The sequence below is a fragment of the Pholcus phalangioides genome, unplaced genomic scaffold (genome assembly GCF_987345545.1).
Source record: "Pholcus phalangioides strain wild (caught in Gottingen) unplaced genomic scaffold, Ppha-v1.0 ptg000041l_1, whole genome shotgun sequence".
NCBI lineage: Eukaryota > Metazoa > Arthropoda > Arachnida > Araneae > Pholcidae > Pholcus > Pholcus phalangioides.
Window position 1 is genome coordinate 3,942,810 of NW_028301627.1, and position 72,089 is coordinate 4,014,898.

Consider the following 72,089-nt stretch of genomic DNA (forward strand, 5'->3'; position numbering starts at 1 on the left):
ATCTTTGTCAGGTTCACGATATAGATGTATGTCATGCTCAGGATATAGAGCTATGTCGTCTTTGATAGATCTATATCAGGTCTATATCGAGAATCTGATATAGATCTTTGTCAGGTGCACGATATAGATCTATGTTTTTCAAACTATATTAAAATAATTTATTGTCCCAAGTTGTTGTCCTTCAAAGTAGAGATTATTCACATGGAATCAAATACATATTCGGCTGAAAAATTAAAGATTTGATCGATTAACATAATAAATAATTTGCACCATATAAGACGAGATCGTTCTATATCATAGTTATGACATCTGATATTCCTCTGACATTTCGATATATAACGATATGGTCCAGATATTGTACTATATCGTTGTGCTACTGGGGCTTCTGAGATTGAGTGAAACAAAGTTCTTGAGAGCATCTATGGTCATTCCCACGTTGTTTACAAAATAAAAAAAAGGCCATGGATAAGGATGCCTTTACAACGGCTAGCATCGCAGCTGACTTCTTTTCCTAGGCCATAGTCTCCCAAACTTTTTGTTTCATCGCCCCCTTCATCAGAAATTTTTTCCTCTCATCGCCCCTCAACTCAAGTAACCCCATAGGATCCTATGTTAAATCAGTATGTTCTATCGCCCCCTTGGACCATTCCATCGCCCACCAGGGGGTGATATTGCCCACTTTAGGAAACACTGTGCTAAGCATTGCATTACAAAAATAATTCCGCTGGATTATCGATTCAAAACACTCTCTTTACGGTTTCGTTAAACGCCATCGCGTGTGGTCCGTGGCACATTTTCAGATTGCTTGAGTGATCTGTGGCACATTTTCAGATTGCTTGAGGGACCCGCGGTAAATTTACAGATCACATAAATAATCTGTGGTGCTATTCTAGAGGTGTGTCCGCGACACGTTTCCACAGCAATGAAGTGCTCCGCATTCTTAAATGATTGAGTTAAGTTGTAATGTGCCGCGGATCGCTTGAGTTATCTTAAAAATGTGACACGTGTCGCTTGAGAGCGTGTGCCTCCAGTAATCTACAACTCAGCCCACTGCGGTTTTTTTCGCTCAAGTCATCTAGAAATGTACTTGGGTGATCTGTAAATATGCTGCGATATATCAGGGAAATGCGCCACTTGCAAGGCGTGTCGTGGATAACGAGTGGTCTGGAACTGTGTTGCGGTGATCTAGGCATGTGTCACAGGAACAGCAACTGGGGTAAAACTGTGCCGCGAGTGTGATCTGTAAATATACTTTACTGATCAGGGAAATGTGGCACTCGAATGACGCGTAAAATATATCGTTCAATTGAGTACTCTGTAAGACCAATCGAGGCCCAGGCTCTGTCCTTATTGGGATATTTTTACCCCCGAGGGGTTCGGTCACGTTGGGGAAAGCTGGCTACGCCGGGCCTGGGTCCCAAGCCCGGTTCGGTCATCCTCAATATAACATCATGGTAGCATTAATTGAGAAATAATTTTGAAAGTGCAATAATGTTTGAAACAATTCGACGGGAACCACCAAATTTCACAGCATGTTATCAGTAGGGTAACCACATGTCCCGTATTTTACGGGACATTCTCGTGCTTTCACGTAAATTTTATTGTCCCGACTTCATTTATGCAATTTTCATGTTCATTACAACGAAGCTAATTCGAATTTGAAAATTTTACTGAAACCGTAAATGAAGGTGATTTTTATAAATCGTAAAAAATATTTTGATAATTACGACTATAATAATTATTAAATTCTCATCTCGCGTGTTTGCCCCATGCTCAGCATTTTTTCGGTTAATTACAGTTCAATTCACCGCGATTTCCACTGTCCCGTCATTTCTCGCCCCTTTTTCAGAAATTTTTACACAGTTTGTAATTTTCCCAACATTCTCAGTGATGACCCGTATTTTTCTTTACAAAATTCTAGTCTTCCATATTTTTCTAACGAAATATGGTCATCATGCCGTGATTTGATTAGGCGATGACAAGAACCAACACAAACACATGTCGTGACAGTGATTAGTTAAAAACCGGGACGTCTGGTCACCTTTTATAAAACTAGCAAAAAAACTTCTGTTTTGCACTGGATGATACGTTTTTAAATATGACCACTTATCGAAAATGCTATATATTGGTACAGTGGAAACTCTCTTAACGGACACGGCACATTTACAGATCATTTATGTGGTACGCAGTGCATTTGCAGGTCACTAAAATAACCCGAAGCACATTTACTGATCACTAAAACGACCCGAAGCACATTTACAGATCACTCAAATGACCTGTAACACATTTACATATCATCAAATGACCCAAAATACATGTGCTGATCATTTAAGTGGCACGCAGTACGTTTACAGATCACTCAAATGACCCGCAGTGCAGTTTCACATCACTTAGGGCAACCCGCGACACATTTTGAAATCCGCGTCACATTCACAGATCACTTGTTTGACCGACACAGGAATATTTACAGATCACCTAAGTCAAGAGTGCTCACGCTAGAGGGAGCTGCTCTTAACCTAACTGGGGAGGGGTCCACTCCATCAAAAAGGTTGCAAATGTTGAACAGTATATAGTGAACAAAGCTTAAACCTATAAAAACGTAGGTAAAATTGCTACACAAATTATTTAAACTTTTATATTTCACTGGTCATTGATAAATGATTACACACAAATGTGAAAAGGTAATATTGTAATGTAATATTAATGTATTACTAGCTATAATACCCGGCGCTGCCCGGGTTTTCTTCAATGAGGCTTTTTTGGATCACGTGATATCTCCCTTCTATTTTTCTTGAGGGACATACAAACCGTGTCCAAGTTAACCAATATGGCGACCTGCGCGAAATAAACAAAAATAGATTTACACAGAAACGTAGAAATTAATATATATTTTTCTTTTTTTAAGGGGCGCTAGGTATTTCGATTCCCTCCCCCCCCCCCCCCGAACTTCAAGTTATCCATCTGTCTGTTCCAGCTTCCAAAAATCCTTAGATAAAGCTGTGGAATTTTTTCGATGAAATGCTTCTTTCTACATTGATCCGAGTCTCCCCTCCCCCCCACGGGACTTTCTCCGTCTCTTCCCTCCTCTCGCTCTTTGGTAGTTTCAAAATCCCCGGATTAGAAGTAACACCAATCAAAGGGCTTGAAATTTCCCGCCATCAGAGAGAGAGAGAGAGCAGACCCCAGGAGCATAAATTAGTAAGAGCTCCCGGATGTGAAAGATGGCCCAATGACCAATAAGAAAGCTTGAAATTTCCCGCCAATTCCAGAGACAGAGCTGACGAGCCAGAGAGAAATATTCTACAGCGCAAAATAAGGTTTGCGAGAAAATAATTATCAGAAATGTCGCTTCTCTTGTCGATCGAAATCGTGCTCTAATTTGCAAAAGGAATTGGCTTTTAAATGCAAGTTGTTTCTTGAACGGTATTCAGAAATCCAACGATTCACTTAAATAATGTCTTTTCTGAAAATACGTATATATTGTATCCCACGGAATCAATTTTATTCAAACCAATGATCGCAATCAATGTCCTCTTTATTCTATCAGTGCTAAGGCTAATTGGAAAAAATCAGCTTCTTACCAATACTTTAGCTTTAAGAACATACAGCGGAACCTCCCATAAAAGACTCCCCTTTATAGAAGGAATGGGATCAGAATTTCAAATTCATTCCACGAATAATGTTCAAAAGGTGGTTTTACTAGTTCTTAGGGGACAAAGTTTTCGATCTCGTTGGTGTCCGTTATCGGGAGATTGCACTGTATACGTTATCAAAGAAACTGTTACTTCTCTCCTTAACCTCTTCTTGCTGTCGATCCTTCTTTCAATAGAACGTGTGCATTTGTTTCCTCCCTTACGCAAGAATCCACTGAAAGTGACTCCGGTATAACGTCTTGAGGGTTTTTCTTGTGGTATTTTTTCATTGATACCCACGTAGGGCACGTAACCCCACGTGTCTTCACTGTTATCGAATCGCTAAAACGTTTTTGTGCACGAGCATATAAAAAATAAACTAGCAAGAATAATATTTCTTTCTCTCTTTTCACAAAAATATCCTCAAGTTTCCACTTTTACATATCACTAAAATGACCCTAAACACATTTACGGATCACTTAAGTGACCCGCAGTGCAGTTTCACATCACTTGAGTGGCCCTCGGCGTAGTCCCAGATCATTTAAGTGCCCCACGACGCATTTACAGACAACTTAAGTGACTCGCGGCACTGTTCGAGATCACACAAGTCACCGGCTGTACTTTTTCAAATCCATTAACTGGCCTGCAGTCCCCTCATGGTTGAGCACACTTGACTTGAGTGATCTGTAAATATTTCTGTGCCGGTCGAAGACAAGTGATCTGTGAATGTGCCGCGGGCTGCCTAAGTGATGTGAAACTGCACTGCGGGTCACTTAAGTGATCCGTAAACGTGTTTAGGGTCATTTTAGTGATATGTAAATGTGTAAAAGTGATCTATAAATGTGCTTTGCGTCATTTAAGTGATCTGTAAACGTGCTTCGGGTCATTTTAGTGATCTGTTAACATACTACGTACCACTTAAATGAACTGTGAATGTCCTTTGGGTCATTTGAGTGATCTGTAAATGTGCTTCGGGTTATTTAGGATGGCAAATTTATAAATATCAGAAAATTCACAATTTTACAAATTTTAACGAATTTGAATGACTAATTAGTTAATTAATTATGATTTCAATTAGCAACAGGATCATTATGATCAATAAATGACGAGAATTCAAAATTTATGAAAGTTTCCAAATGCATAGAATATCTTTTCCACAATTCCTCCCCCCCCCACCCCCATTTAAATAACATTACCATGAAAAAAGACATGCAAATGCATAGGTTTTACAAAAAATAGGTTTTAAATTTTCTCTGTGCAATTAATTTGCAGAAATTTAAAAAAGGATCTCAAATGATTTTAATGTTTCATGAAATGTTTCTGTTTTCAGCCGAGTCATCCCCCCCCCCACGTGACTTTCTCCGTCTCTTCCCTCCCTCCCTCCTTTCGCTCTTTGGTATACACAAAGTTTCAAAATCCCTGGATTAGACGCAAAACCAATCAAAAAGCTTGAAATTTCCCGCCACCAGAGAGAGCAGACGACTTTTTTTTGGTCCTTCTGTTTGTCTCTCCCAGGAACATAAACAAATTAGTAAGAGGTCCCGGATGTAATAACTCGGTTAACCATATGATCACTCTCTTAGTAAATCATGTGGTCACTCACACATTCAAGCACTCGGTCACTCTTTGCCACGCTCATCATTTTTTCGGTAAATTACAGTTCAATTCACCGCGATGTCCAGTGTCTCGTCGTTTCTCACCCCCGTTAATTTTTCAGAAATTTTAACAGTTTGTAATTTTGCTGACATTCTCAGTGATGTCCCGTACTTTTGTTCATATAATTTCCCATATTTTTCTAACGAAATATGGTCATCATGCCGTGATTTGATTAGGCGATGACAAGAACCGACACAAACAGATGTCGTGACAGTGATTAGTTAAAAACCGGGACGTCTGGCCACCTTTTATAAAACTAGCAAAAAACTTCTGTTTTGCACTGGATGATACGTCTTTAAATATGACCACTTACCGAAACTGCTATATATTGGTACAGTGGAAACTCTCTTAACGGCCCACGGCACATTTACAGATCATTTAAGAGATACCCCCTCTACGAAAAAAAAAGAAACTCATACGGATCACTTGACAATGTGCCATTGAATTTGAAAGTCGGGCCCATTCTGTTGCTTTCGGGATCGATGGTGGCTTTTTGCGATCCATTCGGGTGTTTTTGTAGGTCTTTTTTTTTCGTGGGTGGTAGTTCCCCGGTTGCTGCTGTCTTGGGATTGGGACTCGACGTGGCTCCGGTGACCTGCGTGTTAGGAGAACACTCCTAACAGATAGGTAATCTGCTTATATCTCGAAAGGGACAGAGTAGGATCATGTCTGGTGTTTGTGTCGCTGGTTCGTCTTAGCTAGCTCAGTTGTTTGTACGATGTGTACTCATCTCCTTGTAACTCATTTTGTATCCCATCCGTAGATACACAACGACATCTTTTCTATGTTTTTATATTCTTATTTCTGTTGGCATTTTTGACCAGTTTCTCCATGAGTGGGTAATATCCCCTTCCTATGAAGTGACGGGGGGGGGGGGCGTTCATAGCTACGAATACAATATAGCAGCTTTCTCAACCTCTCGTCCGCGACGATGGCATAAGTGGTCAGCGTGGACACTCGATAAAATTATTCATCCTTTGAAATAGACATTAAAATACGGCTTCAAATAAAATCATACCTTCGTACCGAGGTTCCCCACATCATCGAGGGAGAATGCAACAAAATTGCAATCACGAACACGAGATATCACTACATTTAGTAGAAAGTTGCAATTCATTGCTTCAAATGAAATTTGCTAATTACTGCTAAAATTGCTGAATGGTGTGGAAATAAAGGGCTACTGCAAATCACAGTGAACAAAAATGTATTTCACGAAAAAAATATTCACGTGTGACCTGATGATCATATTTCATTGAGAAAAATAAAATTCGGTGTAAACTGGCATCTTAAATAATAATCTGTACAAAACGGGACATCATCAATTGCCATCAGAAACATTGTCCGAAGTAGGCACAATCACCGATCGTAATTTAAATTCCAAAAAAATTGCTACAAAAAAATCAAACCTGATTTATGTCGGCATTACACTATAAAAATTTTGTGAAAGTGCTTGTATAACACTCGAAAAATACAACGAATAAGCTGTCGCAGAATTGTTCAGCGATTGTTGGAGAACACGTATTGCGAGACTTTGTACGTGAGTCTGGACGTGTTCTGCGACTTGCAACTTTTCATAGATAGAAAGTTGAACAACAAGTCGCAGAACGCGTCCACACTGATGTACAAAATTGAGCGCCACATCATTGGGCAACTTGTATATGCGTGTGTACATACCTTAAGATTTTGTTTTCGGCACTTCGTCAATTGCTGCGCCCTGTCCGTGTTTCCACCAAAATTACTTTTCGTTGGTGGAAACATGTTGAGGGCCCTCTTTCACTTCGTCTAAAATTTTGTTTTGGGCACTGCGACTATATTTATATATACTATATAATACTATATTTATATAGTTTCAATTTACATCGATAAAACAAGGTGTGCAGGAGGCACTCTCGGTGTTCAAGTAGATCCAATCCGAATATGCTGCCGCATTGATGAACACTGTAGGTTTTTCTCCACAAAACTTCCCTACAATATATGAAGCGACACCTACTTGAATGTGCTCCATGGTCTTGGGATGAAATAAAAGTATGGGTCCTCCTGAATCTCCCTGGAAATAAATGGATTCTTTAAAATTTCTTTAAAAACAATAGACAAAGTGAGAACCGAACGACATTTCGGGAACTATTCAAGACATCTGCATAATCATTCTCGCTTACAATAGTTAATTATATAATTAGGATGCGTTCGAAACGAAAATAAAAAAAGTATCATGTAACATCATCAAAGCAACTACTCACATGTCTTGTAATTATCCAACACAAATACTAGAGAATTAGAATGGATTGAGTATGAAAACCATGACAAACGCAGAATGCCGTCCGATCAATTTATAATGTCTTTCTTCACTGCACCCGATGATTAGGTTTCGATCGCTTGTAAAAACTTTCTAGGAGGATGAAATTCTCAACTTGCCTCGCCTTAATTTCACTGCAAATCTTATTTTTCTTTTTCATGCAAATATGTCGCTACAAATACAAATACAACGCCACAACAGGCAAAATGCCCAACGAGATGGCTGAGAAAAAGATGCCCATAAAAATATGGATGTCATATATTTCAAAACTATAGCAGCCCAATTAAAAATGCAATTAACAAAAATTGTAAACAATAAATATTCAAATCCGCGGCAGATCACCCAAGCAACTGTGAAACACAATTTAAAGATCACTTATGTGACGCGCTGTACATTCACAGATCACGCAAGCATACACGCGCACAGCTCTGGCGACTCATTTACAGATCACTCAAATGATCCGCGGCACAGCTCTACATCGCTTAAGTGGCCTAGATTGTATTGTATTGTATTGTATGTAAAAGGGAAGGCCATTTTTATTGCCAATATTATTTCTTCTTGCCTTCATGATTGAATTTTGAGAGTCGCGACATTGGACTTGAAACCAAAAGATCTTCTAGACAAAACGCCCGAAGATAATGTTGAATATCTCGTTGCAAAGAGAAGCGTCAAAGTTTTTATAGATGGGAGCTTGATCTCGGTAAAACGTCATCAGATGACATGTGAGAGGGCAAACAATTACTGTCTTACAACACATCGAAAATTTGTATAGCGTGTGACCTCGGTTTGCTGTGTAGGTATACTAAAGGTATACTAAAATGTAGTAAAATAAAAGCCAATAAAAGAGCATTTCAAAATTTGTGGTTGAAAATTAAACGCAAAAATTTTGGGTTTTTTTCTCAAAATAACGTGATATATGACTAATAAAATTGTTGAGAAACGTCGGAAATTGTCTGAGTGGATAAAGTGACTTGTGAGGATGCCAAAAAATCCGAATTTAATGGATGCTGAATGTCAAAAATGCCTTATCATACGCATCATCAGGAACATCTAAAAGGCTGAGCGCACACCGGTTAGACACAAGACAAGACAGATTTAGACGAACTTAGTCATTTTTGTTCACTTATATGACGCAACGTTTGAATTTATCCGGCTTACCGGAGTGCGTCGTACAAATCAATGCAAACAACGATGAGTAACATTGTTTTGTCTAGTCATTTTTAACCGGTGTGCTTACTCCCAGCCTAGGGTACGCGTATAGTGCACGCACGTTTCCGAACCAGGTAGTGGGCGTGGTATATTCGCGCCGGGAGGTACACATAGTGCAAAGCGGTTTTTCGCTTCTGTACTTTATACTGTACATTTTCTTTTCACTTGTCAAACCGGTGGGAGGGAGAATAGCGACAAAAAAAAATGTTGACGGAAAGAAAAAAAACAGTTTCTATTTAGCTTCTACACTGAAGGGGGGGGGGGGACATTGTATTCCTTTTCATCTTCGAAAACATATTTGGTTTCGTTCCCAGCCACATGTAATGCATCAAAAATTAGTTTCCTCCGCAACTTATTCCCATCAAACCTATTCATAGTTTGAATTTCTCCCACAAATGAAACTACTGTTCAGTTTATTTTGCAATTATTATTTTTGCTAAAACAAGCAATTTGCCAAACGAGGAGGCAGAAAAAATAGGAAAGCAAATTTCCCATGTGTCGACTTTTATGAGCAAAAAGGAGCATGTGGTGATAACCAGGACCCGGATGTTGATGATAATTGCACTTTTATGTTGTTTTTTTTCACGTTAGAGCATCTTTTTTTAGTTTTGGGGAATTTTTTTGGCATTTTCCCGATATCTTTTGACTTTTCAAGTTTTTTGACAATGGAAAAGATTGAGAAAATTTCATGAATACTGATAAAATTGAGCATGATATGCTTAAATTTCTTGGAAAATAAATTAAAAGATGTCTTTTGGCTTCCTAACTATAGGCATGCATACTCAGAATTTCCTCGGGAAGAGGGTTTCATTTTTAGTTTTTTGCTGGAAAAAAAACCCTATTCTCTCTCCTCCAGTAGACCAGCCATCTCTCTCTCTCTTCTTTTCTAACTGCCAACTGCGCTGTGGAACGATTCTCTCAATATTTTCAAATTTGTCAGAGTACCAAGTTTGAGTTTTCAAAAGGAGATACCATTATATTTTTAATCAATAAATCAGTACCTTCTATGGCTCACAATTCACTTCAAATAGGGCGCGGTAGCCCAGGTCGATAAGATACTCAGTACCAAAGGATGTATAGAGATGTCGCGAGTTCGATACCCGATTCGTCCTTGTTAGAAAACTTTCCTGACACAGGGGTACAACAGCAACGGAAGCATGATCACAGGAAAAATTGCTACCTTTGGGGGTTCCCCATCGAGGGGTTAGCTCACCAACCTCTCGATGAGTATACCAAACAAGCTTGCCGTTCGGAGTCGGCAATAAATTGTAGGTCTCGGTCTAAAAAAAAATTAGCCCTCGTGTGCAGAAAATGACCGTGGTGAGACAAAAATGGTCAAATCATCTTGTTCAAATACTAGTTCGACACTCGTGGAGTCTGTAACAGGAAAGAAAAATTCTTCCTTGGGAATTTTCTCTGCTTTCCACAGCCGGTTTGCGCAAAGCGGTGACACGCTATGCAAATGAATAGAGCTTACTACATTCCGATTGGTCCGATTGCCGGAATCGGAAACACTAAGAAATTTTTCCCGTTAGGCCCCTTTCACACGGAGCGGATGCGGGTCCGGAAGAAGTTTTAACAATTGGAATATACTGCGCCTTTCAGACGAGCCGAAAAATCTCCGCACCTAGGAAATGTTTATGCGGGTCCGGACGTCGTCCGCATGTGTCAAAACCTAAGTGCGGGCTCCGCATCCGCACATAGAAGTTTTGACAATAGGTTTATTCGGGGCTATTCAGACGATGCGGATGCGGAGCGAATTCGTCCGCATCTTTGGCTACTTTTTGAAGGTGATTTTTCACGGAATTTTTTTAATTATTTGCCATAAATACCCTTAAAAACACCATATGATGGTCCCTGCTCATTAATATAATGTACCTACATACGTGTATCCCTTCGTTTCCTTCTGAGATTGAGATATAGCAACTTCAACTGCCTTTTGTCCATATTTCACAATTTTATACAATAAAACCTGTCAACAACGGCCACTGACGGGACCAAAATTATAAGCCGTTCTGTTCATTATGAATATTTAATTGACTACATACTTTAATAACTTTCAAATTTAATTTAAAAATAATAATTTTTTTCTTTTTAAATTTTTAAAATTATTTAAAAATATAAATATTTGAAATATTATTTTAAATATTTGTTATTTTTTAAAATTTTTAATCTGTTATTTTTTAAATTTTTAATCTGTTAATTTTTTTAAACTTTAAAAAAAATACTTTTATTAAACAACGTTATCCACGTACGGTGTTCACTCAGGGCCGGATTAAGACTTTTGAAGACCCTAGCGCTTGAATAGTTTTGGTGGTTCCCCTCGAATACCTACAAGTATATTTTACTCAATATTTAGTCTATAAACTTAAAAAAATGAAATTTTATGTTTCAGAAGTGACTAATCTAAGGATGGGATTTCACTCCAAAAGGTTTATGAAAGTTATTTTATAAAACTTGAAAAAAGCAACTAATAAATTGCAAGTGCAACCGATAAATATATTAGTTGCTTTTTTAAAAGAATTATTATAAAATTTTTATAGTGTAATCCATACTTGAGGCCGGGATTATACTATAAGGTTTTGTAAAAGATCTTTTATAAAAGTTGAAAAATTCAACCAATAGGCGCATCGGTTGCATTCAAGCAAATGCAACCGGTGATCTTAATGGTTGAATTTTTCACGTTTTATCAAAGAGCTTTTACAAAACTTTTATAGTGTAATCCCGGCCTAAGACAGAATTGTGATGTGAATATTTCTAAGCACAGACATTTTGAACTTCCCACCCCCCCCCCTTTTTTTTCTACTTGCAAATTCTTTGATATCTCCTGAATTTTTTTTTTTTTTTTTTTTTGGAACATCGAATGTTTTTGGATTGGATTTTTCGAACATTGGATGTGTTTTTGGAATTTTTCTTTCATATTTTTCCGAAAAGACAGATTTTTTTTCAAAATTTTTTGAAAATATTTTAAGATATTTTCTCCCATCGACTACTTGTGAGGATCGGAATGGAGGCATCTTTAGGCTCAATGATAAAAACCACCAAAGAATGCCTCTAGGCTGCCTATGGGCACTGAATCAGGGGTGAAGGAGAAAAATAATTACAAAAATTGCGAAAAAACAGTTTTTATGCACCAATTTCGAACTAAAGATGCGGGCGATTCGTCCGCATCTTTAGTGCTCGTTTGAAAGGGTATGCGGACCCGCGTCCGCATCCGCTCCGTGTGAAAGGGGCCTTAGTCGTTCGAAACCTGAAAACTAAAGCAGTTGAAATTCAGGTTTTCAACCAATCGGAGACGATGCGGGTTTCCAGAATCGGAAACACGGACGCACTATGTACACGCCCTTAGACTGGCATTTTATTTGTCTATCTCGGAGTATTTTTATTACACGTCATGCAATATGCGGTTTAATTGATTGTGAAACAATTTCTATCAGAAATTAAGAAATTATTTCTCCCGTTGATTTTTATGTATTTTTTTCAATAATTCTGAAATTATTTTGTTTAAAACTTTAAAATTATTTCTTTCATTAATAATTAAGCCATTGACGAGAAGGTACAAACCGATATCATCTTGGATTTTTTAAAAGCCTATGATAAATTTCCGCACAACAGACTCCTCCTTAAACTTTCAAATCTTGGTCTTAATGTACAAAATTGCTCAAATGGTTAGAAGCTTTCCTAAAAAATCGTAAACAATTCGTTCATTTTAAAGATCATGATTCACCTTTTGCTACTGTAAATTCAGGTACTCTTCAAGGAGCTGTCCTCTCGCCTTTATTGTTTTTAATATATATAAACGATCTCTCTGAAACTGCACCACTAGATTTTTTGCTGATGATTGTATAATCTACCGCGCAATTAATCACAGATCTGATCAGGAAACTCTCCAACGTAATCTTGTTTCCATCTCCGATTGGTGCTCATCTTGGCATATGCCTATTAACCTATTTAAAACAGTTTTCATGAGAGGCTACTCGTAAAACTCTTTCCCTCGAATCCTCATACTCGATCAATAACGTAACCATACCCCAAGTTTCTCAATTTAAATATCTGGGAGTCATAATCTCGGCTGATCTCTCTCCGTTGAAATAATCATATCGATTATTGCCTACCAGAAATGTCTCAACAAACTATGTTTCCTCTTCGCCGCAATCTCAAACATTCTACGCGCGACGTCCGATTTCTCTGCTACCAAAATTATATTTCTCCCGTTCTTTCTTATGCAGCTGAGGCCTGGGACCGCCACACCTTTAGTAAACATTGACAAACTTGAATCTATCCAAAATAAATCCGCCCGCTTTATTCACGATTGCTGGACATCTTTTAGTTCAGTTTTCGAACTTAAACCCTCCACCCACTCGCTACTAACCGACTTTTCTCCCGCCTAGCCATGCTTTACAAAATTACTCATGGTCATTTAAATTTCGTTACGTCCGGTATTCTCACTAAGCCTTCCTATATTTCCAATTGACTTGACCACCCCAAAAAATTAAAACCTATTTTTGCCTCTACAGATTGTTTTAAATTCAGTTTCTTTCCCAATTCCATAGTTGAATGGAACAAGCTCCCCTCTACTACTGTTAACTCCATCACGATCTCCGATTTCTTGTCAAATGTTTCAAAGCATATGTGTAATCTACAACGTCCTCTTGTATAGGCCTTGGACCAACAATATTGCATAAATGAAATAAAATAAACAAATGAATAATTCTCCGATGAAGACGCCTTTGACGGTGGAAGTTATAAGTGATAAGAAATACGCATGCCATTTTCGATTATAATTTTGCCGGAAATACGGGCACAAAATTTCTAATTCTCGCCAATAGCGCAAATTGTTCGCCAAAAGTTTTGACGAACCATCGCCAAATGCCTCTATGATATGCTTAGTCGAGGGTTTACAACGTTTAGGAGAATACGGGCCACTTCATTAATCTGAAAATGTGCCGCGGGCCACTTAAGACACCTGGAAATGTGTAGAAAGCAATCAAAATGATCTGGAAGTGCTAGATCTAGATTATAAAAGTGCAGGGGCCACGTACCTGAACTATAAATATGCTGCAAGTCACTCAAAATATTTCGAAACGTGGAGCTGCCTTCTTGAGTGATCTGGAAAATACATGTCATTCACCTAAATCACCTGCACTCCACATAGAACAGCGTGCAAATTAAATGAAGTGGAGACGTTCCGCGGGTCGTTCAAATGATTTAGATATGTACTTTTCCGTTCGCTTAAGCTATCTGGAAATGTGCAACGGGTCGATAAAGTGATTTGATAATCATTCGTACGCCACTTGAGTGATTTGGTTATTATTCACACGACTAAAGTGTGGCCAGCGGGCCACGGGTTGAGAACTAAATTAACGGGAGAAAAGCTGATTTTTTTTCCAGTTAGCCCCAGTACCGATACAATAAAGAGGACATTGATTGCGATCATTGGTTTGAATAAAGCTAATTGTGTGCGTGCATATTTCACACATTTTCAGGAAACAAATCATTCGTGTGAATCATTTAATTTCTGAATAACGTTCCACAAGCAATTAGAGCATGATTCCAACAAATGCAACATTTCTGATAATCCCTTTCTCGTAGAAAAGCATTTTTCTATTGACTTGACATTGCATGAATGAGCTCGGAAAAACATCTGTCAAAAATCAAATATTCTTTCCAAAAATTTGAAATAAATGTCGTGGTGATGGAGGACATTTGAGGCTTCTGCTCCACAAAACTAATAATATTTAGAGCATAATTACTCTAGTAAAGAAATCATCATTAAACAGTGGTTTTACGTTGCTTTATCATTAGGAGATGCCACGAGATGAATCTGATGACGTCACTTGAAAAAAACTTTGAAAGTGAAAATTAAAAATCCGGTTTTACGGCCCTTCTGACGAATGACGTCACTTATCTCTTCAATGATTCGTTCCTCGTTCATTCGCTCCTCCCACAACCGATGACGTTGCACGTTTCAAGTCTCTCATTCGTTCGATGATGACGTCATGAAGTCCTTACGCTGAAGCTCAAGACTCAATGCTACCCTTTTGAATCGGGGCACTTCATTGATTTGAAAACGCGTCACGGGACATATAATCAAGTAATCTGTGAAGATGGAATTGTGGTTGAGATATAGGTCACAACGGGTTTTGATGAACGGGGAATTTTCTGATTGAACTGGTGTGAAAAGTGGAGTCACTCAAGAAAGTGTCCTTTAACCCATACTTTTTCACTTTTTATTCATAAACTCTATCAGGGAATCGATGGAGTTATTAGCAAATTTGCAGATGACGTGAAGCTAATGGGGATGCGCGAGAATACAAACGATAGTGAGTTGCTCCAGATACTCTTAAACAGGATTGCAGCATGGGAAAGTGAATGGAGCATGACGGTTATCGTTGAGAAGTGCATTATTGCTCATTTTGGTTCGAACAACCCACGTTACACTTACGAGTTGAATGGTGTCGCTATCCCGGATGCAACTAGAATCACCGATCTGGGCATTGTTATTGACGAGCGGCTTCGCATTGTTCAGCGGTGGTCAAAAAATCGAATAGACTGCTCTGTTTTATTCTCATAAAAGTATTTCACGTTCTTCTAAGCCAGTGTTCCCAACCTTTTTTTTCGCTCACGAATCCTCTTTTGAGCCCCGCCTCCCTCTTTATACATCATAATTTCTATGGCGGAATCCCGTAGGCATTTAAATTTATTTTTAAAAAATGTTCATGTTTTTTTCCTTCAAATTCACTGTTTTTTAAATATTTTTCTCGAGCGGTCAAAGAGCCTCTGGATAATGCACACGTAGCCGAATGGCTCCGCGGAGCAACGGTTGAGAAATGCTGTTCTAAAGTGCTCCTTCCACTTTTCCTGGGCTTAGTTCGTCCGGCAATGGAGTATGCCGTATGGTTTTGCAGACAATACCTACAGAGGGACATAGACCTGGTTGAGGGGTTGCACAGAAGAGAGCAACGCGTGCTCTTGTTGACATACAAAGCTTGAGCTATGAAGAAAGACTCGATTTCTTGAATATGGTTTCATTGGAAGAACGCAGGTGTCGCACTCTGGTCCATTTCTCGAATTTAGCAGGAAAAAAATATTTTCTCAGAAACTGACGCATATTTTTAAAACATCTTTTTGATTCACGTCAAAAATATGCATCCACACATGCTGAGAAGTACAAACAAATAAAGAAAGAAACATTTGATAACTTTAAAATTGTTTTAAACTCAAGTACGCGTTTTCATTTTTTTTTTTTTTTTTTTTTGCATTTCTCTGCATTTTAAAGCTAAAAAACGATATCAGTTTGTAGAAATGGATTGTGAAGGAGAGACGTTAGCCGTTGTACGCATTTCTACTGCTTGTGCGTAAGTGTAAATAGATGTTTTCTGCGAAATAAATCTGTGACGTCCTGCAAATAGTTTACATCCTCCGATTATTTCAAGCTTGTGAGAAATTATTTGGAGCAATATAAATACACAAAAACATCCTAAGCTCTCCACATAATCCCATTTCCTTTCAAATTGATTTTCTTGCCCCTCACAAGCAGAGAGATTGCAAGCAAACTGACTACTTTACCGCACACCAACTCCGGTCATAGATCTCCATATGGCAATTTCCAAGTAGTGGAGCTAGGTGGGAAACAAGGGCGGCTCGTAAGGGAGGCGCGACGGCGCGAGCCCCCCTTGAAAATTTCGTCATTTACTTAATATAATTCATATGGATTTGGTACTATTGATGGTACTTGAATTTCTTTTTTTTTTTTCAAATGAATTTGTTAAATTAGAAAAGAAATATCTTCAAAAACCACTGATAAACGAAAGTGTCCCGTAAAGTATGGGTCATGTGGTCAAGGTTAGGCGGAGATTTCCATGGAAAGATACATGTTCTTCTTTCCGCTTTAGGCGCTTTCCGTCGTGAGGCCAAACGAGATAACCTTATTACTGAAAAACAAGGGAGGAGGAAGAAAGGGGATAGTGTTAATACAAGTTATTACGCTCGTTTTTGGCCGCGCAAAATTACGCGCCTCGGATGTTGATGCTGCCATCTGTCAGCTATCTTTTAAATTTGTTGTATCTTTCGCATTTTTTGAAATTAGAATTATTAGAATATATTTATATAGGTGGCAGCACTGAAAAATCATACAAAACAATTGATACGCACTCGTTCTGTTAGGTGCACATACTTACGCTTCCGGCACTACTCACTAGGTAATAAATTGCCCACAGTGATAGACTTGAGTTGTGTTCGGTTTGAAATTAAGAAAGCACATGTGCTGGTGGGAACTTCATCACACATTAGTTTTTCTACGGATCTGTTTTTGAGTAAAAAGAAAGCGTTCTACTTACTGTTTCTTTCCCTCACAAAATTTTCTCTCCGACATCGCTAAAGAAGTTTTACTTAAAAAAAAATTCGTACTTCTTTGAACCATAAATTTTCTGACGTTAATAATCTGTTTTTTGTTGTTGTTTTTTCCCTGTGCATTCTAATGAACTTGCTAAGATAATCTAACAACACCTCTCATAAGGTGGTACTATGACTCAGCCTACCCCAATTTCTTTTTTCTAATAATATATGTTCCAATCTACCTTCTTTTCGCAAGTTGTTATTTGTATGAAAACGTTTTTTTATCGTATTGCCCGAACGTTTTGCGGCGTCTATGATATTAGTAGTAAGCAGATTTGTGCATCTTGTTGCTGTAGTCTACTCACATGGCAAGCACCATAGTTCGGGATTCCTCCGGCGCAAATTTTTTTCACTCTATTCATGAGCCCTTTTTCCGAATCATTGCAACGTTCGGGCATAATCACTGGAAGATGAACATACCGCAAAATGTCTTCTCCTGCTGAAGCTGAAAAAAAATATTGATAAAATAAATGTCTGACAACTTGGTAATAAAAAGATTAAACTCAAAGCTACACAAAAGAGAAAGTGTGTTCAATCATCGATTACAAAAAGAAATCAAAAAACGAAAGTATCTTGATAAATTTCAGCCAAAATTTATTCATATGAATTTCAATGAATGTATTTATCTAATTAATCTATGAATCTCATTAATTTATGAATCTCATAAATCTATGAATGTCATTAATCCATATTTGGATACATTATGAATACATCTGAAACTACGATTATTAGAAAAAAAGGGATTTACCATTTGGGAATCGTTTACCCCAACCAACCTCAGTGAGCCATGTTCCGAGCTCTGGCGTAAAGGTTTTTGTCGGTATCTTGACCGTTGTGACAGAGATTCCACGGGACCGATAGTATTCAAAGTCGACGGGTGTGTCAAGCTCGATCAGTGCGAGGTCGTTATCATTTGTTGCCTCACTGTAATCCGGATGAACAACGTATTTAGCGGGACAACTTGTTAGCCTCTTGATTTCGTCCTGCCTATTTACTTCGCCGATGGTCAAAATGAAATTTTCTTGTCCTCTGGAGCTGGCATTTTGTTTGAATGAAATTGTACAATTAGATCATATATACTGACACAGATACAGCATTTTATATAAGAATTCAACACACTGATGGGTACGCAGCGTCTGACGTTTGCAGTCTCATTGAGATCATCCAGACGAGCGTCTTGAATACAGAGTCATTGTATAATTTCAAGTCTGGTTGTACAGTATTGTGCAATTTCTTATAATGGGAAGTAATTTTGAAAATTTGTTGTATGCAATTTCTTTCTTTCTTTTTTAATTTTTATACATTTTCAATGAGCTATTGTTGATGAGATCATGATGACATTCAGAGTGCCATCATGCTACATGGGTCAAAATGTTCGTCCCGATGATCGAATCTGAAACTGCAGAAATCCGACGCTGAGGACGTTCCGTAAATAAAGTCACGCAATGTTCATTATAAGCTGCACGCTTGCATGATCGCGCTCTCAAAATGACCATATGAAATAAGGGTTTGCCATGGTTAACTGCCCAGAAAAGGTTTAAAAATGGTTCGAAACTCGGATTAAAAAATGCCGGTGGCTGATTTTCATAATCTGTTTAAGAAAATGAATGTGCCGCAGAAAATTATTTTTTGGAGGCTACGGTCCCAAGGGGTCGTCCTCAAAAAATTATGAAAAACATTAATGCATTCATCTCACCCAGAATCACATAAGAACAAAGAAATTAGTGGTGGAAGGCAAATCCGCAAAAAATTATTAAAAATGATAAGAGTCGGCTACTCATCGTCTCTCGCGCTTTCTGGCAATATCTAAACATTTCCACTTTCTTTCCCTCCTCCCTTCAGCTTCTCGTTATTTCTCTTTGATTCCTCTTTATTTTTCGGTACTGTACCTGCTTATGTATTGTTTGAACGGCGTTACTCTGGGTAATACTTGAGATCGTAATTTCCAGTATTTTTCTCAATTGGATACAGTTAGTATGAAAATCATAATTTTTTTTATTAGGAACCCATAAACCAGGGGTCTTCGTACTTTCAGACAATGCGGGCCAAACTAAAACTTTCCACGCTGCCCGCGGGCCACCAAGTCATACCATGATGTTCTCGTTCATTAAACATATTTCTTTAAATTATCGAACACTTTTATTTACTCTGAAATTATTTCTTTCACCAATTCTGCAATTATTTCTATCAGCAGTTCTGAAATGATTTCTTATAGTAATTCTGTAACTTCTTTTTCATTAATTAAAAATTTTCATCAATTATGTGAAATTATTATTTTATCAATAATTGTGAAATTATTATTTTATCAATAATTGTGAAATTATTATTTTATCAATAATTGTGAAATTATTATTTTATCAATAATTGTGAAATTATTTCATTCATTAACGTGTTTTTCAGCATTTCTTTAAATGATGCGATTATGCCAGAATTCAGGATGCCGAATTTTGCCTCTTGAAATATGAAATCATAGGCATTAGTGTGGCCCCGGTTCCCCCGAATTCGTTATGACGACCCTTTTAATAAGTACACCATTAGTATTGAATCTGAAAAGTATCTCACAATTCTAAATACAGCAGTACAGATTTCATTGGCTAGTTATTTAACTATTTAACGAAATTTTGTTTTTAATTTACTCGTTTTTCTCTGTGAAGTAGTTATTTTCTCAAAATGATCGGCAGGCCACTTCAAAAAACCTCCGAGAGCCACATTTGGTTGAAGATCATTACCGTAAGCTATTGCTAATATCTATGATAACAGAGTCAAAGAGTACTCACACATTCAATTACAATTGAATGTGCAAATACTGTCTGCGAACCACCTGTGCCGTCGTCATGGACCAGAGGTGGTCCGCGGACCATAGTTCGAGAAACAATGATATATTTGATTTGATCAAGTGTGGAAGTTCAGAACTCTCAACTCAAATGCCTGAAGTTGAATCACGCTTGTATTTAATTTATATACTTACGTAAATACACAATGAGCAGCCGTCAACACGTGTCTGTCCGTGACTAATGTCCCAGTACAACCGAAATTTCCAGTATAATTTTTCGGTGCTGTCCCTGGTACTTGATAGATTTCTACGTATACCTGGTGAGAATGAAATTTGCGGAGTGATTCACTGTCACAAATTTTATCGTCGTTACAAAATTCAATATAATGCCCGTCAACCAACATGGAAGTTACCGCTCGACAGTTTATAGCTTACACTGATATCGACGATGAGATATTCAGAACTCACCTTTTCGTTTGGCCACGCCACACATGATTCAAAATATCAATAGAATAATAACTGACAGAAATTTTGATTCGTCAATTATTGCTAAAAATCTTGGGAAAGAAGCACAGCCTTACCGCAAAAGGGAACATCCCTCGAGCAGCTGGTTCTCCACCGATGACGTCCTCTCGTCGGCGACAAGGGCAAAACGGTCCTGCAATAGCAACGAAATGAATTCATGCATTGCTTCAAAAAGACACAATCATCTGAAAGTGAAACGAAAACTCGGATTTCACTTAACACAAAAATTTGATTAATATCACGCTTCAGAAGTGTCACAGAAGATAACGTGCTCTTACGTAGTTCCTGAACGTGTTCGTATCTCGAGATGCGTGGTTCGCCAATGGATAAGCCCAGCGTAGATGCGTTCGGAGCTTCTTGAATCTAAGAAAATCAACATATTTACCACCAACATGACACTTGACTAGGATAGACTTCGAGCAAACATACTCTACTCAGAGAAACGACGCCATTTTCAATTACTCGTACAATATATTAATTACTGGATACAAAGCGGCGATAAATTTTCTGGAGAAATGATTCATATATGTCACGAGTGCACCTTACACACACTCTCTCCCCCTCTCGCCTTCTCATCGAGAAACCACACATCATTCATACATACATGGGATGCAACACGTGTGCCCTCCTTTCCCTCACCAGGTATTTCTAAGACGCACTTGAGCACCGAATAAGTACGTATTACATAACACAATCACAACTCTACAGACACACACATTGTGCCTCTGGGCCAATGAAACCCCTTACAGAAATCAGGCGATTGCCTTCGACCAATAGCAGAGGTCTTCACCATCTTGGTTTGGGAACACACGAGGCTTTTGCCGGAGAGTATTGCTGAAGGTTGGACGACCAACATGTCGCGTTTGAAGAGTCGTGAATTTATCCTAACCCCGGGTCGAGATCCCTCAATGTAGGGGACGCAGGAAACCTTGCCCGAGATGACGGTGAGTGATTCAAATTATATAAATAATTATTTTGTGTTTAATTTGGTGGAGTGAGAGTGTCCAATGTTTCATGTAAATTGTATCGAGTAATATTCACGGTGTCGAAGTATTTTCAATGAATGAATAAAGTTAAATTGTAATTCGCTAATTGAAAAGGTTATTATTATCATTTTCGCAATGTCCTGTTTATAATGCCTAGTAATATATAATATGTCGTGCAACGAAACTAGTTCGTTTAAATCTCCGGCCGCGTCCGGCGCAACCTCTTCAACATATAGTGGTGCCGTCGACCGGCGAATCTGTGGTATATTTTACTAGTGTGGCACTCTTAAATATTGTCAGGATTAACTTGGCGTAACTATACTGAACTGTCGTAATTATTATTTTTCAATCGTTGTAACGTAGTTGTGTAAGCGTATTTTTCCATAGTTCTCATAATTAAAAAAAAAAAACCTAATGTGATTGTGTTTCTATCGTTTGTTAAAATATTTCCTTTTATTGAGTGTGATTTGAGTCATATTTTGAACGTATAATTTGTGTTTCTCATGTTGAATTCCGATTATTGTCGACGATGTGATTTCAGTATCGTGATTGAGATCAAATTGTCAAGACTTAAACCTGAGCGCCATTTCTATTTCCTTTTCGGATGAGTCTATGTGTGAGGAAAAACTCGTTTTTTTCCCCGATTTTTTTTTTCCTCGTTGTCTCCTCCCTCGCAACTCATGTCATGTCTCCGGTGGGAAATTTTATTCGTGTTTCGTTTTGGTTGTGTTGTTTCGTGATTACTGTTTAGCCGATTAGTTTCCCAGTCAGATTTTTTTTTATATACACATAGGGATAATTTCACACAGACTTGCACAATTCACAAACATTGAGGTACATTTTGGATTTGAGAGGACTGTATTTTATTCTTGTAGTGGTCTCAACCACTAAATATTAGACGTGTGATCCTCCTCTTTCTCGTCCCCTCTATCGTTCTTAAAACGGTAAAGGCTGCCGCCTGTACACTTCTCCAGGCGAGATACCTTACACAATTTTTTTTTTTTTTATATTTTTTAACACATATTTGCCCCTTACGTGCTTATTGAGAGTTGGCTAAAATTTTTTTTTCCTCCTTTTCACACTATATCATGGCTCACGAGGAAGCCCAAGCTCAGAATGTCCAGCAGTTCAACATGTTTCCAATCATAGTAGGCACTTACAATTCCATACCCGTATTTGATGGAACAAATTCAGGATTGACAGTGACTGATTTTTTTTCAAGAATTGATCGTGCATCAGCCTTGGCGAATTGGGATGCTCATACTAAGAAAGAGATTGCATTACAGAAATGTTCTGGAGCTGTACTTGCTCACATTCAGTCAAGCTCTCACTTGATAGACCCTATGACCTATGAACAATTTCGTGCTCATGTAATAGACAGATTTTCTTCACCTGACAGACCTGAGATAGTGTTGTCTCAATTGACAACAACAACACAATCAGATTCTGAGAAAGTCAGAGATTTTGCTGATCGTCTTGAGTCACTAGCTCGACGTGCTATTCAGGTCACACCGAATGAACCGGTGGCCATAACAAATTATCGTGACACACTTCTTTTGGCCAGATTTAAGGCTGGTATACTATCTCATATGGAACCACTTATTGCTGCCCACAATCCAGCAACCTTTCGAGAGGCAGTTGACTTAGCCTACCGTATCGAGCAGGCTAGTTCCAAACCTGCATGGGTTTCTTCTTCGTCTAAGGAAACCATTATGCCATCACAGGCACCTTCACTTTCAGATTCACTTGTTCCCACACTTCTGAACAGAATTTCTTCTCTCGAGGAACAATTGCAAAAACTGCAGGTAACACAAAAATCTCCTGAACCACAAATGAGGCACACTTGTTCTCCTCAGACCTCACGTCGCCTTGTCTGTTTTAATTGTGGAATTCCTGGTCACTCATATAAGGTATGTCGAAAACAAAATCATCCATATTCTTTTCGTTCTCAGAGTAATTTTCCACGATCTCAAAATTCTTTCAACTCTCGAAATAACAATTCTAATTGGCGTCGAAATTCCTCATTTCGTTCTTTTTCTCCTGGAAATACCAGAGAGTCGGTGTCAAATTCTCAGTCTAGTCGTCAGCAAGAAAATTCTCAGTCTGGTCGTCAACGAGAAAACTCGCCGTCTACTCATCCAAAGCGTGTCAGCTTCAACATGGTCGCTGCTGAGAATCCTTCCTCAACTCCTGAACTTCCGATTGTCAATGTTCAAATCCATGAACTGACCCTGCCATGTCTTGTAGACACAGGTGCTGCTATGTCACTAGTTACAGACGAGTGGTGTCAAAAGTCCAAACTGACTCGTAAATATCAAGCTGTCACTCCAGCAGTGCGAATGACTGGTGTCACCGGTGAACCAATCGTGATTCGACACAAAATCTCTCTTCATTTCGACATGGAAGATTGTCATTTCTCCCACACATTTTTTGTCATTCCACACAGTGCTTGTCCGTACTATGAGGCTATCCTTGGTGTGGACTTCCTGAGTGCACAAGCTGCTGCATTCAAATTCAGTAAAGATGGACTGTCATTGACCATTCCTCATCCAGTGTCATCTGTCAAAACCTCTGTCGCTCGCACCAAGAGAGATATTGTTATTCCTCCTCATACTGAACTTTTTATTCCTATCTCGGTGGCGCAACCACTCAAGTCTCCTCATCTACTCTTTGAAGGTATGAAATATACGAATCAAGTTTTTGTTGTTGCAAATGTTCTTCATGCCCATGATGATGACAACACGTATTTGCTAAAGGTTCTTAACGCTTCCGCTGAATCTGCATCCATACCTTTCGACACTGCCTTGGCCAAAGTTGAGAATATAGAGTTCAACGAGCATGAGATACCTGATTTTCCTGACGACTTTCCTGAGCTTGACGAGTCAACTTCTCGTTTCAACTTGACAGCGGTCCCTGATGAACATCGCCAGGCTCTTGAGGATCTCCTACATGAATATCGTGATGTGTTTGCCATTTCTCTCAAGGACTTATCTGGCTGTGACACCCTCCGGCATCATGTGCATCTCCAAGATGATATTCCTGTTCGGCAACGAGCATACAAAATGCCCCATAAGCTCAAGACTGAGTTGCATAGTCAGCTGAATGACCTCTTGGACGCTAACATCATTGAACCATCAGATTCTCCATATGCTGCACCAGTACTCTTTGTCAAAAAGCAAGATGGTACTCATCGCCTTTGCTGTGACATGAGAAAGCTCAACGCCAAGACTGTTCCAGACAGCTACCCATTGCCAAACATGAATGAGATTCTTGACACACTCTCTGGGTCCATTTTTTTTTCGTCTCTTGACCTAAATTCTGGTTTCTTTCAAATGAAAATACACCCCTCAGATTCACACAAAACTGCTTTTGTTACTGACTATGGACTGTTCCAGTGGAATAGAGTTCCCTTTGGTATGAGAAATGCTCCCAATTCTTTTCAGAGACTAATGGAAATAGTTCTCTCAGGTTTGCGTCCTTTGCAAATCGGAACATATATTGATGATATTATTGTGCCTAGTACTACTGTGTCTGAAAATTTAGAGAAATTGAAAATTGTTTTTGACCGTTTAAGAACTCACAATCTTAAATTGAAACCCTCAAAATGCACATTTTTGACAAGAGAAATTAAATACTTGGGTTTTCGTATTTCAAATGGTGAAGTCACTCCAGACACAAACAAAATAAATGCAGTCAAACAGTCAAAAGTGCCAGTAAACAAAAAACAAACAAGATCTTTTCTCGGCTTAACTGGGTTCTATAGGAAATTTATTCCTAACTATACACAAATTGCTTTACCGTTGATTCACTTGACAAAACCAACACAGCCTTTTACATGGTCCCAGGATGCACAACTTGCATTTGACACACTTGTCAATGCTATTGTTTCAGAGCCTTGTCTTAAACTTCCGCAATTTGACCGTCCTTGGTTTTTGTATACAGATGCTTCTTCCCAAGCTCTCGGTGCTGTTGTAGCACAAGACGATGACAATGGTGTAAGGCATCCTGTGGCCTTCGCCTCGCGCAAACTCAAAGGTGCTGAACTAAATTACTCAACGGTTGAACGTGAATTACTTGCAATTGTTTTTGCTGTGTCACACTTTAAAACTTATCTTTATGGTACCACCTTCACTGTGTATTGTGATCAGGCTAGTCTGTCAAATGTATTGAAACTCAAGGACCCACACAGTCGTATTGCCAGATGGGTCATGTTACTTCAGAATTACACTTTCCAAGTTCAACATAAACCTGGCCGACACAACATTACGGCTGATTATTTATCACGTCATGTCTTGCCTGTATCTTTCGTACAATTAGAACTTGTTCCCAACCACTCGTTGGATGATTTGAAGTTGGCACAAGACAATGACAAATTCTGTCAACATGTCAAGGATTGCATAACAAATAACAAACATTTGCCAAAACGATACAAGGACATGAATTTTTTTTGCCAAAATCACATCTTGTGTGTTACCTCTAAAGCTAAACCATCTAATATGAGAACAGTACTTCCCACATTATACATTCCAGAAGCCTTGTCATTGTCACATGATGTCTCATCATCTACACATGCGGGGAATTTACGAACACTTACTCGTCTTCGACAGAAATATTGGTTTCCTAATATCACTAAACTAACTAAACAATTTGTCTCTTCATGTGTGTCCTGTATGGAAAAACGTGGTCATAGACCACAGGACAAGTCACCATTCTTAAGAGTTCCATTGACAACTCGCCCAGGTGAGCGTGTAGCCATGGACTGCGTAGGACCACTACCTACAACATCTTTTGGTAATTCATACATCGTAGTATTGTCAGATTATTTCACACGATGGCCTGAAGCATATGCTGTACCACATATTAGAGCTGACATGATTGCACATGTCTTAACTAAGTACATTTCTACACATGGTATTCCATCTCAAGTACTCACAGATAGAGGGTCAAATTTCCTATCTCAACTTATGACTGATCTGTATAAAAAGCTTGGTATACAGAAAATCACCACACATGCATATCATCCTCAGGGTGATGGTGTCTTGGAAAGATTAAATGCCACGTTAATTCATTCCCTCAGTCATCTTGTCAATGAAACACACACTGATTGGGACACTCATTTACCATGGGCCTTGTTAGCTCATCGTTCTTCATTACACTCTTCGACTGGTTACACGCCAGCATTTCTGCACTATATGTTGAAGAGGTTGCGCCGGACGCGGCCGGAGATTTAAACGAACTAGTTTCGTTGCACGACATATTATATATTACTAGGCATTATAAACAGGACATTGCGAAAATGATAATAATAACCTTTTCAATTAGCGAATTACAATTTAACTTTATTCATTCATTGAAAATACTTCGACACCGTGAATATTACTCGATACAATTTACATGAAACATTGGACACTCTCACTCCACCAAATTAAACACAAAATAATTATTTATATAATTTGAATCACTCACCGTCATCTCGGGCAAGGTTTCCTGCGTCCCCTACATTGAGGGATCTCGACCCGGGGTTAGGATAAATTCACGACTCTTCAAACGCGACATGTTGGTCGTCCAACCTTCAGCAATACTCTCCGGCAAAAGCCTCGTGTGTTCCCAAACCAAGATGGTGAAGACCTCTGCTATTGGTCGAAGGCAATCGCCTGATTTCTGTAAGGGGTTTCATTGGCCCAGAGGCACAATGTGTGTGTCTGTAGAGTTGTGATTGTGTTATGTAATACATACTTATTCGGTGCTCAAGTGCGTCTTAGAAATACCTGGTGAGGGAAAGGAGAGCACACGTGTTGCATCCCATGTATGTATGTGTGGTTTCCCGATGAGAAGGCGAGAGGGGGAGAGAGTGTGTGTAAGGTGCACTCGTGACATATACCTCTGCGGAGAATCGAACCATCGTCCCTTTGCCTATCGGGTGAATGCAGTAACTAATACACTACAGATGTCTGATATTTTCTTCCCTTAAGGGAACAAGATATGTTTTAATGAAAATTTCTTATTACTGTAAATTTCTTGTTGAAATGCTTTAATGGCACTTCAGTATCAATATAATAAGGTCTCTTAGTTTAAAAGATGTGCGTTTCAATAAGCTTGGCGACTTATTTAAGCACCAAAAGGTGCCAAACTTGAATGGCCATTTTTTGGTGATTTTTTTGTCCCCTGCGCCTCAAATTTCACTGAAAAGCATCATTTTCTTAATATTATTTTGCTCTGTAGGCATAAATCAATAATTTGTAGTATCGATGCTACTGTGTGATTTTATTTTCATGATAATTTTGGGAACGAAAATTGAAAATGATGAATAATTTGCTAATTTATGCCACAGAAAGAGGTTTATATATTTTTTTCTTATTATTGGTTTCTCATAATACAAAATGCATGTTACGAATCATTGATATATTCCTACAGAGCAAAGTAAGAAAAAATTGATGCTTTTCATTGAAATTTGAGATGCAGGAGACGAAAAAACCCCAAAAACTGACCATTTCAGTTTGGTGCTTTTTGGTGTCTAGAAAAATCGCCAAGCTTGCGGAAACACACATTTTTTTAAACTGAAAGACCTGAAACTTTTATTATATTGATGCTGAAATGTCATTAAAGCATTTTTAGTAAGAAATATACAGTAATTAGAAAGAGTTTCATTTGTAAGTCCCTCGTCCCAATGGGCTATATCTAAAGGCATTAAATATGAGGAATGAGTGGTTCAGAGAAAATTAAACTAGGAAGGGGAAGATGGGGAAACAAGCTTCAAAATTTCTGTAGCGCTTCCCCCCCCCCTCTTCCTCCCAGGTGACAAAACCATAAATCTGCCCCTGGTGTCATCCAAAAGCAATGTTTTGATTTGAAAATCTGTGATTTCAATTAACGGTGATTGGGCAAATGATTTTCATGCGCTTTCTCTATTAAGTCTAGAAGCTTTCTTATATGCTGCTTAGAGGGTCGAAACATCCCACAACAAGGTGAAACACCACAGAAAATTGTACACAGCTGCTTTGCACCTCATGAACAGGATTTTCTCGGAGCAAGCACTGTTGTCTCTAAATCATGACGAGTGAAAGTTTGCTGATTTGGGATGAGAAACGAGGTCACTAGTTGCTTAACAAGATGACCTTTCACACACTTTTTTGAATTTGTCTGATTCATAAAGGACTTTTGATTGCAGTCCAGTCTCAGGGCCGTCATTTAAACTTTTTCCGGGGGTGGGGGGGGGGGCAAAACAACATGTACTCAATGCACGCATATATATATTTGTGTATGTGTATGTATATATATATATATACCATTTTTAGTGTATTTTCAAAATACGCTGGGGGGGGGGCACGGCTCCCAAATGACGGGCCTGAGCCCAGTGCTCCTAGCCCTTAGGATATAAGCGGTGGCTCCCTTTTTCTTAATTGCCATGAAATTGTGCTTTAAAGTCGCCACCCACAATTGTCTCTTGATAAGGGTAAATTCACACACATCAGTGCCGTCGACGTACCGTCATTGTTGAGACGCCGATGCTTCCGACCCGTTACAAAGCGGGCTATTCACACACATCAGTGCAGTGTCGGTCACTGCCACGCAAATTACCGTTTGGATCATGAGCAAATCAATGGGATTTAACCTCTTTACGATCAGGGACGTAATATTGCGTCCAAACGCCAGAAGAACAAATCCAATTCATCCATTTCTTCAACCACTTTTTCCGTGATCGCGAAGGGTTACTATAACCACATGAAACAAGAGTTGAGTGTGCTTTTCCCCCCCTCTCCCCCCCCGTCTCAACAAGTAAGCGATCAACTGATAACGATGGTGGCGATTCCCCTCAGTTTTTCCTACTGCTGTGTTCACTTGCAAACTTATTTGCTCAATTGCTACTCCTATGCTCACTACTTCACTGATTTACTTATTCGCCCATTATTATGTTCATTTGCTCACTAACTTGTTCACTTATTCTCTTATGCATCCTTGCTAATTGATTTGTCAATTAATTCTTTCATTCCTATGCTCACTTGTATGATAACTTGCTCATTCACTACTTCCATGCTCACTTGTTAACTTATTTGGTCAATTGTGACTTCTTCTGTGACTTCACTTGTTCACTCGCTCACTTAGATGCACAATCAGCACTCTTAAGCTTCCATTCTCACTGATTTTCTCATTCACTCACTTCACTGCTCACTTAGCTGCACAATCAGCACTCTTAAGCTTCCATTCTCACTGATTTTCTCATTCACTCACTTCACTGCTCACTTGCTCATTGATTTGTCATTCACTCATTCCTATGTTCACTTGCTCATATACTACTTCTGATTTGTCTTGTTCACTGATTTGCTATATGTTCATTCCTATGCTCACTTGCTCAGTAACTTACTCATTCACTACTTCTGTGCTCACTTGCTCAGTAACTTACTCTCACTACTTCTGTGCTCACTTGCTCAGTAACTTACTCACCACTTCTGTGCTCACTTGCTCAGTAACTTATTCATTCACTACTTCTGTGCTCACTTGCTCATTTATTTGATCAACGAAAACGTCTATGCTTACTTGCTTTTTGCTTGCTCATTCACTCACTTCAGTTTTCACTTGCTCACTGATTTGTCATAGACTCTTTCTTTTGCTCACTGATTTGTCATAGACTCTTTCTTTTGCTCACTGATTTGTCATTCACTCATTCCTATGCTCACTTGCTCACTAACTTGATCGTTCGCTACTTCTGTGCTCTCTTGCTCACTGATTTATTCATTCACTTATTCATGTGTTCTCACTTGCTTATTCACTACTTCTGTGCTCACTTGCCCTTCGCTCACTTTCATGATCACTTGATCCTTCCTATGATCAGTTCATCAGAGATGAGCTCATTTAATCATTCTCTCTCTCATGCCCACTCGCTCACCAATTTTCTCATTCACTCATTCCTGTGGTCATCTGCTCACTGATTTGGTCAATTAATGTCTCATTTGAATGAGCAAATCATTGAGCAAGTAAGAGCAGAAATAGTGAATTAGCAAGTTAGTGAGCCAGGGAGCAAAGAAATGACGATGGAACAAATAAGTGAGCATAGTAGTGGCGATTGAGGAACTAAATGTGCAAATGAGCATTACAGCGAGCAAGTGTTTACAGAAGTAGGGAATTAGCAAGTTAGTGAGCACAGAAGTAGGGAATTAGCAAGTTAGTGAGCACAGAAGTAGTGAATTAGCAAGTTAGTGAGCATAGGAGTGAGAAAAAATCTAAAACATATATTTCACTTAAAATTCGGAAAACAGAGCACTCAGGCAGTCGTCCGATTGGTTAGGGGCCGTTCAAGTATTACGTCATCATCGATGGGGGGGGGTGTTCCGATTTGCTGACTTTTGACGACAAGGGGGGGGGTTTGGATGATGTTTACGTCATCAACCACCCTTTATGAAAATATGAGTTAGGATTCAGAGGGGCAGAGCTGATGACGAAAATTTGCTGACAAGTGCGGAGGGAGTCAGCGTTTTGCTGACTTTTGCTTGCAAGGGGGTCAAAAATGGCTAAAAATTTGCTTACGTAATACTTGAACGGCCCCTTACGTGCCCTGTGCGACCAAGATAAATATCGTCGTGCCCTGTGCGACCAAAAATTCCTTTTCTATTGTTCACTTCCACAAGAAAGGGCCATCCCTCATGTCGTGGTATTATAATTGAATTGCTATTCTATTTCTGCTGTAATCCATATGCTATAGACATTATGTAACATTTAGTTCAGTATGTGATGGAAAGCAAAACATCTTTTTCTTAGTTTATTTATAGAATCTTTTTTATACAATTCAACTCGTATGAACTAATTTAGTTCATCAAGAGGAAAACTTGATTGATTCCAATTGATAATAAATACAGGAACAGGGTATTTATTATCAATTCTAAATCACCCTAAATTTCTATCTCCTACAATTTCTATCACCCTAAAATACAGAGCCGCTGTATTTTAGGGTGGTGATGTATACGAAATATCTTGGGAGTAAAATTATACAGTAAGACTTCAGTATAACGTTGACCACGTTTAACGTCATCCCGCCTATAGCGACAGTTTTTTTTTTGGTCCTGCTAGTACAATTTGTAGCAAATTTTATTCGTTATTATGTTACCCCACTGATGAAGTCGTTTTTATCCGAAATCATATATATATTACGAAAATATGAAATATTTTTAATAGCATCTTACTCGGTGCGCCAAAAACGAAAAAAACCTTTCGATAGTTTGTGGGCACTTGAAGTGGCATTCCCTCACTGATAAGTGCCCTACAGAGCCACTGTAGTGATCTCTAAATTTTTTCGCGGATCCAAGTGATCTGGAAATGTGTCCGGGCCGCGAAGTGCTCTGGAACTGTGCCACGCATCACTCAAGTCATCCGTAATTATATGCCGCCGATCACTTAAATAATATGAGAATGTGCCGCGGGTAACATGAGTGATGTAGAACCGCACTGTGGCACACTTAAGGGCTCTAAAACTAAGTCACATCTCACTCAAGGGATCTCTAAATGTGTCACGAATCGCTTAAGTGTTCTGGAATTGTACCACGGGACACTTGAGCGATCTGTAAATGTGCCGCTTAGTTCATTTTTTTCACAAAATTAGGTTTGAAGAGGGCAGGCCGCATCAGATAACCCCCCGGGGCCATATTTGCTCCGCGGGCCAAGGGCCTTTATGCGATTTATCATTGTATGGCTTAGAGGGTAGGTCGCAATGAATTTATTAAGATAAATTTTGCGTTCATAGCCTTCAAATAACATTGAAATTAACAGAAATTGATTGTAATAACATATAAAGGTATTTTCTTCCGAAATTTCAATTGAAAAATATTTTTTTTTGCATTAAAAAATAAATTTTTGATTTGCTTACGTAATACTTGAACGGCCCCTAATTTATTCCGCAAAATTATATCTTTTCGTATTTCAACGACAGATTAGTCGACATATCAGCTCAAAATAGTGCACTGAAAATGTAAAAATAATTGCGGAATGCAAGATTATTTGCCGAGACCTTCCCTCAGTGTAAATATAATTTTGGCCAGGTTTTCGGGTAAAATACCCCACTATGCGTCGTATAAATGGGAGAAATCCCATAAAGGAGATATTCAAGAAGGTCGTATAAATGAACTGTATTCGTATAGTTTCACCTATATTGGTGATAAGAGGGAAGTTTCAAACAAAGGAAGAAAGGAAATCTAATCGAAAGATTACTCTATTCACCAAGATATCACAAAAGAAAGGATTTGTCCCATTAAAGAATGGAGAAGGATTTGGTCGCTCAGGGCACGACGATATCCATCCTGGCCGCACGGGGCACGACACCGTCCGATTCGTCAAAAATTCCCTCGCAAAGAAACCCGCAACTTGACGGCAATCAGACTGACGGGTCGGCGCTTAATGAGTCTGAAGGAAAAGGCTACCAGAGGCAACTAGACCGTTCGAGTCGGGACTATCGTTGCTGCGACGGATGTGCCTGAATACACCTTTATTAGAGAACATATGTAGGGTGAGAGAAGGGGGAGCTGCCTGGTCCCATTGCCTTATTCCACCGACAGACTGCTGCATGGTGGACATACCATTCCACTATGGTACCATATACCATTCCACCATACCACTATGTTACAAAGTGAAAATTCAAGGTGCTTTCTTTTGAAGGGTTCTTTGCACTCTGATGGGTAAAAATTCAGTAAAAAAAGTTTTCTTTCTTTATCATTTCAACTTTGAAATAAATTCCCCCTTTTTCATGTATTTGTTTTGATATTTTTACATGTTCAAAAACGTATGTGGAATAAAGAAAATACTGTAAATATAATTTCTCTAATTGCCAAACCTATACACGTGAAAATACTCTGAAAACGACAGAAATCATTTTTTCACCAGAATAACCAAAAACAAACACAAGCATTTAACAATCCTTGTTAAATGCATAAAACGATAACGAAAAACACAAAATCTGCCAACTTCATTTATGAAATAACTTTACGTTTAAAAATAAAATAGTAGAAAGTAGAAATAGATACAATATATGAGGTATCGCAAAGAACAGAATGAACTAATATATCAAACAAAACGAAAATAACAGTAAATAATGAGAAATAAAAACTTACATTTTCTGCTTGCGATGCGTAAATAAAGCACGTGAATACTTGCAATATAGCTCCGAGCTTGAAATGTGCTGACGTTTGTACCATTTCTGATGCAGAATATAGGAAAAAGTCGCTTCTTAGAGAGGAAGGACTCTACAGAAAGGCTAATTTTTTGATGGGAGAGCAAACACGGCTAGTGAATGACTGAAGAATCACTGATCAGTAACGCAATATGTAGACTAATGACAATCATGTCTGTGACGATGATCGTCGTCATTTTTAACAGGTGCATAAACGATTTCTCCACCCTGTAACTTTCTCCGAAAAGCAGCAATATTTCTTAGATCATTCGGGAACAAAGCGCTGTTGTCAGACGGAAATATTAATTACCTATTCATTGAATTGAATTGAATTGATGGACGCGCAACAAAAAACATTTGCCCATTACACTAACAAATTTTTTTGTCAAACTTATTTTATAAATAATCTTTGACAAAGAACTTTTATAGTGTAAGGCCGGTATTACACTATAAAAGTTTTGTAAAAGCTCTTTGATAAAACGTAAAAATTCAACCAATAAGATCACCGGTTGCAACCTATTGGTTGAATTTTTCAACTTTTATAAAATATTTTTCATAAAACTTAATAGCGTAATCCCGGCCTTAAGCCCGCGCGCGGATTACACCATAAAAATTTTATAATTCTTTTAAAAATGCAACGGATTAGTGAATTTTCTCACCCACGACCATTTACCAACATCGTGAATTCCTAAAGCCCATAACTTCGCGTTACTTCATACACCTAATAGAAATTATAAATTCAAATGTACTGAAAACAAAAGTCAAATTCTATGTGATTGTTTCGCGATCGACCAGAATCCGTTACGATTTCCGATCACGATCGACAAGTTGCCGATCGCTTCTCCTAATCTCGCATATTAAGAGAAAACCCTGAAAGGAGTGACCGGTATATGCCTGCCGTTCACTCAGCTCACTCAGAAAATAGCCAAGCCAAATTCTAAGGGCAAGCCCGAAACCTCCGTACACTGTCATACTAACGATCACGATAGGCTGACACGAACCTAATTTGTTTTAGGCCTTTCGTGGAAGAAGGAATCCTTCTCACCCAGACATCGCATATACAAAGAATTCGCACCACAACATTCTTTTTTATAATGTCCGAACCCATTGCATCCATTGTTAAGGACTGATAGAGAGTGCTCATTGTTGACAGTTTAGAAATGAAGTTAGAATTTATTTCCCTATCATTGTTGAAATTGTCTCCCATTGTTAAAAGCGAAGCTTTTGTAGATAATTCGATGACGTTCCATCCCCGAACAGGTGAGTTGCGTCGGAATATTTCGTTGTGGTACCATTTTAAATAGCCTCGTGTGTATTTTTTGTTTTAGTTTCTCCCTTTCTCCTGCATTATCAGGGTATCAGAATTAATTCTAATTTTTTTCTGTCGAGGAGGAAAAATAAACCGAACCATAGAAAAAAAAAATGTGTTTTCACACATATTTAAAAGCGCTTATCAATTACCAGCGAAATTCCCAGAAAACGACGATGTGATTCGCTCCTATATATTGGGCATGTCATATCACTTGATGGTACCGCTTGCGTCAACACCTTTGGAAGGAGGAAATCGCAACTTCCATCTTCGGAACACCATTTCTCGCTCAACAACAGCTGATGTCGTGCTAGAGAAGATTACACGAGCTGTCTCAAGAGGCATCATAGGCTTCCTGGGAAAATTCTCGCGTACCTTGCACCACGTTAGAAACACAATAGCAGCATAACTAGTTTATACACTTTTGCAAAATTATAGCGTCAGATCTCATTATGATGAAATCCACCGATACAATTGACGCTCTCGGGCAGTGATTTAGAGCAGCATTTAAGTATAGAACATGGTGCGTAGCGCTGCAGACAGAAGAACTGAAACTTCAAGTTAAACAAGCGTTTCATGAATGGATGCTTTATCCGGATACGTTTACGTTGCTACAGTGAAAGGCGCCTACATATGGGGAAACACGTCGGGGGGAGGGGGCGGCTGAATTTTTCCAGTCATTTCATATGTACGATATGTACGGAATTCAGGCCCTTTCACAGGAGGGGAGGAGGTGGAGTAGTGCGTTGCATTGTTTTTCATAAGTTATTGAGGAGAGTCAGCCAAAATTTATTAGAGGCTCAAGTAGCCTCAGCCGACACCATCTAGTCTACAGCAGAAGGCCTACGCGTGAAGCTTGTAACGTCACGAGCTTCACGCTATAGATAATGTTGTCTCAATTCCCCCCCCCCCCCCAGGTACCGACCCCAATCCCCAATGGCTACAGAATTTTTTTTTTCATGACTATCAATTACGAATATTCTTATGACATACGGCCCATGATACACATGCTACTAAATTCGCAATTCTACTAATTTTCACGAATTTGAATGACTAATTAGTTAATCGATTATGATTTCAATTAGCATCAGGATGGCAAATTTATAAATATCAGGAAATTCACAATTTTACTAATTTTCACGTATTTCAATGACTAATTAATTAACTAATTATGATTTTAATTAGCATCAGGATCGTTGTGATTGATGAATGACAATCTCTCAAATTTATGAAAATTAAAAAAATCGCAATTTTACTCATTTTAACGAATTTTAATGACTAATTAGTTAACTAATAATTAGGATCGTAATTAGCATCGGGATCGATGTGATTAATAAATGACAAACTTCCGAATTTATGAAAGTTGATTCTAATTATTCTTGGATATTTACATAATTTTCGTCTTTGAACATGACTTTTTTATTAGAATTGTGTTTGTGTCTTTTTTTCCCCGCTACTGCATATTTCAATAAAACAAGCAATTTTCCTTTATATTCAATATTGGCTAACCGGTGCTTTTCTGTTCTGGAAGAACACGCCAATATGTTTCATTTGCCAAAAAAAGGAGCCTCTGAGGTCCCAATGATGTTGCAAATATTCACCATGGCGTGGCATTGCGCCTTCGGTTCGCGTCACCAGTGTACATGTTTGGGAGAAAATTTTGTGATGTCTTTCTTGTGTGAAAATTAGAGAAAATGACGTCATCAAGGGTGCGCAACATAAATACATTAGGGGCTACGCATTCCGGCATGTGCCGATTCGTTAGGAATTCCGCAGAGGAATGTGTACGAGGTGCATGTGTAACCTGGGAAAAAGAAGGAGAAGAAGCCGTGTGTATATGCAGTTCTGCGTTGCCCCGTGACGTCACAGCATGGCTCAAATGACGCCATCGAAAGCGAAAGTTTGAAGAGGGAAATTTCAGAGAACCCCAATTGGCGCCAAACCACTGAATTTTCTCGGAAAATTAACGTTACGGCGCAGCAATCCCATCCCTGCATACTATAAAATGATTTACTGCTCATCATCTTTTGTGTACTATACAGAAATTAGCTTCCAGCAACTTAATAAATGATTTCGAAAGATAGTGCAAAATGCCAATGTAAAAAATACACAGGAGGCTATTTAAAATGGTACCACAACGAAATATTCCGACGCAACTCACCTGTTCGGGGATGGAACGTCATCGAATTATCTACAAAAGCTTCGCTTTTAACAATGGGAGACAATTTCAACAATGATAGGGAAATAAATTCTTCTAACTACGTTCCCAAACTGTCAACAATGAGCACTCTCTACCAGTCTTTAACAATGGATGCAATGGGTTCGGACATTATAAAAAAGAATGTTGTGGTGCGAATTCTTTGTATATGCGATGTCTGGGTGAGAAGGACTCCTTCTTCCACGAAAGGCCTAAAACAAATTAGGTTCGTGTCAGCCTATCGAGATCGTTAGTATGACAGTGTACGGAGGTTTCGGGCTTGCCCTTAGAATTTGGCTTGACTATTTTCTGAGTGAGCTGAGTGAACGGCAGGCATATACCGGTCACTCCTTTCAGGGGTTTCTCTTAATATGCGAGATTAGGAGAAGCGATCGGCAACTTGTCGATCGTGATCGGAAATCGTAATGGATTTTGGTCGATCGCGAAACAATCACATAGAATTTGACTTTTGTTTTCAGTATATCTGAATTTATAATTTCTTTTAGGTGTATGAAGTAACGCGAAGTTACGGACTTTAGGAATTCACGATGTAGGTAAATGGTCGTGGGTGAGAAAATTCACTAATCGGTTGCATTTTTAAAAGAATTATAAAATTTTTATGGTGTAATCCGCGCGCGGGATTAAGGCCGGGATTACGCTATTAAGTTTTATGAAAAATATTTTATGAAAGTTGAAAAATTCAATCAATAGGTTGCAACCGGTGGCTGGCCACTTATGCGATCTCGAACATTGCCGCGAGTCACTTAAGTGATCTGTAAATGTGCTTCGGGTCATTTAACTGATCTGTAAATGTGCTTCGGTCATTTTAGTGATTTGTAAATGTACTGCGTACCTCCTAAATGATCTGTAAATGTGCTTAAGAGAGGTTCCACTGTGCCAATATATAGCATTTTCGATGAGTGGTCATATTTAAAATCATTTCAATCAATATTTTGACAATTGCGACAGAAGCAAAACCTTCGGATAAATATGAAAGTCGTATAAACGAGGTTCAACTGCATGTCGTACCTCCCGAATTGCGGACACAACACAGCTTTATCGATCGGACGCACTCAAAAATAATGGAAAAATACGGATTGCAGATTGTGTGGAACTGGCAACTTACTTCACTGGTTGTTTGGACGCAATATTACGTCCGCGATCGTAAAGCGCTTAAAAAACGTCGCCGCATTAAACGACAAATGATTTTAAATCTATTCATTAAATCACACAAGGGTTGGTTTTTATGCGTGTTTACAAGTTAAAAATCACTGATCGCATTCTATAGGAAGAGAAAGCTTTTTCCGACTTCTTCGTCCCTTTATATCAGTGGTTCTCAACCTTTTTTTGTCCATGGCCCCCTTTCACCTATTTTTCATTCCTGTGGCCCCCCTTGCGAACATGAATAATTTTCTACTCCCCCTTCCTCCCCCCCCCCCGTTTTCCCATTAGAAGATAGTTATTCAAAAATTGTCAGAAGTATAAATATGTTTGAATTTAATTTGATTAATTTTTAATTTATGAAAATAATGAAAAACAAACACATAATAGAATACAGTAAAAAATAAAATAAATTATTTTCAATCAATGTAACAATGCAACTCTGCGCTTGAAGACGGCACAATGTCATCAAGTTACTGTACTGGATGAAATTTTGTATCATTTCCAAATTAGTTTTTTTTGTGTGTAAATGGTTATGGTTTCATTGATAAATGTCAGTTGTAGCTTCCAAAATACGCATTCTTATAATGATAAAAATCGCAAAAAGTGGTACCAAGCAGTTTTATTAATTTTATTCCCTTCATGAGCGGATAAAAGTAGTAATGAGGGAGCAGCCACACAAATGAATCACAATTGAAAAGTTCAACATTTCACATCGTTTTAAAACATGCATCAAGGATATAGGTTCACGTTGTAGTTCTACTATGAATTCAAAAAAACTGAACTAAAATACGTGTGAAATTTTTTTGAATATTTGTTTAAACCTTTCATTCCAGAGAAACCATGTACGCAGTGACAAAGCTGTTCATGTGAACATAATAATGATTTATTATCAGGATAATATAAAATCGGAAAATATAAATAATAAGATTTTCAAATAAGAAAATTATCAGTTTGTTGACTTCAATTTTGATACGGTCAAAATCTGATATTTCGTTGGATGACAAGCTACCTTCAAGTGGCTTTTTGGTTCATAATGTGACCGCTCTCTCGCAGGCAAACGAAGCAACGTTCAAGTTGGCTTAAACACAGGGCAATATTTCACATAACAGTCCGTACTATATTTAATATACAGGGCGCATAGGTAACGGGGCATATGACATTTTACTGGCGAACCATTGGTCCTAGAAGCATACTTCCAGTTGGAAAAAGTACCCAAATAATGTGTAGTACCCAGATATTTGATTCATGTTGCCGGGGGTTACATGGTTATTAAAATAAAAATGTTAACTCTGTATGCGGACACCCTGTGCCTCAAAACCCAATGTGAAAGTTGTTTCCCGGTCTCCAACAAAAAAATTCAATGTTTCTAATTGCAATATTCACTGAGATATTCGAAGAAAGTTGGAAAAAAAAAAACAGCATTAAATACAGGGAAACCATTTTATCCGTTGCTGTTTTTTCCCAAATTTTCTCAATTTTTCGAATTCGCATATCTCGGTGAATATTGCACTTAGAAACGTGAAATTATTTTAGTTGGCATCGGGAAAGACAGAGTAACAACGTCTTAATTGGGTTCTTTGGCACACGGGGACGGTATAAAAAGTTTTTTTTACTTTATAACTATACAGCCCCTTACAACATGAATGACATATCTGAGTTGGACACGTGATTTGGATACTTTTTCTAGTTGGGTATGTCTCTAAGACTAACGGCCCGCCAGTAAAGTGCCAAACGCCCTGTTACCCATGAGCTGGCATATACACGTAAAAAAATAGTTTGGGACGAAATAAAGTCGACTCTCGTTTTAACGAATACCGTTATAACGGGAAAAAATATCGTTTTAACGAAAACTTTTCTAATCCCCGGGTAAGTTTACATAGGAACAATATAAAAATCTGGAATTCCTTTGTAACGAAATTTCGTTTTTACGAAGTGATTTCTCCGGTATCTTGGAGTTCATTATAATGGGGTTTGACTGTATTCAAACCCCCCTCCCCCCCAAAAAAAATCTGGCATTTTTGCACTAAAGTAATTGAACTTCGGCAATGTGATCTGAAACCAGTCCTTTTTATAATGATTATGTCGTTTTTACTTTTATAAATTTAGGAAGGAAACAAAAGGAAGAAAGGGTGGGGAGAAAAAAAGAAAAATGACCAAGAGGGGCTCGGTTGTGCGTAAATGTCTCGAAATTCCACTTGTGCGCAAGGGGATTCGCACCTCACTCTCAGTTTTACGACAAAATTTGACATTTATGAGATGTTTGACTACGGTCACGATTAATCTCTATGTATAGCTTTCAATATTAAAATATTTCATTTATACGAAGAATAATTTCAATTATTTGACATTTTCATTTTTATTCGAACTCTCTAAATCTTTGGCATTTAGACATCATTTCAAACTATCAAATCCACGCAGTTTTTGCAGATTGTGAAAACGCGTCGCTGAATTGGTTTTGCATGCGTATTATCAACACTAAAAACCATAAATTTTAGGTTGACAGATACAAAGAGACGCATTGTTCGGGTTATGGACATTTCAAGGTGAAGACTTACGTGAGAATTTATTGCACTTTTCTGAGAAATCAGCAGACGCAGTGAGTCTCAAATAAACGGATTTAAATTGCTTTAAATGTGGTCATACGCCCTTTAAGAATTTTTTTTGTAATGTCCACAACATTGTTCTTGCAGGATAGGAAAATTGCATTGAAATTATTTGGGATGTTGCAGGCCAATATAGTAGGCGCCTATCGACATTTCGTACTGATGAATGTCTGATCAACTTGTAAAAATTGAGATTATATATATTATATCTCAACAAGGCTATGACCACAGTGTCAAGGGACGCTGTTTAGAGCGCATGGACGCTAGTATTCATCTCCGGATGGAATCAAGAACTTTCGGAAGATTATGATGTAGATTTTATAGTTGATTTTTTTTCCTCCGTATATTATGATCCGTCCATTGACGAATATTGATTATGTGTGAATTTATACGTGCAATCTACATGTAATATTTTTATTTATTATCCTGAAGATATCTAATAAAATTTCGAGACATACCCATCCTCCGGTAACGCTTCGATATCTCAATGAGATGGGAAGTGGGGTGTGTTTGGTTTTCAAAGGTCAAAGGCCAGCAGCAGGCTTAAGTAGTAGGTCAGTTAATTAATAAGAATCATTGCAGTATCGATTAAAAAACTTTAAAGGTGTAGTGTCAATCTTGGAGGAAGTCCCAATACATTATCTTCTTGAATTGCATATAGACACCAATCGGCCAACCAAATGACGTTAAGACCGTCTTAAATATGTTTAAAATTACGTTTTTCCTGTTAAATTGAAAGGAATGGCGTATTAACATTTGCGATTGAAACAATAGTAATTTTATGCAATTACAGTTTCTTGAGTTATACAGCAATGTAGTTTTAAAAAATTAAATTTCGCGGGTATTTTTTCTCATGCATGATTTGGTCTCTTGGAGTTCGTTATAACTGAATTTGACTTTATTTGTTTTCAGCAGAGGTAATGGATTGGCACCTCCCTCAAAATTCATAAAAAAATACCCCAGAGCAATCATTCTTTATTGGATTTTTATAAATATATTCCCCATCAGACCACTGCTGTAGATAGCTTTGTGCTAAACTAGATGGCTATCCGTCTGTAATTGCATGAAAACGATGGATTTTTTTACAAGCTTTCATTTTTCACTCATCGACTTCTTGGATTGCATTTACTACCAGCAATCAAAAGAATGTCAATGAATGGTCAACAAATTTTTGTCTGCTTTCTTTATAGCAGCCCTCTTTGAATGAAAAGTCTTCGAACACACAATTTTCTGTTTTTACAGTTACTCCATTTTGCTTAAACCTCTTCTATAGTTTGTGTCAGGGTCTACTGTCACCCCCAAGTCGTATAACCACCGAGATTACATGAACCATTTTTTTTTTCCTTCTTCCTCATGTTAATGTTACTTAAATGGGGGAAAATTTACGAAAAAGATAAGCTATTCTATGCATTTAATTTCATAAACTTCTTCGTGGCCCCCGTATCAGTAGCCGTGGCTCCCCTTTTGCGAGATTTTCATCCGTGGCCCCCCTGGAATTTCCTAGGGCCCACCTGGGGCCATATGGCCCCCGGTTGAGAACCACTACTTTATATTTAACCGGGAATGGGGGCGATGGGGAAGATCACCACAATGACCAAGTAACTGACCGCATGAGTGACCAAGTGAGTAATAGAATAGTTGACAGTATGAGTGACCATGTGAGTGATTGACCGTATGAGTGACCACGTGAGTGACTGACTATATGAGTCACCTAGTGATTGTATGTAAGAGTGACCGAGTGGTTGACTGTATAAGTGACCATATGAGTGATTGAATTTGTGAGTGAAAACATGATTTACTAAGAGAGTTATCACATGGTTAATAGAGTTATTACATCCGGGAGCTCTTACTAATTTGTTTATGTTCCTGGGAGAGACAAACAGAAGGACCAAAACAAAAAGTCGTCTGCTCTCTCTGGTGGCGGGAAATTTCAAGCCCTTTGATTGGTGTTGCGTCTAATCCGGGGATTTTGAAACTTTGTGTATACCAAAGAGCGAAAGGAGGGAGGGAGATAAGAGACGGAGAAAGTCGGGGGGGGGGGGGAGAAGAGGCTCAGAGGCTCAATACAGAAGCATTTCATGAAACATTGAAATCATTTGAGATTCTTTTTTAAATTTCTGCAAATTAATTGCACAGAGAAAATTTAAAACCTATTTTTCGTAAAACCTATGCATTTGCATGTCTTTCTTCATGTTAATCTTATTTAAATGGGGGGTGGGGGGTTTACGGAAAAGATATTCTATGCATTTCGTTTGAAATTAAATTTTTTTGTCACTCTTTTCACAAATTTGTTCGTGGGGCCCCTTTTGCTTTATAGATCACTATAATGAGCCGAAGCACATTTACAGATCATTCAAATGACCCGAAGGACATTCACAGTTCATTTAAGTGGTACGCAGTATGTTAGCAGATCACTAAAATGACCCGAAGAACATTTACAGATCACTTAAATGACGCAAAGCACATTTACAAATCACTAAGTGACCTGCAGTGCAGTTTCACACTCTAAGATACCGGAGAAATCACTTCGTGATAACGAAATTTCGTTATGAAGTTATTACAGGTTTTAGCATTGCTCCTACGTAAACTTAGCTGGGGGATGAGAAAAGTGTTCATTGAAACGAGATTTTCGCTATAACGGTATTCGTTAAAACGGGATTCGACTGCATTAGAATTGTCAAAAATATTGAAAAAAAATTTTTTTTAGTCCGCAAAACGGACTTTGAATTACCAAGAGAAAGAAAGAAAGAACGAAACTTCAGAGCGTGAATAAAATTCGAATTTTCGAAAAATACCCCAAAAAACGAAATAAACATTAAAGAAAAGTGGTAAAGTCCGAAAACACACTAATCGCGCATGCGTTAACATGCCTGTCATTTTTTAACAGCCCAAATAGCAGGATATTGTGTGATGGAATCGTTGATAACTGATTAAACGAGGCCGACTGTATATGAAAGGAATATTAATCAGAAAGTTTCCAATCGTTATTACTTAGAATAGAATTGATTTAATAACTTTTATAATTTCACCATGTAAAGTGTTTTATATGCTTCAATTTTTATAATCGAAAAACAAATTATGCATCGTTAATGCGGTCATTAAGGAGATCTTTATCAGGGGGGTGCTCCCTTCGGGGAACCCCGTATGGCGAGCTATGTTTGCCGAGCCGGGGGTTAGTATCTCTTATCAGGGGGTGCCCTAAAACCGGTTTTCTAGCTGCTCTTTTCGAAAAATCAAGTGACGTCACGCGACCGTCTCCCGTTGGAACACTAAGTAAAATTACTGTTTTTTGACAATTTTTTTGCATAGTTCTAATTCACAAAACGCTATCATTTTTTCAGAGTAGATGCCACAAATACCGCTGATTATCAAGATATATATATATAAGACGCCTTCATATACGAGCGGAACCATCAGGCATTCTGGTCCTCGCCGAAGGGTTGCTGCACGAAATCGTCGCTTCGGAAATGACCGCCAAACAGAAGGGGAAAAAAATCGCGTCGGTAAATCTGGCATAGCAACCTAACAGAATTCCCCGCGCGCTAAAAATGCTTGGCGAAAGCGTATGGGAAATTCAATTTGTGGGAGAAACGAGGAATTTCAAGGAACGGATTTACTATGGGAAATAAACCACGTTTCACGAAATCATGATTAATCACGAAATTATTGGTAAACAACAGGTTGAATTCGTAACAGTTCGTGTGATGACGATCAAGTAATTAATCTTAAACACAACAGTATATAGCAAAAAAAAATTAACTTTTTTTCAGGTTTTTAGTGAAAATAAAATATTCCTATATATCCCTTACCCCGATCCTTAATTTCAGGATAAAAGTGGCATACAAAAATATATATAGTCAATTTAGATTACATTAAGAAAATTTCTTCTGGATATTAAATGATTGTGTGAAGTTAAGGATTTGATAAACTACTGCCTCTAGATATTGGAAATTTAGTAAAAAAATTCTTAAATATTTTAGGAGCATTTATTTTACCAGAATTTTCTTCAGTAAATTACAAATTCTGAATAGCACACACAGGTTCAATAATGTAAACTGACGAGCTCAATGAGGGAATAAATTTATTTATTAAAAAAATATTCAAACATAATGTACATAACTGATGAAAGCAAGATTTTACAAATATCATTCACAATTTCACATATTTTTCTACACCATGTAATCAATTATTACGCTGCTTTAGAGTACCAGTAAACTTTGGGAATTGCAAAAAAAATATGCTTAAATAATAGAAATATAGTTCTTATCTTGAAACTGCGTGACCCAACAGCAATTAATCTGGAAGAAAAAAAATATATATATATAATATGTATGTGTATGTGTGTGTGTATATATATATACATATACATATACAAAAGCAATACTTTAAGAGAGCCAAGATAAAAACAAAGTTTCGGTGGGTTAGGAACCTGGAACAAGGTCGGCACAGCAGTTTGCTTTAACTTCTTGCAGCCATCTTGCCTTTTCAACTCATACTGGTTTTCTTCAAAATGTACCTAATTTAAAAAGGGACAATAACGAAAAATTACCACACAGCTTTTTTTTATACCTTAATTCAAAGTAATGTCAGGTAAGTGCATATTGCATCACACATAAGAATCATAAAACAGCATAACATACACATATTTTTAAGTGATTAATATGGTACAAATATTAACGTCCAAAACAGTCAAAATTCCTTTTAAAGGATACACATCTGTTTTTCAAAGATGAAAAATTCTGCCCCAATTTCTCAGAATAGGAATTAAAATCATTAACCATCATAATTAATCTCTAAATACTGGACACTCATGGAATTCTTAATACCTATCCTTAAAGTATTTTCTTCAATTACAGTAATGGGTATGTCTAAATCTGCTCTAAAATAACGCATCTGAATTTCCAGTAAACATAGTAAATAGCCTATTGATATCCTAACAGGATCTAAGAAGAAACCTAATCTAAAAGGATGCAAGCACCTTTACTTTATCACTAACAAACGTTGCATAGATTTGGAACGTTGCATAGAAGAGATCTCGTCAAAAGGATAAGTCCAGTGGCAAATTTCTGGTGCTCATTCGCTAACAAAACAGTGTAGATTTGAACCTTCCGCTTACGAAATTGCCTAGATGTGTATTGAGTGAGCTGTGTAATATAGAGCTTTTCTATGAACTTGTGAAAAAGAGCTTGAGATGGACGATCTGACTGAAATCTGTAATCCCTATAAAACACTTCCTACTAATCCCTGCCATTCACAATACTAACAAAAACAGTTACTTGTAGCAGGACTTGACAAATCCCACCAGGGCGCCATGGCGATGAAATGCCATTACAGATTTTATAAAGTAAATCATGTGATAAGTAAATTTTGTTTTGTGTGATTTGTTGTGAATTTGTGTATTGTGATAACGGACATCAGAAATAAGTGTATAGGTAGTGAATGAAAAAAAAACTGATTTTCAAAAAGGTTTTTCTTGCTATCATTATAACGTGTTTCGCAATTGCATATCTATGCAATGAGATATGGTGGTGACAGTTGATGAAACTTCGTCTACTGAAAATTATGCACACATTGTTGAGCTTAATACTCATTTAAAAAAAGTAATTGTTACGCATCTTTTGTATCACACTTACCAGAAAATCTGTTCATGCCAATGTAAAAAAATAACATTTATAATGCGTTTTGACGGTCATAATGTCAATTTATATTTTTTTATCTTTCTCATAGTAATTGCTAATTTGCCTCAAATATTACTCTCAGAACATATTAAATAGATAACAGACTGCAAAATAAATTCAATTGAATTTTTACCTCATCAGTTTTTTAATCTATGGCTTTTTTTAATTTGCTGAGCATCAAGTGTTTGAAGCGGCTGGCTTTTCAAAGCATTAAAGGGATAAATAAAAGTAAGATAGCAATATAAAAAAACAGTACGTTATTGAACATTGAAGTTATTTTCATGTGTCTGTATGGTGTTGGGTCTGAGAAAAAAATTTCAACATTTCTGCTTCACAATACTTAAATGCGTTTTCCTCAAATTGATTACTGGCGAATGATTTGACATTGTTATGCAATTTTTCACACTTACTAAGCTATTATAGGGATATAGATAGAAATTTTGAGATTCATTGAAAATTTTAAAAATGTTTAAATTTAAGAAAAATTATAAAAAATGTCTAAAATTTAAGAAAAATTATAAAAAATGTCTAAAATTTAAGAAAAATTATAAAAATGTCTAAAATTTAAAAAAAATAGAAATTTTAAATTCCTTATTTGAAAAAATTACTTTCCATCATACTTTCTTGAAACCCCAAAGAAATTGGAATGTATTATTCTTGAGAAAGAAAAAACCAGTTTTTGTATGGGCAAAATTTAATCCATGAGGTATTTGTTTCAAAACTCATGCATGTAGTGCGAGTGAAAAAATTTAAAAACCTTTTTCGAAGCAAGATAATGATTTAAGCTGAACATGCAATTAATTTTAAAATAGTAAGATTAAATTAATTCTTTGTAATTAATTTGCAAAGTAGTCACTGCATGTGCCTTGCAGGAAAGAGAGTGCTCACCAGTCCAGTAACACAAACAAATGATACCAATCACAATTTTGTAGTCTGTTAAAAGAATTATGGGGGACAGAAAATGAAATCAATTGAAATACGACGTCTATCACATTAATTTTTAATCCCATTAAATTTGATTTTCAGTGAAGATACAATTTTAGCTAATTACTCCCAATCTGCAAGCGATAAGTCGCCAAACCAGCAGAGCTCACTACAGCAAGCAAGGATGATTGAAGAACCGATTTCCAACTGATTTGAAATCACCTTGTTCTCTTAGTTGAAAATGCCAAAATTAAAACATTTCTATTTTCCACAGAAATATCACATGAAATTTCGCCTCAAAACATAACAAAATAAGTTAAAATTCACTATAACAGTAATTCGTCGTAGTAGCGATAAATCGCCAAACTAAGAGCCGAGAAAGTGAGCATTCCACGATAAATTCATAAATAATTTGAATTTAAATTAGTTCTCTTGGTCAAAATTATGTACCTATGCATCTTTTCTCTTAAATCAAACGGAACAAAAAACCGGGAAAATGATTGACAATCACCATAACTTTTATATCTAAACACAACACGTGAGCAATGGCGCCAAATATCGTCTGCTACCTCCAAACGATTTATTTTTTCATATAGTTCTCATTTAAAATCATTATCACAAATACGATTTTGAAAAAGTAAAATTCACACAGAATAATTAAATTTAACTCACTTCACACAGGCGAGCTCCGTTTCCTGGTATGAAATCGTCTCTCCTGGAGTTCACGATCCACTTCTCGCGTCGTTCTTTTTCCGACGGAAATCTAAACATTCTAAAACCTTTTTTGTCGGAATTGGAACACTTTGGAGCCGAACAACAAGGCCTATCTGAAGTTATTTCACGAAAAAAATCGATAAAAACAACTAAAAACACAATAAATTTAACTAATATATAGGAACGTTGAAAGGAGCCTACAATGCGATGATAGTAAACAGTGCTACAAAAAGGACCAGAATGCCGCATGCGCCAGCCTGTGTATTAAGGAGTTCTACTTTTCGAAAAATCAAGTGACGTCACGCGACCGTCTCCCGTTGGAACACTAAGTAAAATTACTGTTTTTTGACAATTTTTTTGCATAGTTCTAATTCACAAAACGCTATCATTTTTTCAGAGTAGATGCCACAAATACCGCTGATTATCAAGATATATATATATATATTTTTTTTTTGAAAGTTTTTTTATTTTTGACAGTTTTTTTTTCGACCCATGTATGCAATGTTAAATCAATGGGAAGTATGCACGTTTGCAAAATCGGAAAGGGAATTATCAGAATGGGGAAAAAAGTTTTCCACATACAAGATGGCCTTTTGATATTCAACGGTCAGTGGGAATGTATAAATTGGAATAAGTTGTGCTTTAATCTTTTTCTCATAACTCGGCCTTACATTAAGAGCAGCAAGTAGGGGAAAGCAGGCGGGTTTGACCCGGGGAGGGGGCAAATTTCATCCTTTCATCTCTCCTTCAATCAACATTACAAGCAGGTCCGCAACTAGATGCTTGGTCACCCGGGGCAAGTGCGCATTTTGGCGCCCCCTTGTAATGTTGAGGGAGAGGTTTGGGAATACATTTTTTGCCCCCTCTGGTCCAGCGCCCGGGTCACGAGACCCATCTGCCCCCCCCCCCCCAGTTGCGACCGTTATTACAAGGGGACGCCAGAATATGTACTTGCTTGGCTGACCAAGCATCTGGTTGCGGCCCTGCCCACATTACATGTTGAAAATAGAACAGGGCCTGATTTCCACATGGAAAGTGAAGCAGTTGCCCTGGGACGGGACCGCAAATAGATGCTTGGTAAGTCGGAGCAAGCAAGTATTTTGGTGCCCCCATTGTAATGTCGAAAGAAAGGTTAGAGAATAAAATTTTAGCCCCGGATCCATAGCACAAGATCCATCCGCTCCCCTCCGGGTTACGGCCCTGCCCGGGAGCTCCAACATTTAAACAACATGCGTTCACTGATCAACAAAACGTCTTTGATCCAGGTCACGGATACCCCCCCCCCCCGATGCATAGTCACTGCTGCACCACAGTCATTAGTGCATTATATAATATAATTCAATTTCGCATACGTGTTACCCAGGCGTGTACTTGTTTAGTCTGCGGGCCACAGAGTGATACAATTATCGTGTTGTAAGCACTCGGTACTTTCTTAAGAACACTTTTTCGGGAGCCGGATGATATCTCTTGTGGTGCAAGAACAGTTTGGTGGTCCTGGTGATAGGGGTTAGGTCCTGAGGTTACCTAATTTTTTTTCTATAAATCCACCGAAATTTCTTTTAGGGGCGGAAGGGTCTTCGAATTTGGATCCGTAAAAAATCTTTCCGAGGAGGAGGCCCCAAGGGCCGTTCTAGAGCATGGGCAGACTGGGTATGGGCAGTGCAGGTGGTTACAAAGCTTCACGTTAACGAGAAATATGTAAAACAATATAATGTCTAACAGGGCCGCAACTAGGGGGTGCAGGCGGATCTGGTGCCACGGGCGATGTACTAGTTGTGGGGGGGGCGCAAATTTCACTCTTTAATCTCTCCATCAACATTATGAGGTGGCGCCAAAATGCATGCTTGCCCCGGCTGACCATGCATCTAGTTGCGGCCCTGATGTCTTAATACCGTGAAATAAGATTTTGAATCGGGATGACTAGCGCTTTAAGTTTGATAGGGTGATTCCCTTGCACCAAGGGCTCATCATAGTGTTAAGGCCATGCCCAATTTATGGGTAAGACAGACTGGGCTGTAGGGGGCTTTAGTTATCGGTCTTATATCCCGGCTTTAAAAAATGCACTAGAAGCGATATATGTGTATACATACATTGAGTATAAGTTCTTTGTCCCCCCCCCTCCCCCCAGAAAATATTTAAATGACCGGCCTCCCACCCCCATCAGAAAAAAAAATGAAACCCTGACCCTAGCCCTTGGGAAAATCCTGCGTACGCCTGTGTGTAGTAATAAGACGGTTTTGAATAAAATATCAGCAGAATATCAGAATATTTGCGGTACAAATAGCAATGGCATCTCAAGATGATGTAGCTCCCCATTCGGGAATCACATCACTGTCTTCAATATAATCCCTAACATATCTCGCGGCACTGCCGTACTCGGAGGGAAGAGCAGAGTCGTCCTAAGAGCATCTTGGGGCATCCGGGCAAATTGATTTTTTTATGACCTTCCTACCTAACTAGAAATGGTTACACACTGCCGCAACTAGATGATTTGTCAGTCGGGGCATGCACGCATTTTAGTGTCTCCTTTTAATATTGAAGGAGAGGTTAAAGGTTGAAATTTGCACCCCTTCTGGTTCAGCGCCCAGGGCACCAGACATGACTGCTCTCCTCTAGTTTATGCCCCGTGATTGCTTACCAATTGCAATTTGCGCTGCTTAATCTCAAACGATATCTCATTATCATGAGGGGCCACCTCTGCGTGAGACCCCCGGGCCGTGTGGGCCCATGCGTTAAGACTACACTAGGAAAGAGCACGATTACTTTTTTTAAGGCAGTTAAAAAACGAACGAAAACCCCTTCCTCTTGTTACTGCCCCTTACCCACGGTTCCGTGGCATCCTGTTTGGGAATCAGTTTCACTACATTATAACTGTTAAACAAGTTCAGGTGTGGGCGAGTTCAAAATAATGATAATAATAAATAACTAATAATGAATAACTAGTAATAAATAAATAATAATAATAATAAATAATTATAAATAACTAGTAATAAATAATTAATAACTGTTAATATTTACCAAGAAATTTTTTAAAATTCAATCAAAATTATTAAACACTTTCAAATGTATCTAATATTTTTCTTTCCCTGTATGTTTTTTTCTCCGTAAATACGCGCTCCTGATAATTTCCCTCTCGTGGAAGAGAGAAGCTGCTTCCATTGACTTACCATTGTATGCATGAGTTAGGAAAAAAATTCATTAGAAATCAAATAAATTTTTTAACAATAAAAAAAAATTGCTTGACAATAAACGGTTTTTCTGGTATCCGCTCCAAAAAAATGAAGTTCTGAGCGTGAAGAATATACGAAAAAATTCACGAAAAACCAACAATTTTACATTATGCTCCCGTTTGAGTGAGTCACGTGAGGAATCGGGCGACGTCAAAAAGCGCGCTCGCTAATACATAACCTTATATATTCAGGAAAACTTGGTCTTTACGACACCCCTTCTAAATCCCACTTGAACTATCAGAAATTCACGTGGCTGCAGATACCTACAATTGGTGACCCAGTCGACGTATTTAAGACACTTCATTACACATAAATAATTACTTTACAGAACAATCAACAAAAAGTAAGAATTTGAATTGGCATGCATTTAAAACTTTTTTTTCATATTTTGTTCCATCTGAAATGATAGTTCAGAACTGTCGAATTACTATTAGTTTTCATGGAGTAACATCTCCGTGTAGGTATCTTGGGGTCTATGAAGTTTAGAAAGTACGATCAGTAGATGGCACTTAACAGATATTTGGTTATTTTCATTTTTTACGCCATCTATTGAGTATGACTTGAAGTCTTTGCGAAATGCATTTTAAAGGACTTCTGAGCATGATAGCGTTTTACTCCATACATCCGTATACATACATACATACATATATATATAATGTATGTATTTCTTTCTCTCTGTAGAACTGCGTTTTTCGATTGCAGGTGAGCCTATCCTATTGGTGCTTTTGATTTGATTGGCGATTTTTTTTCTTTTTTTCCAACTTCCAAAACAACCCCTCATGAACATAGTGATGATCCCGATAACGGAACACTAATTCCCGTAATAAAGACTCACCTGAGAAGGAAAGGGTCGGAAGGTGTCATCCTCAAAACATTATGAAAAAATCAAATCACATTCATCTTATCCAGAAACACATAAAAAAAAATTTAGCGGCAAAATCAGGCCCGTCATTTGGGGGGTCAGGGGTGGGGTGGGGCGTTGAAAATGGCTTTTGAAAATACACTACAACTATATATATATGTATATATATAATTATAAATACATTGAGTACATGTTCTTTGCCCCCTCCTCCCCCGGAAAAAGTTGAAATGACGGCACTGGGGGGGGGGGGAGGCAGGGTTCAATTATTAAAACGACAAAAAAATTATTAAAAATTACAACAGTTGGCTATTTATCGCCTCCCGAGCTTGTTGACGACAAAGCCGCTACTAGGGGGGAGCAGGCGGTACTCGTGCCCCGGGCGCTACACCCGAGGGGGGTGAATTTCAGTCTGAAACCTCTCCTTCAACATTACAGGGGGGGGGGCGTCAAAATGAATGCTTGCCCCGGGTGACCAAACATCTAATTGCGGTCCTGCTTGGCGATATCTATGAAGAACTTTTTGCTCAATTATGTCATTTATTGGATCTGAAATTTGTCCCGATAACTCCGAAATTATTTCTATCGTTAAGGTATTTTTTTTTTTTTTTTTATAATAACGTGACCCTCACGTATTTCCAAGGGATCAGCATGATCCGCCCAGGGAATTTTTTTAGCATTTCTGTAAATTCTGTAACTATTTATACCTTTTGGAAGTCGAATTTGGCCTCTCGAAATATGTAGCCTATAAGAAATCATAGGCTTCAAAAACTATTTTGGCTCCGTCATAACGCGGGGGGTGTCGTCATCCCGAACTGTCGCACCAACGGGTGGAAATTAGTGGATCATGCCTGTTGCTCCTATTCTGACAACAGACAGCGCACTTCTTGATCCTGTCTTCAATTTGCGTTGACAGACCGGGCGACCAAACACACTCTCTCGCAAGGGCACGACACTTGTTCACTCCCAAGTGACCACAGTGAAGTCGTTCTAGAATGTCTTGCTCTAAGACTGGTGGTATCACAAGGCAACTGTTTCGTAGCAGTAAGTCATCCTCGATGAACAGCTCGTCCTTGACGTAGAAGTATGGTAATTCTGCTTGGCTCAATGTCTTCTTATCTGGCCAGGTGCCAGCGTTGAAAGAAATTATCTTCGAGATCGTGACATCTTTTTTCTGTCCATCTTTGATCTCTAATAGCCTAGCCTCCGAAGCACTTGTAGAGATGGCAAGTCTCACGTAGGCCTTAGTCTCTTCCTCCAATTCACCGGAGTTGTCACTTTCAAGAGGGGCTCTTGAGAGGGCGTCTGCTGCTAAGAGCTGTTTACATGGAGTGTATGAGATTGTGAATGAATATCTCATCATCCGTAACCTGAAGCGTTGTAAACGAGGCGTCAATTTATCCCGTTGCTTCGTTCAAAATATGGGCACGAGTGATTTGTGATCGGTCTCAAGACGCACTTCCAGTCCCATAATGAAGTCTTCAAATTTCTCACAAACCCAAGTGAGTGCTAACGCTTCTTTTTCGATTTGAGCATATCTTTTTTCTGCAATGGACATAGTTCTTGACGCGTAGGCCACAGGGTGCACCGTACCGTCCTTGTGTTTTTGAAGCAACACACTTCCCAAGCCGTAACACGATGCATCCGCAGAGACGATGACCGGTAGCTTAGGATCAAACCGTGCTAGGACTGGTGCCGACGTAAGCAAGCGTTTGATTTCCTTGAAGCATCGAGCTTGCTCGGAGTCCCACACAAAGTCATTGGCTGTTTTCAGTAGCGCTTGAATTGGAGCTAAAATTTCGCTCAAATTCGGTATGAACTTGGCCAAATATTTCACCATTCCAATGAAACGTTGCGCTTCACGTAGATCTTTTGGTGGTTGAAGATTTTCTATGGCTTCTGCTTTCATCGGGTCAGGCTGGATTCCTTTGTGGTCTATCAGATGACCTAAGAATCTTAGTTCAGGGACGCCGAAGACACACTTGTCCTTGTCGAGGGTGACGTTCGCATCATGGAATCGTCGAAGAACTTCTCTGAGACGTCTGTCGTGTTCTTTTTGAGTGACGCCCCACACCAAAGTGTCGTCTGTCAGGTTCGTCACGGATGGAATACCCTGTAGAAGGTCTGCAATGTCTCGGGGAAAAACTTCTGGAGCTGAAGAAATTCCGAACGGATGTCTCAAGAAACGGAGCCTTCCGAAAGGCGTGATGAAAGTCGTCAGCCTTCGGGAATTCTCTGGCAGTTTCTTCTGCCAAAACCCTGTTGTGGCGTCCAGCTTGGAAAAGATCCTGGCCTCTGGTGGTATCTGGCCCAACAGATGATCAACTGAAGGTAACGGAAAGTTCTCACGTTGAACGCTGCTGTTCAACTTGGTCAGATCGACGCAGAGCCTGATGTCTCCATTCGGTTTTGCTGCTAATACAAGCGGAGCACACCATTCACTCGGTTCTGTCACTGACTCGATTATTCCGTCCTTCAACATCGCATCGAGATGCTGTTTTACTTTATCCATTAATGGGATAGGAACTCGCCTTGGAACGTGAACTGCAAAGGGCACGGCACCGGGTTTCGGCTTGATTTCGTATCTCTCCCTTCAGTTCTCCAAGCCCATCGAAAATTCGTGGAATTTCTTTTTCCGGGTCCACTTGAGTTAGCCTGTGAGCCATCACTTCATTGAGTCGTTGAATCAACTTTAGTTGGACGCAATGTTTCTCTTCGTTGGACAATAGTGGACGATCGGGTCCCTTGATCACATAGACTTTTGCTGACGTAGAGACTGACTTGCAAGTTAGCCGGCACTCGAACATTCCCTTGACGTTCAAGTTCGCTGCACCGGGACTCGAAAGATTCCGGTCAGGAGGCTTGAGTTTCGGAAATCTGCTTTTCTTCCGTTTGTAGAGACTGTCTGGGATGACTGTCACATCTGCTCCTGAATCCAACAGAAAGTTGACTCGGACATCTCCGACTAAGACGTCTTCTTCCCAAGTCTCTTTGTGCGATGACGCGGATGATACTAAGTAGCCAAGGAATGTCCTCGACGTCTTCACCCCGACTTGACGCACTGTCGAGACATTCGCAGCTACCCTTGACTTGCAAACCCTAGCAAAGTGATTTTTCTTACTGCACTTACGGCACGTGGCGTCCTTGGCCGGGCAGGAATTCTTGTCATGAAACTTTGCTCGTCCGCACCAAAAACAAGAAGCTTCATTCCTACTGCGGGTCTGGCCCTGCTTTTCTTTCGTTGATTGCTCTTGTTTCTTGGACTCTGAGCCATGGCTTCCCCGTGGATTCCTGTGACCCTGGCCAGCTCTGAGCTGGTTTAACGCAGGGTTATGTAACTCCTCCTGCTGCTTCTTGACCGATTCGTATTGTCTTGCTATGGTCGTAGCTTTCTCCAGCGTCAGACCTCCAGCTGAAGCTTCTCGGACAATCTTCGGTCGCTGACACCCACGACGATGCGGTCGCGAATCATCTCTTCTCGGAGAGCTTGATACTCGCATGACTCCACTTGGCCCGCTCGTATATGATATTTTTCCTGGGCAAGAAATGTCCGTCGAATGCCGCTATTACCAAATCGTACTTCTCCTGGTCCGCTGATGGCAGGTGAAATGAGTTGAAAATTTCCTCCGCTTGATCACCCAACAGGTAGAGAAGCGTGTTGACCTGGTCTTTCTCGCCCTTCTTCGCTAGCCCTGACGCGTCGCGAAATCTTTCGAAGCGTTTCTTCCATTTTGGCCATTCGGATGGCGTTGTAAATGTAAACGGTTCGGGACACGGCACTTGAAACGTCGACGACATGTTCTTAGCCCTAGCCATAGACTTATGTAAAGCGGCGATTTAGGCTTAGTTATTCGAACGTTAGTAATCAAGCTAAGACTTATTCAACGACGTTCGAAAACTAGATCGGCGGGGCTTTCTGGATCCCGCAGCTGCCACCATGCTTCGTTTGGCCTCCTAGACATATCACTAATTAAGTATACACCAGAGCCAACGAGAATACCTCATAATCATCTTTATTTACACAGACGCCTAAACCAGAGCGTCCGACATCTCTCATGTCCAACAGTCAACAACCTTGTATCTCTTCGGCTCCATGGCCTTTTCACCCGATCCGATTATTATACATCACTTCATTTCACTTCCGACACAGAAACGACGATCGCGTGACCAACTGGGTCCTAGCTTTTGTTTCCTTGGTTCCCGAGTGCGCCAGTAGCATGGCTTTCTTGCAAAACATCTTTTGCAGTAGCAAAGTTTTTCCGACTTTGCAGAACATTCCCTGCAATCTTTTGCAGTATATAAATAACGCACCCCCCCCCCCCGTTTGCAAAATATGTTCTGCACCAAACAGTTGATAAAGAGAAAAATGATATAACACATACAACGAAATATTAAGCTTCTTCCAAAAATCTTTCTACACAAATTTGAATGTCATTTTCCCTCAAATATTGGACATATCTATTTCCTTCTCACTAGATAATTACTGTATACAAATCTCATGGCCCCATATAATGGAGCAGGGCTCCTAGGCTGCATGGACGTATATGGGGGAAGGACCCCCAATGTCGAAGGTTAGAGTCTAAAACGCAATATATTAAGCAAAAACCTGTGAATAACACTTTTTTTTGAAAAATTTAAACACTAGAAGAATAAAAACTGAAACAGATTTTTTTTAACCTTAAACTTATGATAACAAACCGCTGGAAATACACTGCACCTATTTATCTTATGATTGTTATCACTGGTATGAAGGTGATGTGCTGACACTTCAATTCAAGTAGTGACTTGTCCATAGATAGCGTAAAGTTTACTCCACAAAATATACTTAAATTCCTTATAGAACGGCTAAATATATAGTTTATTAAATTTGACGAAACACAACGTTACACATATTTAAACAGAAACGAGAATAGACGGACACATGGAAAATACCATCTTAACTTTACAAGAAACGAAAGCCTTCTCTCTCAAAACAGCGAAAGAGAGGAAAGGAAAGGCGCGCTCAAGAAAACGATGTGTTGGCAGATTTATGATATTCGAATGCCAACACCTACGCACTCTTGCTGACAGCACCGCCACAGTACTCTCCACGAGTCCGAAGGACGTTAAGCCTGATAAGGTGTTACAAAAAGGAACTTTCCGTCCTCGTGACTAAGCCCTGTGGTGAGGCTGGAGCAATACATACAGATGATTTGCAAACATTAGGTTCTTTACATTCGAGAGAATTGAACAAAAATCCAGGTTTTAACGATCAATAGAAATACACTTAGATTCATTATTGATACGCAAAGTAAAAAATTTATCAGTCCTGTTCAAAACTTCATAAGGTCCTTGGTAAGGCTGCTGTAGCGAACGCCTTACAGTGTCAACCCTCACAAAAACGTGTGTGGACCTGGCCAAGTCCTTGTACGCAAAAATGTTTCTTGAGGAATGATTGGACAAAGGCGAAGGACGATGCTTTGACATAGACCTACGCAATTTCGTGACATAATCAGATTTTGAGATGTGCTTACCGAAATCTTTGAAAAAGTCTCCTGGTAACCTCAGAGATGTTCCGTAGACCATGTCCGCCGGCGTAGCACCAAAATCAGGTTTGAAACTTGAACGTATTCCGAGTAGAATGGTAGGAAGAACGTCAACCCATCTTTCAGTGGCGTGACACATGATGACAGCTTTCAAGTCCCTGAGGAATCTCTCGATGGCTTCATTGCTTTGTGGGTGGTAAGCAGTAGTACGCACCTTGTCCACACCAGGGCCGCCTTAAGAGCATCATGGGCCCCCGGGCCAATTGGTTTTTCTAAGGCCCTACCAGGAAAATTCTCGAAAATTTCAATTAGTTCTCATTTTTGTGAGGCCCCTTTTCTCTTGAGGCCCCCCGGACCGTGCCCGGGTGGACCCATGCGTTAAGACGGCACTGGTCCACACCCAGCAACTTCGCAAGGGATCGGAAGAGTTCAGATTCAAACTGAGAACCCCTGTCCGTAGTAATGCGTTCTGGAACGACAAAACGGGAGATCCAATTTGATAGGAAAGCAAATGCCACAGTTTCAGCAGTCTGATCGGGTACAGGAATAGCTTCCGGCCATCTGATGAATCGGTCACTGCAAGTCACAACGTAGCGATTTCCTTTACTTGATGGCAGTGGACCCACGATGTCAATATGGACATGCGAGAACCTTGCGGAAGGTAATCCGAATGCACCAATAGGAGAATGTGTGTGACGACCAATTTTGGATCGCTGGCAATGGATGCAAGTTTTGCACCACTCTTTGCAGTCCCTTTCTAAAAATTTCCAGATGAATCGTCTGCGAACCATTTCAGTAGTAGCTTTGGCGCCAGGGTGGGAGAGGTTGTGCATATGTAATAGCGCGGCGAAACGTTGACGGTACGTAAGGTCTAATTGAACCAGTGGAAACATCACATTGCAGAGTGACTTCAGGAGAACCGAAAGTCATTGGTTTTAACTCGAGACCCGAGCCCGTTTCACGAAGTAATCGCAATTCTTCCTCATCCTGAGCGCGGGCCATCTCGGCGAAATCGATACTAGGAGGCATTTCAATTTCCGATATTCTTGAAAATGGAACGGCTACTGTATTTCGATCGCCTGAAATGTGCTTGATACGGGTTGAAAATTTTCTAATGAATTCTAGATGACGAATCTGCCTAGGTGAACATTTTTTACTTTTAGGAAAATGCATAGACCAATGGTTTGTGGTCTGTGAGGATTTCGAAGTCAGATTTTTCTAGCATGTGTCGAAAATATTTGATTGCTGAATATATCGCGAGCAGTTCTCGATCGTAAGCACTGTATCTGCGTTCAGCTGAAGTTAGCTTACGCAAGAAGAAACCTAATTTCTGAGTTCCATCATTAATTGCTTGATTTAAAACTCCGCCAATCGCGAAATCAGATGCGTCGACAACTAGAAGAAGTTGCCCTATTGGAATAGGATGAGCCAATAGAGCAGCATTGGAAATCATTTCCTTGCATGACTCGAATGCAGATTTTGCTTCCTCAGACCAGGCGATTTTTGTTTTATCCCGTTTTCGCTTGCCTTTAACTAGATCATGTAAACATGCTTGCGTAGAGGCAGCGTTTTTCATGAAACGATGATAAAAATTGATTAGTGTCAGAAAACGTCGCAGCTCGTCGATTGTGTTGGGCAATGGATAGTCCAAAAGTGCGGTAACACGATCCGACAACGGGGAAATGCCCCTTTCTGACACAAGATCACCTAAAAACTGGATTTCTTTGAGTCCAAATTGACATTTGTCAGGATTGAGAACTAAACCGTATTCGCTTAGTCTCTTGAACAACACACCAAGTTCATGTTCATGCGACTTGTCATCAGATGACGCAACAAGAATGTCATCTAAGTAAACATAGCAGAAGTCGAGATCCGAGAGAATACTGTCAACCAACCGTTGACATGTTTGTGCTGCGTTCCTGAGGCCAAAGGTCATGTAAACATATTCAAAGAGACCGTGCGGTGTAATCACAGCCGTCTTGGGAATATCGCTTTCTTTCACGGGAATCTGGTGGCATGCCTTTACAAGATCAAGTTTAGAAAATATTCTTTTTCCAGCCAGACCAAAAGAAAAGTCTTGAATATTAGGAATAGGATAGCGGTCGGGAATAGCTACAGCATTCAACCGACGAAAATCACCACATATGCGCCAACCACCTGGATTTTTTGCAACTAGGTGGATAGGGCTAGCCCACGGGCTTTTGCTAGGCCGAATGATGCCTTCTTCGAAAGCAAGTTAAACTCTTTCATGACGGCCAACAGCTTTTCAGGAGAAAGGCGGCTAGCCTTTGCGAAGACGGGAGGCCCTGAAGTTTCGATGAAGTGGGTTATGGCATGTGGTTTTGGTAGAGAATTTATGACCGAACCAGTGAGATTTGGAAACTTGGTCAAAATTTTATCATATGTAGAGGCACCAGAAACTGTCGTTAGACCGAGAGAAGGACCACTAGTTACTACACCAAGAGAGTATAGAGTTGTCGAATTATCAACCAACTAGCGATTCTTGACATCAACAAGTAAACCGAATCTCTCCAAAAAATCGGCACCCAAAATTGGATTTGTGACGTTGGCCACTAAGAAATTGAATGAGAATATTCTCCTCAGTCCGAGATAAAGTTCAAAATGCTTAGTTCCATATGTGTGAATTTTAGTGTCATTAGCCGCATATAACGAAAGGTCGTCAGGATTGGAAACTTTGGCAAGTGATTTAGGAAAACAGCTCACAGCTGCACCACTGTCAACAAGGAAACGAATTTCCGATTTTCTATCACAAATGAATAAGCGACTTTGAAAGTGGCAATCTTCGACCGCCGCTGTAGCAGGATTGCCCGCTAGTTTTCCGAGTGTTGGCAAGGTGAAATGCAACGATGTGCTTTTTCACCATATCGAGCATGATACCAGCACAATTTGCGTCGATCCGAGTGATCTGAATATTTTTTTCGCTCACGAGCTTTCGAATTGTTTCGCGACCGACCTCTGTATTGGTTTCGAGAACGAGAGAGCGTCTCGAGTCGCGTAGCGAGCGATGTGATTTCTTTTTTAAGTTCGTGCAACTCTGAAGAAGGCAGAGGAGGTTGAGACACCTGAGAAACGACAGCGTTGAAACTCGAAGCTTCTAATATGCGATCAGCTAGCTATCTGAGCTAAAGAATCAATAGGATCCCGGCAAATCGACAAAATTTGTTGAACGCTGACGGGTAATCTTTGCTGCCACAACGTGCTCAAAACATCATCACTGATTGTGTTATTCGACAAGTTTCGTATCTCGCAAAGTAGTTGGGACGGTTTTTTGTCGCCAAGCTCGCACTCATGGAAAAGAGATTTCAAACGAGCAGTTTCAGATTGAGCAAATCGGGAAAGAATGCGTTTCTTTAGAATCTCATATAAATCTTGTGTGGGAGGATGACGTACTAAATCACTCACGTAAGACAAGATTTTTTTGTGTCGAGAACGGAAATCACAGAATGAAACTTCGTCTTATCCGCGGTAATCCCTGCCGTGATAAACTGGGATTCCACTTGAAGGAACCATAAATCCACGTCGGCTTCCCAAAATGGAGGCACTAGAACCAAAATAACGTCGGTCTCGACTGGAATTTCGATACCGGTTCTGGCTGTTCCTCGGATACCTGTCCAACTGCTCGACTCTTTTAGTCCGCTCCGAGATTTGCAGTTTAAAGTCTCTTATCTTCGAACAAGACGAGGCTTCTGCTACAATTGGGTTCGGTGAGCTCAGCTACTCGATCAGCTAACTCGGCTAGCTTGTCGAGTTCTTCGCTGCTGGCTGCTAATACCGTTTGTATACTCTTTGGGAGCCATTGAAGCCACAAATTTTTGAGGAGAGTCTGATCGCTAATTCGCCCTGTCGAAAGCTCGCGCATTTTACGTAGCAACATACTAGGCTTTTCATCACCTAAGAATAGATCTTCTAACAATATCTTGACCTCTTTCGCGGCTGAATGTTTATATACACTGAGAAGTCTCTCCTTGACTTTTGAGAACGGATCCGATGCGCGAGGATCGAAAACAATGTCACTTACCGTTGACAAGATTTCCACATCTAGGCTGTTGACTAGGTAGTTATACTTCGTTCCTTCGGCCTCAATATGGTTGATCTTGAAGGCAGCATCGAGCTGGACGAAAAAAATTTTGATCTATCAAATATAATTTGTGTACCAAAGAAAATACAAAAAAAGCTTATTTACACAGATTTACCATGAACTACCACATACATTCCGGAAACAGGGAACATTGAGCACGATACACAGAAATCATAGCCCACGTCGATAAGATACTCGCCTAAAGTACCAAAAGGATGATTATAGGTGTCGCGAGTTCGATCCGTTGTTCGTCCTTGTCAGAAACCTTCCTGACAAAGGCATACAACACAGAAACGGGGACATGACCCAGCACCTCCTAGAGGCCTCTGCACTGTTTGCCAAAAACTTCATACAGACTACCTAGCAAGTTTGCCACATTTTGAAACACGGTATCCTACTTCGTTTCTTCTTATTTTGGTGTAGAATCTTCCTGATTTGCTCACAAATACTGCATAGTGATTGGATGTGGGGCATAGAAATCGCCAATTCTGAGCCCGATCATTTCTTTTCCTCGCAACGATGATACTGGCACGAGCAGGGAATTTTTTCCCCTTGAATATTCTCATGGAAAATGGACCACTTACTGACGTCACAAGCAGACTACGGAGACCTTCCATCTCTAGGAGGTGCTGCATGACCACCGAAAAAGATTGCTACCGCAGGGAGTCCCACACCGAGGAGTTAGCGCACAAACCTCTCGGTGAGTAGAAGAAAGGCTGCCTTATTATCTTATAATCACTTATTATATTATTTATTTTAACAGCTTGCTTTTTGTTTTCAAGATAACTCTTTAGCCAGTTAAAAATTTTCCCCCTTAAACCTGTTTTGTAAAATTTTTCAGTAATACAGTCGAATCCCGTTTTAACGAATACTTTTCTAATTCCTCAAATAAGTTTACATAGGAACAATGCAAACAACCTGAAATTCATAACGAAATTTCGTTATAACGAAGTGATTTCTCCGGTCTCTTGGAGTTCGTTATAACGGGATTCAACTGTATATCATGATCAATAATCCTCAAACACTTTCTTTATACCTAAGAAAAGGGCTAGGTTTTTATTATTTTCGACGTAGATATATTCAGAGAATTTGAAATTGTGGGGGGCCATTTCTGTATTCATAGTTTTTCGGAAACCAAACTGTGAACTTGGAAAATAAGTTTTTAATAAGAAAACCGACAATTTGATTTATTTATTTGAAATACAAAGGAACAGGTTTAAAACCCAGGATGTCGAGGAAGCTGATTATAAAATTCGGAAAATCTGTTTAAAGCACAGTAATTACCAATATTAGTATTGAATGATTTAGTCCGGGGTTGTGAGCGGTTCTATCTATCTATCTATCTATTGAATGATTTGACGGCAAATCATTCAATACTAAAATAGGCAATTAGCTAATGCAATACTAATAGGTATTGGCATTTGGTATTGTGGCATTTAATAATGAAACAGATTTCGTTAAGAATGGGGCATGCAATAAATTTGTTGTAAACAGATTCTTTAAAAAAAACGAGCAAATTATATCTGCATTTTTGTAAAGTAATGCCAATGAAATTGTTTTGTAGATGAGTTTCTCATAGAATATTGTTATAAGGACCATGTTTTTGAAATATACTAATACCTTTATATACACTATATACAGTAGAACCTCTCTTAACGGACACCTCCCGTTAGCGGAAACTTTTCGGGTCCCCGGTTCCATGGAATAGAGCTTTAATGTATTTCACTCTCCATTTTAGCGAACACTATCGATAGTGGACAGTAAAATTAGACAATTTCTTTTTCAAACTAATTTGCGAATTTTAGACCATAAACGGGGAATTCATCATACTCAACGGTGATTATATATAATCCCAAGCGTATTGCTCGTATTGGTGAATATGATAATCCGTCAATTAATTACTTGATTAACTGAACATTATGCTCCAGGATGACGATTCCGAATGGTAATGTTGGTTTTGTTTGCCCATGTTGGTATGTGAAGAAAGCCAACATTACAAGACTGATAATGTTGTTATGAACGTTTATTTCTTCTTCACACTTATTTTAATTTTCATTGCGAAATAGGTATAGTGCACGTACCATGTACGATTAAAAATAATTCATGGGTTTAACGAAGTTAAAAAGGTTATAAATTTTTCCATATTTATTAGACATTGTTTGGAAATTGTGTATAATCACCGGTAAAAGTGATAAATGTAGTGAAATTTATTCAAACTGTCCTTATCGAGACGATTAATGATTATGCATAGCCACCATTGTATCATTTTTACATACAACATATACATTGGAACCAATGCGACCGAAGCCAAACGTCGTTTAAATGTGAAAATCGTATAAACGAGGCTATACCGTACCTGTATATCGTACCTCACCTCCCCAATAGCGGACAAAAGTTTTTGTCCCATGGATGTCCATCATCGAGAGGTTCTACTGATACTACTACTACATTTTCTAACAACTGATGCGATTACTTTTGAGAATATGGGCAAAATCGAAATGGGATGAAAATTTGTTAAATTATTTTTATTTCCGGTCTTATAGATGGATTGCGTATTTGAATTTCTGCACAAATTAACTTCTAATATATAAAGGGTTTACACGATAGACAAGAATCTAGAATGATATAATGAACTATTTTTAACATCTTTGCAGTAATACAATCATATAACCACATGCTTTATTATTATCCAAACTATTTATTGCTATTTGCAGTTTTTTTTCATTTATTGGGCTGAATACCATTGAATCTCTTTCGGAATGTGTAATATGTTCCATGTGTACACCTAGATCGTGGGGAATGTTGATGGAAAAAATCACCGAAATCCTCAACCAATTCAGCATTATTAAGGGATTCTGGTAAAACAACCCGAGGCTGATGTCCCTTAACAATGATGCGTGTGTTCACTAATACAAATACAAATACAACGCCACAACAGGCAAAATGCCCAACGAGGTGGCTGATAAAAAGATGCCCATCTCCATTGTTTTCTATTGTTTTTACCACATTTAAGAAATTCATTTTGAAAATATCTTTCTTTGACGAATTTGATAATTGTTTCATTAGGTTATTAATTTTTTTTATACTCTCTGTGTATTTATGTACATTATTAATGTCATGCTATGAGTTTTATATAGTTCTTTATAATTATTTATTTCGGAATTCATTCAAATATGTTTATATTTTGTATGTGTTCACTTTCGCACAAACAGTGTTTCTTATGTTTATTTATTAAATTTTTGAATCAATTGAAATTTAATTTAAAATTTTAATTTAATTAAATTTTTCCTTGTGAGCGTCGTTATTGGCTTTTTTTTAATTTCAAGGAAAAAATTTTAATTTGAAAAAAAAAATTCTTTTTCCCTATTCCTACATTTCAGTTTTGTGGAAGCCCGAGAACAATGCCGAATACATTCGCAGAGTGCCAAGTGAATTTAATTTTCGGAGTAAATGAGTCTGAAATATCGAATAACTGTGTGTGTGAGACTCAATTTGCCGCATTTAAAACACTCATATCATCCAGAGCAAAATAAGTTTTTGTTATAGATCCATAAAGAATGATCAGATGTCCCGGTTTTTAATTTACTAATGTACTGCCACGGGAAAATGCTTTCGAGCATGTGTTGTCTTGGTTTTTTCATCACGTACTCATTTTTTTCCATCACGATATTCATCGTATTAAATATAGATGATTGTATATATATATATATATATATATACAGTCAAACCTTGTTAGTGCGCCACCCGGTTAACACGTCACTCCACTTACCGGGTCACTTTTTATAAGTCCCAATTGTCCTCATGCAGGAATTGGCACAGCTATGGCTTACTCCACTTGACGAGTCACTCCGCTTACTAAGTCACATTTTCGCTCTCTCAAGAGTGACTCATCAACGAGGTTTGACTGTATTCAGGAGAAAAAAAATCGATCATCATGGCATCGGAAGTAGAAACAAGAAAAAGTCAAAAACATGTCAGCAATTCAAAATCTTGAGAGCGCAAAAAATTTCGCGTAGTAGTGCGAAACTACTTATATATATCTAAAGTGATAATTTTTCAAGTACGTCGTCATCAACATGGTTTGGCAACGGATACGTACAACCTGATTTCCTCAGCAGTGCAATTTTGTGGACATTTATACGTACAACCATGTCCCTCATATTTCTACTTTCTTTATTCCCTCCTATAAGTGAATCAGCACTGTACAGGGGATGCATTCACATTGTTAAAATTCAACTTCTCTTTTTTTTATTACTAAGAAGTTGAATGTCTCTAGAATATTTCATTCTAAACAATTTTTTACCCATAAATGGTACAGGAAAATTGGTAAATCAGTGATTACGCATAATCACCGATTGCCTCGGTAAATTCAATGAGTGAATATGTTTTCACTTTCACTGGTGATTTTCTATAATCCAAATTTAAGTCGGTTAATTTGATTTAAATATATTTAAAAAAAAAAGCATCTGTTTTTTTCATCTAGCCAGTTTACGACACGTTGCCGTTAAAATTAAAGAAAAAAAATTACGGTTTCCTGTAACTTTCTATTATTCTGAATCGAATGAAAATATCCGTCCCACCTGTAAGTAGGGACAGACTGAAATATATCTGCAATAAAAAGTCATCCTCTGCCCTGATCGAAATATTACTCATACACGCTTACCTTATCGAAACATCAACCAACAATATTATTAAAAGAGACACCAGCGAATAAGGCAAATACACGAAATACAAAAAAATTGTATTTTCAAATTTTAGAAAATTGTATTTCCGTGTATTTGCCTTATTCGTTGGTGTCTTCCTAATATTCTTAGGCAATGTTGATCAAATCTTCCATAACAGTGCCCATGAATCAATCATCATGATATTTCACACATAACACATCATCATGATATAACAGTAGGTTATAAAGTCCTCCAACAGATGGCAGTAATTCGATAATTCTCTATTTTCGGAGCACACTCGCCATCTATTGCCATTTACACAAACTTTTGATGCTTGACACCCTTACGACTAAAATATTTATAGGCGACCCTGACCAACGCCAACAAGAAGAAAACAGTGGCGTAACCGCGCCAGCGAGAAAAGGAAACGCCCCTTCTAGCGAGAGGAGAAAAGAAACCGAACCACGCTCGGTGAAAGGGAAAGAAAAGGAGCTCAGGGAGAGGAGAGAGGAAGGATTAGAGGAGGAAGAAGAAATAACTGATAACAGCGTGCCCCCCCGCGAGCACGAAAGAGGGAACTCCTCCTTCTTTCCCTTCCACCTCAGCCGTTTTCCCCCCCTGTCGCCGCGAGGGAAGAGAGCTGCAAGGCAACAGACTCTTGACGTCACCCAGCCAGGGAACGAATCACAATACAGCCAGGCAGCAGCGACTGGGAAAGACGTTGTAGCAACCGTTGCTAACGTAAACAACAATAGTATTAGATGGGCGGGGCGCACACAAAGCGAAACTGTTGTAGTTACCGACTCTGACGATTTTCCCTTAGCTTAGGGGAACTAATGACGACGGTATCTGACTGCCTTTTAAAAATAGCCCTAGCCAAATCCAAGGCAGAGAAGATCACCATCTTCTTCAATATTTTTATGAAAGAAATCCAAATAATTTTATTTAATGGTCATTAGCAACATAACAACGATTAAAAATTTGAAGATAATGGCTTGGAATGCCAGAAGCATACTTGGTGATGTGGTTGAGCTTCGAGAAACCATTGAACAATATAACATTGACGTCTCCTTATCAATGAAACGTGGCTTAAACCAAAACACAGCGTTAAAAAACCGAATTATGATATAATTCGGAGGGATAGGCTTTTTAATTCGGAAGGAGGAGTCGAAGTGATAATTAAAAGGCACCTAACATACAGCATTATTGCTCTCCCAGACTCAAGAGAATTTGAAGCCCTAGCGGTTGACATTCAGAGTAGAAACAACAGGGTCATAAGGTTGGGTGCTATTTATACGAAAGACAAGGTTTTTGAAAGATAAGAATTATTCCGAACTTTTTTCTAATCTCATGGAATTTTTTTCAGTTAAATTTAAAACGTAATTAAAAAAATTGATAGCACAAACTCTTCGCGGTTAATTAATTGTAGAAATTTTAGCACTGGGGAAATTTATCCATTATACAACAACAAACGCTGCGAATTATCATTGTTTCATGCAAATATACGAAGCCTTAAAAAGAACTTCGACTCGTTATCTGAAAATTTGACGTGCTGCAAAACACCTTTTAAAATTATCGCGTTAAGTGAAATCAGAGTCACTAATAAAGTAGAATGTAATTACTTGGGTATTAAAGATTTTGAACTATTATTTTCACCTAGAAAAGATAGCTCACATGGTGGCTCTGGAATGTACGTGCATAATAAGTTGAATTAAAAATGCAAATCAGAAATAGTCATCGATGAATGCGAATCAATATGGATTGAAGTAAATTATAATAATTCAAAAGACAGCTTAATAATTGGATCAATTTATCGACCTCCTAGCTTTAATGTGAATAGATTTTTAGAGTCACTTGATTCTGTCTTAAACTGACTGTCCACAAAGTCTACCGAAATATTAGTTTGTGGTGATATCAACATAAATTTATTAGTTAATAACAGAGTTTGTTCAGATTTCAATAATATTTTATTGTCTTACGGATTAGAACATGTTATAACCAATGCCACTAGAAAATCATCAGCTTTGGACCATATTTTCATTAGAACAAAGAAACAAATATCTACAGTGGGCATTATAAACTCTGATATATCTGATATAACAGATCATCATCCGATCTTTATTTATGTTGATAATTTTAAAAATAATATTGACAGCCGTAAAGATATCTACACTCGTTATGATCATTGCAAACTAAATTTATTATTATCTGATCCACCTTGGGTCTCCGATATATTTCCATGCAATGATCCTAACACTGCTTATCAAATATTTTCTAAACATTTTGAGAATATATTGAAAGAAGCAGAAATAAAAAAAGTTATAATTAAAAAGTACAGCATCCCCAAACAACTCTGGGTCTCGTGCTCACTTCTCAAGTCTATTAAACACAAAGACAGGCTTTATAGCAGATTAAAATCCAATCCCCCCTTTCAATATTCAATTAAGAGAAAAATATAAAACCTATCGAAATATACTGACATCTGCTTTACGAAATGCCAAAAGAAAATATTTTGAAGATGAATTTTTAAAATCTAATGGAAATACAGTATTTCAGAAACATGGAAAGTAATTAATCAAGTTTTAAATAAAAATACCAAACATTCTACTGTATTTCCAAGCTAAACAATTTTAGGGTCTGTATCAGAATCAACTAATACTCTAGAGATTGCAGAAACACTGAATCATGCATTCTGTAATCATAACACTGATACGCCACTTGCTATTAATAACGAAAATTTTGTAAATTATAATATAACATCCGTCTCGAATTCCTTGTTCCTGAATCCAGTTACTGCTGATGAACTAAACAGAATAATATCAAAACTTATCGAAACTAACGGAAGATTTAGAGCTAAGATAAGTATGCGTATTGTGAGAGAAAATATAGTATTTTTTAAAGTTTCTCTGTTATATCTAATAAATTTGATCTTTGAAAGCGGAATTTTTCCAGATCAACTAAAAATTGCAAAAGTGATTCCATTATTTAAAAAGAGTGATCGAGCTGATCCCCTAAACTATCGTCCCATATCAATTTTGCCAACATTGAGTAAAATCATTGAAAAAGCGATGTACAATAGAATTTCGAATTTTCTAGGAAACAATTGCTCCATATATGAAAAACAATTTGGATTTCGTAAAAATATGTCAACTAAAACTGCACTTATATGGTTCATTGACACATTGCGATGCGCTATAGATGATGGTAATTTCACGTACGGAATATTCTTAGACTTTAAGAAAGCATTTGATTTCGTAAACACGAAATTTTACTAAAAAAACTCGCTCTCTATGGAATTCGTGGCGTAGCCTTAAAGTTGTTTGAGAGTTATCTCTCAAACAGGAAACAATATGTAAATATCGGAGCGTACAACTCTAGTGTCAACAACGTCACATGCGGAGTACCTTAGGGTGCTCGCCTCGGACCACTTTTATTTCTGGTCTATGTCAATGATATCTATAAAATATTCAGAAATTGCAAAGTGTTTATGTATGCAGATGCCCCACACGGCCCTCTTAAATTCAGGGAAACAAATTCTATCAGTGAATAAGCTACAACTCAATACTTCTAAATCAGTTTGCATACTTTTCAGACCTTGGCAAAAGCCGTTGGACACTTTGCCATTGCCAATAAAATTCAAGCAGGATGAGTTAAAGCTTGTTGATTCGGTTAAATACCTCGGAGTTTTAATTGATGAGCATCTTTCACGGTCTAACCATATTCTAGAAGTCAGCAAATCATTAAACTCCTATATATACATATTTTCGAAAGCAAGGTATTTCGTACCCTCATATGTAATGCGCATGTTATATTTTTCACTTTTTTCTCTAAATTAACTTATTGCGTGGAAGTATGGTCATCTGCCACTCCAAACATCTCTACAAACGCTGATAATTGCTCAAAAGAAAATATTGAGGGTACTGAGCTTTACAAGATTCATCGAAAGACTGGTTATTTGTGAAGATGAAGATTACAAGGAAGAAAATTCATCACTGCCCCCACGGGGACTCGAACCCCGGTCTCTCGATTGCCGGACGAGTGCTCTACCATCTAAGCTATGGAAGCAGATAGAATATTTCAACCTTGGAGCGTATATATAGGTTGAAAGGCACCGTACCTGGACAGCGTCAACAATCAACTAATAGCTCGTGAATGACAAAGGCCATCCAGATGGCCATATGCATATAGAAACGTCCTCTCCACTTGTCAATACAAGATTCATCGAAAGACTGGTTATTTGTGGAGATGAAGATTCTGAGACTGAGCTTTGCCTCATTTAATGAGCACACGGCTCCCCTTTTTAAACTATGGCGAATTCTTCCGTTAGATAGTTTGGTAAAATATCTATTAGCTATTACAATGTATGAATCACTACATAAACTAACACATATTCCCTCTTTTCCTATCCCTGTGCACAAGGATATCCAACAAGATTCTCTTCAACAAAAAAACTCATAAAAACCACAAAACTGAAGTACATTAAGAACAATTTCAACACTTGTGAAAATAATAAAAGGCTGCAATGGAAATGTATAAATGAAACCATTTTGAACAAAAATATAAAGAACAACATATTACCAGAATTCCAATGTGCTTCAGATATGGCTGAAAGATTCAATGTCGATTTCATAAACAGAAATTTGGAGGATGTAGAAGAAAATGAACATTATTTTTGCACAGCACAAACAAATAATAATAATGGAAGTAATTCTATGTTTTATTTTGAAACCACTGATGCAATAATAAATGATGTGATTAAAGAAATGAAAGAAAACAAATCAAGTGGGTACGATAAAATTACCCCTAAAATGATTAAAATTATTTCAACATACCATTTAGACGTAGTAAGAAATCTCATAAATTCATCAATATCAAATGGACTTTTTTATCCGGAACTTAAATATTCCCTGGTACATCCAATTTACAAAAAAGGAGATGCAACCGATTTAATAAATTACAGACCAATCTCTATTCTACCTGTTTTTTCAAAAGTTATGGAAAAATGTATGAAAAAACAACTTCTAAATTTCTTAAATCATCAAAAATTTTTTGCCACCAACCAATACGGATTCCAAAAGAAAAAAAATACAGAAATGGCTATAATTGATTTATGTAATCGTTTAAACAATGGATATAACTCAAACAAATACTCAATAACCGTATTCCTAGATCTTAAACGAGCCTTTGATTACGTTGACCTTAATATCCTAACTAAGAAACTTTACTCAGCTGGCATCCGTGGTAATATATTGAAATGGTTTGAAACATATTATTACAATAGACAACAAGCAGTTAAAATAAATGAAAAAATTAGTACATTCTTGGAAGTAAAAAAAGGCGTACCTCAGGGATCAGTTCTGGGACCTGTACTTTTCCTCATATATATAAACGAATTTTGTAAACTAGAACTAAATGGAAACTTAATATCTTTTGCCGATGATACAGTACTGTATGTAGAAGAGATGGAAATGGAAAATTTATTAAAAAAAGTAGAAGAAGAC

The 72,089-nt window shown here is 38.4% G+C and overlaps 4 protein-coding genes and 1 non-coding gene across 6 annotated transcripts; all 5 read right to left on the reverse strand.

The window, feature by feature from the left end:
- Window positions 1–7,099: 7,099 nt before the first annotated feature.
- Window positions 7,100–18,380, reverse strand: LOC149065089 (serine protease 44-like). Its single transcript, XM_089254263.1, has 4 exons — window positions 18,373–18,380; window positions 17,936–18,222; window positions 17,493–17,632; window positions 7,100–7,335 (listed from the first exon to the last, which is right to left on the reverse strand). Exons 1-4 carry the CDS (start codon window positions 18,378–18,380, stop codon window positions 7,138–7,140), a joined length of 633 nt encoding a protein of 210 aa, XP_089110389.1. The 3' UTR covers window positions 7,100–7,137.
- Window positions 18,381–20,005: 1,625 nt separating this feature from the next.
- Window positions 20,006–35,378, reverse strand: LOC149065090 (uncharacterized). Of its 2 annotated transcripts, none has more exons than XM_089254540.1 (4): window positions 35,084–35,378; window positions 20,764–20,848; window positions 20,542–20,618; window positions 20,006–20,277 (listed from the first exon to the last, which is right to left on the reverse strand). In XM_089254540.1, the coding sequence occupies exons 1-4, from the start codon at window positions 35,138–35,140 to the stop codon at window positions 20,152–20,154; spliced, it is 345 nt and encodes a 114-aa protein (XP_089110666.1). In that variant the 5' UTR covers window positions 35,141–35,378; the 3' UTR covers window positions 20,006–20,151. The 2 variants fall into 2 exon arrangements, with proteins under 2 accessions (XP_089110666.1, XP_089110665.1); XM_089254539.1 differs by lacking the exon at window positions 35,084–35,378 and adding an exon at window positions 33,564–33,835.
- A 9,699-nt stretch (window positions 35,379–45,077) lies between these two features.
- LOC149065091 (THAP domain-containing protein 2-like) lies at window positions 45,078–48,363 on the reverse strand. The gene is made up of 3 exons (XM_089254264.1): window positions 48,170–48,363; window positions 45,280–45,411; window positions 45,078–45,110 (listed from the first exon to the last, which is right to left on the reverse strand). The coding sequence occupies exons 1-3, from the start codon at window positions 48,266–48,268 to the stop codon at window positions 45,078–45,080; spliced, it is 264 nt and encodes an 87-aa protein (XP_089110390.1). The 5' UTR covers window positions 48,269–48,363.
- A 13,135-nt stretch (window positions 48,364–61,498) lies between these two features.
- Window positions 61,499–62,559, reverse strand: LOC149065092 (uncharacterized). Its single transcript, XM_089254287.1, has 2 exons — window positions 62,509–62,559; window positions 61,499–61,957 (listed from the first exon to the last, which is right to left on the reverse strand). The coding sequence occupies exons 1-2, from the start codon at window positions 62,557–62,559 to the stop codon at window positions 61,499–61,501; spliced, it is 510 nt and encodes a 169-aa protein (XP_089110413.1).
- Window positions 62,560–70,581: 8,022 nt separating this feature from the next.
- Window positions 70,582–70,653, reverse strand: TRNAA-GGC (transfer RNA alanine (anticodon GGC)). Its single transcript has one exon. It is a non-coding gene; the product is annotated as a tRNA-Ala (tRNA).
- Window positions 70,654–72,089: the final 1,436 nt, after the last annotated feature.

Coding starts and splice junctions, on each gene's coding strand:
- LOC149065089 (XM_089254263.1), bottom strand. Junction 17,633..17,935: donor GGGTAAACGATTCCCAAATG/GTAAATCCCTTT, acceptor ATTTTTTTTCAG/CTTCAGCAGGAGAAGACATT. Junction 7,336..17,492: donor CGAACTATGGTGCTTGCCAT/GTGAGTAGACTA, acceptor ATTTATTTCCAG/GGAGATTCAGGAGGACCCAT.
- LOC149065090 (XM_089254539.1), bottom strand. CDS start 33,647: ATGGTACAAACGTCAGCACATTTCAAGCTCGGAGCTATATTGCAAGTA. Junction 20,849..33,563: donor ACGCATCGCAAGCAGAAAAT/GTAAGTTTTTAT, acceptor TGATTTTCTTAG/ATTCAAGAAGCTCCGAACGC. Junction 20,278..20,541: donor GAGGGATGTTCCCTTTTGCG/GTAAGGCTGTGC, acceptor CATTCTCACCAG/GTATACGTAGAAATCTATCA.
- LOC149065091 (XM_089254264.1), bottom strand. CDS start 48,268: ATGTTTAGATTTCCGTCGGAAAAAGAACGACGCGAGAAGTGGATCGTG. Junction 45,412..48,169: donor ACGGAGCTCGCCTGTGTGAA/GTGAGTTAAATT, acceptor TTTTTAAATTAG/GTACATTTTGAAGAAAACCA. Junction 45,111..45,279: donor TTTATCTTGGCTCTCTTAAA/GTATTGCTTTTG, acceptor CAATTCCCAAAG/TTTACTGGTACTCTAAAGCA.
- LOC149065092 (XM_089254287.1), bottom strand. CDS start 62,559: ATGCAGCACCTCCTAGAGATGGAAGGTCTCCGTAGTCTGCTTGTGACG. Junction 61,958..62,508: donor GTAGTCTGCTTGTGACGTCA/GTAAGTGGTCCA, acceptor TTTTTCGTCCAG/CTCGATGCTGCCTTCAAGAT.